This window comes from Lactuca sativa, chromosome 5, assembly GCF_002870075.4.
Source record: "Lactuca sativa cultivar Salinas chromosome 5, Lsat_Salinas_v11, whole genome shotgun sequence".
Taxonomy (NCBI): Eukaryota; Viridiplantae; Streptophyta; class Magnoliopsida; order Asterales; family Asteraceae; genus Lactuca; species Lactuca sativa.
Window position 1 is genome coordinate 130,490,194 of NC_056627.2, and position 72,089 is coordinate 130,562,282.

At 36.0% G+C, this 72,089-nt stretch overlaps 2 protein-coding genes across 2 annotated transcripts; one reads left to right on the top strand and one right to left on the bottom strand.

Annotated features, from left to right (window-relative positions):
* The first annotated feature begins 19,498 nt into the window (after positions 1 to 19,498).
* On the top strand, positions 19,499 to 20,661 carry LOC111902329 (CASP-like protein 1). The gene is made up of 3 exons (XM_023898174.3): positions 19,499 to 19,801; positions 19,905 to 20,034; positions 20,274 to 20,661. The coding sequence occupies exons 1-3, from the start codon at positions 19,545 to 19,547 to the stop codon at positions 20,499 to 20,501; spliced, it is 615 nt and encodes a 204-aa protein (XP_023753942.1). The 5' UTR covers positions 19,499 to 19,544; the 3' UTR covers positions 20,502 to 20,661.
* A 409-nt stretch (positions 20,662 to 21,070) lies between these two features.
* Positions 21,071 to 21,838, bottom strand: LOC122197879 (secreted RxLR effector protein 161-like). The gene has a single exon (XM_042902023.1). The coding sequence runs from the start codon at positions 21,836 to 21,838 to the stop codon at positions 21,071 to 21,073; it is 768 nt and encodes a 255-aa protein (XP_042757957.1).
* Positions 21,839 to 72,089: the final 50,251 nt, after the last annotated feature.

The following is a 72,089-nucleotide window of genomic DNA, read 5'->3' on the forward strand; positions in this document are numbered from 1 at the left end:
AGAGCTCATTGTCCTTTTTCAACGTAGTGTTGGATACTACACCCTTACCTTGGCAGTTACCCGATGGTCGTCATGGGACCGTCGGGTTCCCGAGGAGCAAGATTTGAGTTGGTAGTTCTTCTATTTAGAAATTGTGGTAGTATTGGTATTCGTCTATAACTTTTGTCTATGTTTCAAGTCTAGTTATAATCTTGGATGATCAGTTAAATGGAATTATCTTATTTAGCCTTGTTTAAATTTGATATCTTGTTATGTATGGATTATTTACCTTTGGCCTTTATTGTATATGAATTGGGATGTACGCATGTTCTATGGATTTAGATGCTTCTATGTAACAGCATGTAAGTGGTTGGAATCAAGAGTTAGAGTTCAAATTGGTTTGGGTATGGAAGGACTATCAAGCTCTCGGTTTCTAGGATATCTCAAGCTAGGGAGAGTGGAACCTTACATCGAGAAGACTTTGTGTCAAGGTTCAGTTCTCATTTGGATTTCTCTAAGTTCCAGACTTCTGTGCAACTGCTAAATCTTCTGGTTTTCCAACAAGATCATTGTAAGCTGTTGGATTTTCCCTTCGATATTTCTATTAGCTGTGATAACATATGTATGTTGTGTTGTCGTCTGATTGGGGGTGAGCCCGAGTATTGATAGTGGATAGCTTAGTTGGGTTGTTGGGGCCAAGTAAGACTGTGGTCTAGTTCAATATGTGATCAATTAGTTTTCATTGTGGTGATGCCCTTTTTTACGGGGTTGCATGCTAGCGTTTGGCCAAGAAGATCTGGGACCGATTAATTTTGCGGATTTTCGTTCATCATTGGTTCTGATGGGTTTTGAGTATTCTAACACTTCCTAAGTGTACATGAAACCCTAATAAACCTTGGATCTATGTTTGTCTAAATACATGCAAAATTTGGTTTCCAAGGTTCATAATCCTATCTAGCATACATGAGAAGTTTAATCCTAAAAGGATAGCTAGAAATACATACCTTGTAGTTGATTTTTGTTCCTTGAAACCTTGTGACCCTAGCACCCCAAGTGTGATGCCTCAAATGCTTCACACAACACCAAATGCTTTTGGAATGATTTAGAGAGAATGCACACACTGTAAAAATCGGCCTATCCCTCACTTCTCTTTGTGTAGCCGATTTTGGTGGATAGTATGTTCCTTATATAGTGTGACACATCTAGGGTTACACCATGTAAACCCTAATGTTTCATGACTCTTCATTTCCATGACCCATGGGTTTGTAACACCCATGGAGCATCCTATGGGTTTAATCCAACTTGATAATCCATGGAGCCTCTTAGCCCACTATACAAGTTATGGATGATTTACATAATCAACCCATATATTTAATTAGTTATCTTTTGATCACTTAATTAATTCCAAATTAATTCTTAATCAATACTAATTAAATAATACTTATTAATATATTAGAACTTATAATGTATTAATAAACCACAAGTGTTATTTCTCTCATTTAGTCTATCCAAATGCATGATGCCATGCAACCCAAATGGACCATGCCGGGTTGGGTCAAGTACATACTAGAAATATTTATGGACTTAGACACCTTATCGAACAGTATCCCACTTCGATAAGTCTAATAACTATAACTGCAAGTATGACTTCAGGAACCGATCAGCAATCGTAGCTCTTTCAAGATCTCTCAGAACTGAGAAGATGATGATACGCCATTTAAGATAAGTGATCATATAATCGTCTCTTTTAGATATCAGCCGGAAAAATACATGGAACAATGTCTTACTTATTTTCCAACAGTTTATTTCCCGATTTCTGATATGTTTGACAAAGAACTTAATTGAACACATCAACTTAGTTCTGACAGGGCCTGGTACATAGGTCAAAACCGACTCATCGAGGGGCCCAGATATTAGCTTCTAATCCAAGAAGGAACATATAAACTTCGACTCATATGTTTGCTCTACTACTTGTTGAATCATACACAAAGGCATGTTTTATAACATCGAGTTACCAATGCGTTTTCATACAATCAATGCATAACCAACTCATAGGTAGCAAATCATATCTCTAGGTTTGAAGACTTATATGATATTACCGTCTCATGATCACTCGAGATAAATTCCATGAAGTGATTCCAGTGAGCGTGGGTTGTGTCCAATGCTCACAACTTATGAGCACTCATGATTGTTGTAGCCATGTCCAACAACTTAGACCTCTGCAACCAATCATGACAGTCTTGATTCATACCTACTTCCGACATATGACCGACTGTGGAGGTTCGAATAATATGATATACCAAACATAATTATTCTGGAAGTCAAAACATGCAAAAGAAATATAGTAAACGATTAACAAGAGATAGCAACACTTTACTCATAAATAAAACACATTTTATTCATCATCTAATGTCAATTACACTTTACAAATTTCGAGGTTATCTAACTACTGAATCTAATATCATCCTTCAGCCCTATGCTCCGAGCATGCTGGAGATGCTTAATCCGAGTCAGTCCTTTCGTGAGGGGATCTACTAGATTCTCATCTTATGATACCCTCTTTGCCACGAGGAGTCCTTCTATCCGATGTCTGATGAAATGGTATTTTCTGTCGATGTGTCTGGATCTCCCATGATCTGTTGGTTCCTTGGCTAAGGCAACAACACTTTCACTATCACAGAAAATATCCATTGGCTCCTTAATAGATGGTACAACTCCAAGGTCTCGAGTGAAGTTCTTCAGCCATATCGCCTCCTTTGTTGCTTCGCTCGCTGTTATATACTCTGATTCGCAAGTAGAATCAGCCACTGCTTCTTGCATGGAACTCCTCCAAGAAATTGGTCCTCCATTTAAGGTAAAGACCCAGCCTGACTAAGAGCGGAAATTATCCCTATTAGTCTGAATGCTAGCATCACCATACCCTGCGAGTCTCAAGTCATCACTCCCACCTAGGGTAAGGACCCAATCCTTAGTCCTCCGTAGGTACTTGAGGATATTCTTTACCGCAATCCAATGCGCCTTGCCAGGGTTCCCCTGATACCTGCTAACCATGCTCAAGGCAAAGGCTACATCAGGTCGAGTACACGTCATAGCATACATGATCGATCCTACAGTTGATGCATAAGGTATTCGAATCATTTCTACTTACTTAGCCTCAGTATTAGGGCTTTGTGTCTTACTCAATTTGATGTTATTTTGGATAAGTAACTCTCCTTTCTTGGAGTCTTGCATGCCGAATCTCTTCAGCACCTTATCCAAGTAGGTACTCTGACTAAGTCCAATTAGTCTTTTACTCCGGTCTCTCAAGATCCTTATCCCTAGAATATAGACAACTTCTCCTAGGTCTTTCATAGAGAAACACTTCCCAAGCCAGGAATTAACTTCTTGCAGAGTTTAGATGTCATTTCCTATGAGTAGTATGTCATCCACATACAATACCAAAAAGCTAAGTATACTCCCACTAGCCTTGACATATACACAAGATTCATCTTCACTCCTAGAAAATCCAAATTCTTTTTCTTTCTCATCAAAGCAAAGATTTCATATGCTAGGTGCTTGCTTTAACCCATAAATGGATTTCTCAAGCTTACACACTCTATTAGGGTACTTTGTGTTGACAAAACCCTCTGGCTGACTCATGTAAACATCCTCACCCAACTTTCCATTAAGGAAAGTAGTTTTGACATCCATTTGCCATATTTCATAGTCATGAAATGCAGCTATGGCTAACAGAACCCTAATAGACTTAATCTTGGCCACTGGAGAAAAGGTCTCATCATAATCAACTCCCGGAGTTTGTGAGAAACCCTTTGCAGCCAGTTGTTCCTTATAAGTGTGTACATTACCATCCATGTCGGTCTTCTTGTTTAAGATCCATTTGCACCCTACAGTCTTACGACTTGGTACATTCTCAACCAAGTTCCAAACTTGATTGTCATACGTGGACTGTATCTCGTTGTCCATTGCCTCTTTCCATTTAGCTGACTCCGGGCATGCCATGGCTTCCGCGTAACTGTTAGGTTCATCCAAACCTATCACTGTGTCGTCACTGATAAGTGTATCACCTTCCGCAGTAATATGGAATCCATAATAATGCTTAGGTACATTCCTAAACCTTCTGGATCGCCTCAGAGGTACAGACTTGTCAATTGGCTCAACAGGAGTTTCCTCCTCAAGTTGAGTGCTAGGGTTCAAAGTTCCTTCACCACTTGACTCTTGAATTTCTTCAAGGTCAATTTTCCTCCCACTGTCTCCTTGGCTTATGAACTCTCTCTCACGAAAGAAATCCCTTCTAGCTACAAAGACCACATTTTCACTAGGTCTGTAGAAGAGGTAACCAAACGATTACTGTGGGTAGCTGATGAAACTACACCTGTCATTTTGAGGTTCGAGCTTATCATGAGTATCGCGTCTCACGAAAGCCTCGCAACCCCAAATCTTGATGTGGTCTAGTTTGGGTACTTTACTAGTCCACATCTCATGAGAAGTTTTGACAACTTTCTTTGTAGGGACCAGATTAAGGATATGGACAGTAGTCTCTAAGGCATACCTCCAAAATGAGATTGGTAGCGAAGCTCAACTCATCATGGAATAGCCATATCCAACAAAGTTTGATTACGCCTCCCAGCCATGCCATTCAACTGCGGTGTCCTGGGAGGTGTCAATTGTGAGACAATCCCACATTTCCTAAGATAATCGAGGAACTCTGAACTAAGATACTCACCACCTCGATTGGATCGAAGCATCTTAATGTTCCTACCCAATTGATTCTCGACTTCCTGTTTAAACTCTTTAACCCTTTCAAAAGTCTCTGACTTATGCTTGATTAAGTAGACATATCCATATCTACTGTAATCATCAGTAAAAGTCAAATACTAATGATTAGCATCCCTTATGGCATGTTTGAAGGGTCCACGCACATCCGTGTGTACAAGATCCAACAAACCTTCACCCCTCTCACAAGAACCTGTGAAGGGTGACTTATTTTTTCCAAATAAGCATGATTCTCAACTATCATCTGACTTTAGGTCAAATGACTCCAAGACTCCATCCTTTTGGAGTTGGCCTATGCGTTTCTTGCTTATATGTCCAAGACGACAATGCCATAATGATGCTTTATCCAAGTTATTATCATTAACATAATCAATACATAATACATTATTTCCTAAATTATCAACCACGGATATAGTTTCATACACACCATCACAAGGTAATGCTTTAAAATAAATAACATTATTAAAGAAAGCATTAATCAAACCAACTTCATTATCAAATGAAAAGGTGAAACCTTGTTTATACAATGCATGAAAGGAAATAATATTTCTTGCCATTTCTGGCAAATAACAAAATTTATTCAAATCTAAACTAAACCCACTACTTAGCGATAAAGTATAAACTCCAATCTTGGTAACAAGTAAAGCTTTCCTATTCCCCATGATTATGTTTATTCTTCCATGCTCCACGTTCTCACTTCTTCTTAGTCCCTGCACATCAGAACAGATATGAATACCACAACTGGTATCAAGGACCCAAAAGTTATAATGGGGTGAGTTATTAGATAAGATAGTGTAAATACGTGCATGGTTGGGTTTAACTTTCCCATCCTTCACATCTTGCTGGTACTTTGGGCAGTTCCACTTCCAATGTGATTTTTCATGGCAATACAAGCATTCAGCCGCTTTTGCATCAGAAGAAGGAGTGACGGAACCTTTCTTGGTTCCACTTGAAGAAGAGCCATCAAGGGTCCTAGCCTTGGTACCCTTCGAAGAGCTCTTCCTCTTTTTCCCTCGACCTTTCTCGATTGCCAAAACCGAGGCAGAGTTTGTAATAGGAGTGTTAACAACCGACTTACCTTTAAGACCTGTTTCTGCGGTCTTGAGGAGTCCTTAAAGTTTGCTGAGTGTGACCTCTTCCTTATTCATGTGATATATCATGCAGAATTGATCATAGCATAATGCTAAGGAGTGCAAAATGATATCTATTGCAAGCTCCTCAGGGAAGTTCACATTAAGCTTCAGCAACCGATCCACATACCTTTGCATTTTCTGCATGTGGCTCGTGACGGATTCCCCGTCCTTCATCATGGTTGTTATGATGGAGCAGATGATTTCATACCTCTCTTGTCATGCACTTTGATGGTATCTTTCCATCAGATCTTGGTGCATTTCAAAAGGGTAGAAGTCCTCATAGGACTTTTGGAGTTCTGCTGTCATAGTGGCCAACATGATGCATGCTACTTTGGTAGCTTCCCTTTCATGTGCCCGAAAGTCAGCGATCTACTGGGGAGTTGCAGTGGTCTCATCAATCTCCTTAAGCTCCTTATCGAGGAAATATTCTTTGTCCTCGTAGCGGGTAATCATCCTGATGTTTCTGATCCATTCATTGAAGTTGGATCCATCAAAAGTGACTTTCCCATACAAGTTCATAAGGGTAAAGGAGCCATTAGGATTAGAGCCAGAAGCAACGTTGTTTGAAGACATCTGAAAGAAGAGAACAAGATTAGTTCAGATATTAATAGAGTCCTTAATAAAACACCCAAATGTAATATTAAGGCTAGGATCTAATCATAATATATTATAACTTAGAAGAGGTATGCCGTAATCCAAGCTATAACATATTTGAAAGGTAGGTGAATGACGATTCACCAATTTCCACCATGAAAAACAAAATATAAATATTAGGGTTTTAATTGGTTCTTAGGAATTCCTAGATTCTTTTGAGATTCAATGAACTTTTCAAAGGCATGTTTCAATCTCGAGTGTGCCCTCCAAGTTTTGTGACTGGGATACCGACGATCACAAAACGAGGTGTGAAGTAACCATGCAAATCACTTGGTACCCTTAAAGTTTATCACTCAATCGATGTGTTGGTAAACCACACACGCTCCACCGATACTATGATAAACCTTAAGTCACCCTTTACCTACCTTGTCAAGTTCAAGTTAGTGTGCCGGTTAACCACACACGCTCCACCAATGACTTAAACAAAGTGTAAAGTGTAATTTCATGGATTAGCACGTTATTCACATTTTTCCTAAAGTAACTACGATTGGGAATTTAATAAAATCATTTAGTTACTTTATAATATTCATCATACTTTTGATGAGAATTTATAAGTCCTTGTCTTACCCGTTCGGCTAACGACCCTCCACCGATCAAGGAAGCGGTGGGTGAGAGTGGACACCCATTAAGTTTCTATTTTATAGGCAACAACCTTGTACCCCCCTTATAGACCGGCTTCGTGAATGAGGCGTACTAGCGGTAAGACGACTTGATCTTATACATATATATATATATATATATATATATATATATATATATATATATATATATATATATATTATTAACTTATAATTTAAAGTATAAGGGTTCAATTTTAACTTTTAAAATTCTAAGGGTTGGACCTAAATTTTATTAAGTGATTTTACATGTTCCAAAACTTGAGGGCAAGTTTTGTAACTTTACAAAACCTTTCATATTCATAACTTATAAGTTATTAAAATGAAGACTCTTCATTTATAACTTCTGTGTTCTTTTAATTGCTTTTAACACAAAGAGACTTTTGGTTATCTATCACTTGAGGACAAGTTATGGACTCCATTTAAACACATAAAGATCATGATTTAATCATATAAACAACTAATTCCTATGATCTATCAAGAACTCATAAGAACATGAATATTCATATCAAAATTTCAAGAACATATGAACACATATAATCATGAAAAATTGATATTAGCCTTTGTAAATGGATTAGAACAATCATTACACCATCTAAAACAAGTTTTACAACACCAAAACAGTTTAGGGTAATGTTTCTAGTCCATTTCAAGCAGCCAAGCTCCAAAACTGCTCACTGGATGACAAACTCGTCGAGTTCATGCTATAACACACAAACTCGGCGAGTTTTAGGCCAAAACTCGTCGAGTTTTCCTGTCTGGACAGTTTTTGGCTTTTGAAAAACAAGTTTGCATCAAGTATTTAACAAACAAGCCTAGGCTCTCATATCACTGATGGGTTTTGAGCATTCTAACACTTCCTAAGTGTACATGCAACCCTAATAAACCTTGGATCTATGTTTGTCTAAATACATGCAAAATTTGGTTTCCAAGGTTCATAGTCCTATCAAGCATATATGGGAACTTTAATCTTAAAAGGATAGCTAGAAATACATATCTTGTAGTTGATTTTGATTCCTTGAAACCTTGTGAGCCTAGCACACCAAATGTGATGCCTCAAATGCTTCACACAACACCAAATGCTTTTGGAATGACTTTAGAGAGAATGCACACACTCTAAAAATCGGCCTAGCCCTCACTTCTCTTTGTGTAGCCGATTTTGGTGGATAGTATGTTCCTTATATAGTGTGACACATCTAGGGTTACACCATGTAAACCCTAATGTGTCATGACTCTTCATTTCCATGACCCCATGGGTTTGTAACTCCCATGGAGCATCCTATGGGTTTAACCCAACTTGATAATCCATGGATCCTCTTAGCCCAATATACAAATTATGGATGATTTACATAATCAACCCATATATTTAATTAGTTATCTTTTGATCACTTAACTAATTCCAAATTAATTCTTGATCAATACTAATTAAATAATACTTATTAATATATTAGAACTTATAATATATTAAAAAACCACAAGTGTTATGTCTCTCATTTAGTCTATCCAAATGTATGATGCCATTCAACCCAAATGGACCATGTGGGGTCAGGTCAAGTACATACCAGAAATTGTTATGGACTTAGAAACCTTATCCAACAGTTGTGTGGGGAGTGCATCATCAAGTAGAAGCGAGAACTGATTTTGAGGATGAAATCCAATTTACGTGGGGGAGAATTGTAACATTTTGTTTAAAATAAAACAAGTAAATAAATAAATAATAAGCCCTAAAACCCTGAGATGTATTTTTATATTTTTATGTTAGCCCTAAATCCATAATAATTTATTAGAGTATTAGCGTAAGGAGTTAAATGTTATAAGTTCTAGAAATCGGGGGTTAAAGTGTAATTTTCAGACTAGTTGTGAATAGATTTTTGGATATTGGGGGATGTTTGGTAATTTTTAGACTTGAATTGGAAGGATTTTTGGAATCAGGGGGGTATATAGTAAATTAGGGACTTAATTTGAAAATAATGGGGACAGAGGGACTAAAAGTGTAATAAAGGGGCTTAAGTTTATAGTTGGAGATAGGACATCAAGCCGTTCCCCTCCACCCTCTTGCTACTTGGTACACACATAAACCCTAACCTTAAATCCCTTCTTCAGCTACCACCTTATCTCCAACCTCCACCCGTCGCCGCCACCTCCTTGACGCTGCCTTGAAGCATCGAGTAGCTATCGTTACAAATTTTGTCGACGGGTTTGAATGCCGATGAGCAGAACAACGTGATTGAAGTAAGCAGGAGAAAAAGCAGAACTTGTGGCTGCTGAAACCATTTTCTGGTGAGGACAAGCTACGCCCCCTTTCTTCTCTATTTATTTTTTGAGATGCCACAACCGTTCATTCGACCATCGCTGCCATACGGTTGTCATCTGGTCATTCTCCGAACACCGTATGTCACCATGAGGGTGGTTGTGTTAATACTTCGTGAATGTGGGTGTGTGTGCTGTCGTTATGGCATACTGGAATGGCGTGTGTGAATGTTTTATTAGCCGGAAAAGTAAGAGAACAACCATGGCGGCAAACGATGGTGGTTGCCGCCTTACCGCCACTAGCCACCATGTAAGTTAGTTTTGTGTGTAATATTGTACGCATTTTTTCTACATGATTGTTGCTATGGGAGTTTTTTGTTTGGATTCTAACTTGAAACCGCCACCACCACCGTGAATGGGTGGCTACCGCCACAGACCGCCACCGACCACCACTTCCCGAGGTGGCAGTGGGTGGTGCCCGACTTATTAAACATTAAATTACCTAAACATCTAACTTTATTCTGAGTGGCATGAGTTTGGCGTTGGAAACCCTAATTAGGGTTTAAAAAAACCCTAATGTCAAGGAAACCCTAGTTTTCGAGTTTTCTCAGGACCCGCGTTAAAATTGTTAATTGAACTTTAAATTATACTTTGTAATGCCCTACAGTTAACTTAATGTAGTATTGTACTGAATGAACTAATACATTAAGTGGTTTAGTGTGGAACACTAACCCTAGTTATCATTTCATGTGGAAGACCCTAGAATCGGGGAGCTCTATTTTAGACAATGATCGGGTGTATATTTGGGCTATTAATTGGATTATTATTTCACCCAAGAACGACTAAGTCAAACCTTAAATAGTTCTACCTTTAGGTGATTAAGTCCTTAATGGGTTAGGTGTTCTTACTTAACCCTATTGTTCATTTTATGTGAAACACTAATTGTCATTTCATGTGAGGTAGTCACTGTTGCAAGTGACTATGACCTGTAATCGATTATTGACTCGAGTATCTTCCTGTAGGTGACTAGAAGTGAGTGGAAGCCGGTAGAGTTCTTCGTTACTTCTTCAGTTACCGACGTGCATATCAATATGATTTTTGCCTTACCCGTGGGTTGAAGGCACCAATGCCGAACCATTAGTTTTAGTTATATGTGAGTAGAGGGATGCCTTAGGGACTATATATAGTCATGTAGGATAGACTAACCACTCTTGATCTAAGATCTCTTACATGTTCCTTGTTTGGTTGTGGTTCTAGAGTAGGATCACCTGTCCAGGTGGCTATCTCACCTCTAAGTATATACAGCCATGCATTCATTGGATTGTTGATATTTAGTATGTTGCTATGCTATAGTGATTTGTTAGATCCATGTTCTGGTATCGAGTATGTTATTATGTTATAGTGATTTGTTAGATCTGTGTGCTGTTATCGAGTATGCTGTTATGCTATAGTGATCTGTTAGATCTGTATTCTAGTAACGAATATGTTGTAGTAATATGTTAGATTTGTAACACCAGGCTAAAATAAATATACTATTTTTTTTCTTTTAAACAAAATTTTACATATCATTAACCATAATTCACAAGTTTATATCATACATAGTTAAACACTATAGGATCGAGCCAAGCTTATAAAAGAAACAATGTTTACAAATCAAGTTAAGTTTCAAAGGTTGATTTCAAAACATGAATACACCTTCATTGCCTTCCCTGGGTCCAGATGCATGTAACCTGAAAACATAAATAATCAATAATATGAGCATATTGCTTTATAAGTTATAGTTATTCCCATACTGATACATCATTTCCATCCGATTAATACAAGATGGTATTTCTCAATTATCACATTTGTTTTGTTATCATAACAATAATCTCATATAGAGATTATAATCTGATCATTACTCATTAATTATGGAATCCTCTTTTCCATAATTTTGTTCATTAATAATAACTTGTCTTTTAATACAAGTCTAATGTAATCAAATATATAATCTCATATGGAATGCTCATTCCCATATATTTGATCATCATCACTAATTCATCTTCAAATATATCCTCATATGATATCATCTTAATCATATAGGTGATCAATACACTCTCAAACATTTATCTTAATTATTCTACCAATCATCTCTCTTGTACACTTGACCTCTCTAATCATATCACTAAATTTTCATTCAATCATCATACTTTTCAAATCCTTATTTAAGTAAACTTTTATCTTTAATAATAACATCTCAACATAATAAAATCGAATAATTATAATAAACAACATAAACAATCAACAATAAACATCTATCATTATGAGTAAAAAAGGAAGTTACTCACCTAAAATATGGTTTGTGAGGACGATACTCCAACAATTTCTCCTCCCTTCCAATACTCCAACAATTTCTCCTCCCTTCCGAGAATCCTTTCTTGATTCCCTATTTAATAAAGTTTAAAGATCAATAATTATTAAACCATTCATATGATTTGAATTTATGATCGTGATCAATATAACATCTTAAAATCGTTAACTCTATGTTTCTTAAATATCTAACATCCATAAATAACTTTCTCATATAGTTTTACTATCATATAAATTAATAGTATCATGTGTATTTACTATTAAGACCATATCTTCCTTTCACAATGAAATTTTTTTACATAGAACATCACACATGATATCCTTCATTCACATGATACTCAAATCAATGGAAATCAACATAATTAGGCTATTTAACCTAAAACCTAACTCATCATCATTAATTAGACATGTACCCTTCATCTTGGGTTTCATCAAAACTAACAAGAATCTTGCTCAATATTGAAATCAAATGTGTTAAAACAAGTGCTTCTTAACTTAATCCACCATTTTGGTTGTTTAAATCAAGTGATGTCTTCAAGAACTGACATCTAGGGTTTAATCAAGTGTGTTCTTATGTTTGAGTTTGAATGCCCCTATTTTAAGACAAAATTACTTTTTATGGTCAGCTTGGGCTCATATTGTGAATATTAGGCTCACATCGTGAGTCTCTTTTTTTCCTGACGCTTTTGTTTCATGATAAAACGAGGTCCGTCGCAAATAAAATATTGTATTGTACTTTGCTCACGTCTTGAGCACCTCTTTTCATGTTGTGAGATAACAAAGTAGGTCACTACTACTGTTCACTTACATAACTTAATCAGCGTTCTTTTATTATCATGTCTTGATCTTCTTTACTTACGTCGTGAGGTCTGTTTTTACTACATTTCATACATTTTTTATTCTTAAACTATCCTTTCAACTTATAACATCGACAATGTCAATTCTTTTACTCAAGAACACTCATTTAAGCATAATTTATCACAACATATGTCACCGTTGACTTTCACAATAAACATAAGAATAGTATAAGTCTCGATGCTAAGAAACAAGTATTACAAGATCTGTCTCCTGGTATTTAGTATGTTGCCTTGTTGTAATAATCTGTAGAAATGTGTGTTAAAACAAGTGATTTGAATCAAGTGATATCTTCAAGAACTGACATCTAGGGTTTAATTGGGGTTTTTTCGCACCTTAATTGTGTGTTTTTATGTTTGATTTCGAATGCCCTTGTTTTAAGACGGAATTACTTTTTTATGGTCAGCTCGGGGTCACATTATGAGTATTAGGCTCACGTCGCGAGTCTCTTTTTTCCTGACACTTTTGTTTCATGACAAAACGAGGTCCGTCGCAAATAAAATAAGGTATTGTACATTGCTCACGCTTTGAGCACCTCTTTTCACGTTGTGAGAAAATAAAGTAGGTTACTACTACTGTTCACTTACGTAACTTAATCACTGTTCTTTCATTATCACGTCTTCAGCGTCTTTACTCACGTCGTGAGGTTTGCTTTTTGCTACATTTCATACATTTTTTATTCTCAAACTATCCTTTCAACTTATAACATCTACAATGTCAATTATTTTACTCAAGAACACTCATTTAAGCATAATTTATCCCAACATATGTCACAGTTAAGTTTCATAACAAACATAAGAATAGTGAAAGTCTCGATGCTAAGAAATAGGTATTACAAGATCTGTCTCCTGGTATTGAGTATGTTGCTTTGTTGTAATAATTTGTAGAAATGTATGTTATCTAGGCTTGTTGGTTAACATTTGTGGAGTGCCCTTAGGGATTATCTGTGGTCATGTAGGATAGCCTGATAACTCTTGGTCTAGGCTCTCTTTCCTGTTACTTGTTTGGTTGTGGCTCTAGAGTAGGATCATCTGTTCGGGTGGTTATATCACTTCTGGTAACTTTTGGTTATGCATTCTATGGAGGTTAGCTGATAGCTGGATTGTATGTTGTCAGAGGACCAGTAGGCAGTAGTGAGTTGTATGATTGTTGTTTGCCTGCATTACATGCCTACTTGATCTTGATTGTTTATATGTTGACATGTTGTGTTTGGTTTGGGTTGAGGCAGTCTTGCTTTGTGTTGTAGGCAGTCCCGCTTTGTGTTGTAGGTGAAGATACCCGATGCGGGCCGGCTGTAAGTTGTATGCATGGAGGCTCGGGATGAGCAGTTAGGTTGAGGCGGTAGGCCAACAAACCCTACTATTCTGGCCCGATAGACTGAAGGCCTGCGAGCCGGTCCAGTCACACTTATGGCCCGAAGAGTGTCCGGTATGCATGCTCGTATGATTATTCGTATGTGGTATTTTTTTTTGGGGGGGGGGGACTCACTAAGCTTTGTGCTTACCTAGTTGTTTATTGTTTCAGTTATCATCAGTGGCCATGGGAAGGCGAAGACGGGACTGTACACACTCGTCATCAGTATTGAGGACTTCATGGTTTCTATGATACTCTGATTGGGAAGTTTTACCTTAATAAAAATGAAAATTTTTAGTTGTGAAAAATGGGATACTATAATTAACCACAGTCACAAGCAGGCAAATGATAAAGTTCATGTGGAAGAATATCCTCAGCAATTTGGTACCCGCAGAGTCCTAATTAGTGAAAGCGATACTCAATTTGAGGGTAGCCCTTTCAAAGAGTGTTGTGAGGAAAAGCGAATCCATCAACGTTTCACCTCAGTGGTCCATCCCCAGACTAACGGTCAGACTGAGATATCGAACAAAATCATTGTCAACGGTCTCAAAAAGAATTTGATGAAATCTAAAGCGGCCTGGGTCAAAGAACTACCAACAATACTTTGGTCATATCGAATGAGCTCAAGGTCTAGCACCGGAGATATGCCCTTCAGTATGACGTACGATACAGAAGTAGTACTCCCACTGGAAATCATAAGAAGATCTTTACAAGTATCAGTGTTCGTTGAGAGAAACAATGAGGATTAACTTCATCAAGACCTAGATGTACTCAACGAAAAGCATGAAGCTTCCTAGCTCCGCCAGGAGGCCTATAAGGCCTGCGCCAAAATTACTACAACCGCCATGTACGAGTAAAAAACTTCAAGGTGGGAGAGTGGGTATTTCCCAAGAATGAGTCCATCCATGCACAACCTCACGGAAAGTTGAGTGTCATTTGGGAGGGACCGTACAAAGTTGTAGAGGTGCAACAGAACAGAGCCTAAGTCTTAGAAGCCTAGGACGGGAGACTAATCCCCCACATCTGGAACGTGTATAACCTACGCCACTTCTACTCCTAGAGCAAGGAGAAAATATAAGGTAGAGTTGGGGCAAGTATAACATGATAAAACTCCAGATGGATAATCACACCCCAGTAACTAGCCCAAGAGCCTAGCCTTAGTTTGCATCATAATGTAGCTACTTTTTATTCTTGTCAAACCATATTGGTATTCTACACATATTATCAGTAAAGTGACGCGAATTGACCATTATAAAAAACTATTAGAACGTTTCTTCATAATTCAAGCTTAATATCATTAGAGGTTGTGCACGTTTACCAAACGGTAACAAAGATTGATCATCCACATCATTTGAGCGAAACCGTTGTGAGACTGCAACCATAAGCGTCAACGGTTCGTAATCTTTCCTTAAACATGTCAATTCAACAACAGACTTCTCTCTAGCGAAAACAACATAACACTCCTCGAATTTGTGTCTCTCATCCTCAAGGAGCCCCACCTTCTCTCTAAGCTCATCACATTCTGTCATGACGGCGGCCAACTCTGCCAAGTCGGCACCCAAATAACGAAGACGATCGGCTGCTGCCACCAAATACGCAGCAACCTGGGACGCAACATATTGGAGATTGGTCGACATATGGGAATGAGAAAGAAGTTGCAATGACTCCAAAGTGGTAAGAGGAAATGCATGACGACACCATTCATGGACACAGGAAGGTTACATGAGAAGAGACCCGTGAGTAAGATTCCACCCTAAGCAGTATACACCATCGCTTCCCAGTTGTGTAGACATGAGACTAGAGATAACACCACTAGTTGGTTGAACCAAACAGGAAATAGAGGCAACTTTAGAACCAGCCGCATGTTTCTTACCAAGATCACCATCACCTAAATCAACTACATTCCTTGTTCTTTCTCCCGGTTATTGATGTGGTGCAATCGTTCCTTGGTCCACTCCCTCCGAATGGTATGCAGTGTCATCAATAACAATGTCAATCACATCAGGCGTGCATCCACACAAGAAATCAATATTACATTTCTTGTGCAATCGGCCACGAATTGTGATGGCCCCAAAGTCACCCACGAGTAGGGAGTCTACCCAAGTTGTATGCCGCTTCACAGCAGTAGGTTGTAGGAGAACTTCCACCAAAAGGACTTCACGATACTAAAGGATTACCACGGGGGCCACCACCTACACCTACACCCGACAGACCAAAGTCGACTTGCGTACCAGGCCCCCCGGACATAGCAACAGTAGGCAGTGTTGTAAAACTCGCCGAGTTCGCCGATTACTCCTTCGAGTACTCGTTACTCCACCCCTTGCCGAGGCGAGTTACATAATCCCGAGTACTCCCCGATCGGCCCCTCACAAACTGAGTAGTGTTATGAAATTCAGTCAACTCGGTGATTAATATGTATAATATACTTAATGATTTATTATTTAACACACACATGTGATTATTACTACATATATATCTTAAATTTTCAGTAATTATTCACGAAGTGAGACCATTATGTGTTTTTTATTTTTTGTGTACTCACATGTATCCAATTTTGTTATATATTTCAATCAACTTATGAATTTATCTTATGATTTTGACATATATAATTTCCTTAAAAATATTTCTACATAAATTTCCATATTCGAGTACTCCCGAGTACTCGCTACTCGGTAGTCGGCCGAACAGGTACCGAGTAACGAGTTCTACAACCTTGACGGGAGGAACATTCAAAACGAGTGCACAAGTAGCGCCAGTAGGTAGTAGGAGAACTTCCACCAAAAGGAATTCATGATACTAAATGTCACCCTTAAACATCCCACACAACACTCTCTCGAGGGACAAAACCCTCTCAACGCCTATAGATAAAACAACAACCATTAAATTACCAAAGTCCTCCTCAAGGAAAGCTCCTCAGAGCAAAAAATAAAGTGGGCTGGGGGGCGGGGGGAGGGTATGGAAATGACACTTATGGATTTTCTCCACGTAAAATTGAGGCATCATCCCCAAGCTCGCCAAGCAGCACTCATTCCTGCACCCTCCGGGATGGAGTCTTGCAAATCTTCCTCGTTGAACCAGGCCCCTTTCAACGCTTCAACCACAGATAAACTAGAGTGCGATAGATGAGGTGCCCGATCCGAAGTGATGGTCACACGCGGATAGCCTGAACTAATCAAATCATTGTTAACCCACAACCACCGCTCCTACCATTTCTTTCGAGTAGCCCTCTAGTTAACAATAAACAAATAAGTATTGCGCTGCTGAGAGAAAGTATGTATGCACACTGGGTGGACGAGTTAAAGAAGAACTGGAAGGCCTAGAGCTGAGGAAGTACACCCAAGGATCGACAGACCAACTAAAACCCGACAATCTTGTTAATGACATTAGGGGTGAGTTCGTCCACAAAGAAACTATACACGTGCATAACCTCATCAAATAAATCCAATATTTGCAGCCGAAGCCCCGATTCAAAAATCGACACTGGGACTCCAACCTTTCCTGCGGAGGCTGATATAAAATAACCCCTTTATTTGGAAATTGCACTCTGTGTTCAGGCATAAACCTAAACCGAAACTAAAGAGACTCGAACTCTTTCGGTGTCGGGTTGCTCCTAGATCAAATGGGAATCATTATAGATCTCGCACAGAAAACGGTAAGAAAATTGTTTTACACAGAAGAAGACTTAGACGATATAAGTGTAGGAGGTAGAAAGATAAAAAAGGATCCTAGTAAATGGGAATTTTAAATACAAAACGGAAGAATCGGTCGGTTGCCCTAGTAAATATGCACAACCGACTTCGTCATATTAGTGGACATGAAAACCATCTCGTCTGGACATGAGCCTTGCTGTAAGCTAGAACAACTCAACTACTTGAGGCTAACGTTGCCGTTTACTAACCTAGATAATGAGGTGGTTATCTAAAGGACGACCTAGCTAACCGTCACTACTTAGCTTAAGTGCTAGGTCGGGCCTTTGCCCTTGCGGCCTCATACTTATTCCCTTGTGTTCTAGCACCAAGGTCTAGCTCAGAACAATTAGCTCTAGTCCATAACAAGCCATAATAGTACCAACCACTCCCCAGAGTGACAACTGGAATGCTCAAAGTGCTGCTCTTCGATGGTTTTGCACCGATAGCAAGTAACCACTAGTCGTGCATGATCAGCCAATGAGATGCATCCACTTCCTGACAAGACAACAAGTATTGTCGGGGACATGCTCCCCCAACAACATGTATAAAGGAAGCCCTTCTTATCTAGAAGAAGGGATCACCTCTTGCTCTATCTCAAACTAAACCCTAATTCTCTCATACAGCTATTGACTAGACCATCGGAGTCTTGTTCCGAGACCCCCTCCTGGACGACGAATCACGTCGATGCTTTCTTTGCTATGATTCTCAGGCTTAACTCAGACAAAACCAGCACAGACGACGTTAAGCTCGAAGACATATCACAACAGTAACTACAAAGTAATTACTCATTTTCTGAAAACTTAATGAGTTCTACATAATGTTCTAAAGTTTAAACTAATAACCAAATCCACACTGTCCTTGAGACTGTGGATAAGTAATTTATTAAGTTATTTATTTATTTATTTATTTATTAACTAGATGATGTATAAAATACTATGCAACCAACTATTCATCATTTCGTTTATTAAATGGTAAAGAAGTTAATTATTACAGTAATTGAAATAATGTCAAATAGAAGATCTGCAGACCAATTTTTTTTCAACAAAGAATTTTTTTATTAAATTATAATATTCGGATTTTCATCAAATAATGTCTTCCACATTTTCATCAATCCTGAAATAACGAACATGGGAAGGACAAATATATTTCAATATTATTACCTTTAAGTTGAACAATTATTTAGTATTTTAAATACAATAAAAATTTAAAAGGAACCAAAACATTTGAAATTTAAAAATGCTTTCCAAATATTAATCTGACTTTTTTTCTTGGGATATTATAGTTTGTATACTTATATTTATTACATATCCTTAATATTCTTAAATTGTACAAAAAGGAATTGGAGAACCTCATTGTAACTCGTGCTAGAAATTAATTATGATAAATCCAAATTCCAAAGCATCGAGGTGATTTTATGATTATATATGTCTTAGATATTACATATTACATATTACATATTCGTAATACGTGTAATTTGTAGAAAAAGGTAACGGCGCATATACCTCGTATTAGAAATTAGAAATTACGATGAAGCCGACCCATTAGTGATGATGGGATTAACTATCTGTCGACCAATAAATAAAGATTCCATTTGTAAATAAAATCTTTGCTATACAATCAGCCATGGAAATCCTTTCGCAAAATGGTCATGTGAAATATTCCATTATTGTAGAATGTTTCCGTTTTTGGGTTGTCAAATCAAGTTACTCAATGTCAACTTCACATAAACATGTGCCATGAGCATCCTACTAACATCGACACAAATCAGTTGACAAAAAGATATACGTACTTACGTAGTATAAAACTGCACTTTCTAGTTAACATCCAACCACACTTTCACAAAACTAAAAAAATACAAGTTTCCGTTTTCTCCTGTCCAAATTCTGGTGGCCATGGGATCCCATGTCAGTGTCAGCACATCTCCTCCACCTGCTGCCGCCCAGCAACCAGTGAAGCAGTCAGCAGTGTTATCACAATACAAGAATAATTCACATCCGGTGGTTGATTTGGCCTTAAGGGTGTTTCTATTCATAACATCAGTGGTTGCAATCATTGTTATGCTAATTTCTAAACAAACCAAACTGATTCAAGTTACCCCAGGCCACGCAATACTATTGACTGGAAAATTCAGTTATATCCCATCATTCATGTAAGTTTCATTACTTCAACCAAAACCATAATAACCTGTGTTCTTGTAACCATTGTATATGAGTTCGAGAGTTTCTATTAACGAATGTGATGTTATGGTGCAGATACTTGATTACAGCACTCTCGGTGGTTTGCTTGTACAGCATTATCACTGGGGCACTATCGGTTTTGGCACTTATGAAGCCGGGAGGAATCTCCACAAAATTGCAGTTTCATTTTGTGATGTTTGATGCTGTAAGTTCATACACCAAATACATTTGCATAACCTTTTATTTATAACTTGAAAACTTACTTTGCACATAAAAAGAAAGGAGTTTTTATTGTAATAATACAAAGTAAATGCAATATTTTCTATCTTTTCAAGAATTATTAGTTCATAATAGGCCAGATTTTGCGGAATGAAGCGAGAGGTTTTGAGTTCTCTCGCAAGTTTTATATTTTGAAGTAACAATAAATAAATTGGTATGGTGCAGTTGCTATTGGGTATTATGGCTTCAGCAACAGGAGCAGCAACAGGAGTCGCATACACTGGAATTAAAGGAAATTCTCATACCGGATGGAACAAGATGTGTACTACGTATGATTCATTCTGCTTCCGTGCTGCAGCGTCTATTCTTCTATCGCTCATATCCTCCATAACAATTCTACTACTGGTTCTGTTCTCCACTCACATGCTTTACAAGAAGACCACAAGGCGATAGTTCAATCAACACTTCAGATGTTCACTTCTACAAGTTTCTGTCATAAAAATACTGTGTATTTGTATTTCTCATTGTGCCCATTTTGTTAAGGAATATCACAAAAAATTGCTTTTGATAACTCTGTCATACAAAAGCCTTAGTCAATGTCATTCTAAGAGAAATAAACAATGTGTTATGAAATAAGGATGCAAAATTCATACAAAAGCCTTAGACAATGTCATTCCAACACGGATGGCTAAACTTTCGAAGAAAATTTGGATAAACAAGAAGAAGATGGTTAACACACATAAAATTAATTTTTAACAAACTTTATTAATTCACAGAGTTAACATATTTATACATCGCTAACCATCACGTCCATTCATTAGGACGGTTACATAACTGATAATACCTTTTTACTATAACCACCAACTAACTAACTACCTTAGATAATATTTACAAAGTTCTAGCTTAATTCTAACATTCCCCTCTTAAGCTAGATTTCAAATGCTCCAAGATTCTTCTTCAAACGACTGAAGTTACCCACTTGCAAAGCCTTAGTAAATACATCTGCTAACTGATCCTTTGTTTCACAAAAAACAAACTTCAACATCTTTGTTTGCAAGAAGTTCACGAAAGTGATATTTAATCCGAATATGCTTACTTTTACCATGGAGCACGGGTTTTTTTGACAAAGCTACGGCATATTTGTTATCACATAAAAGCTTTGATGCATTGATTTGGTATTTTCCCAATGTGACTAAAATACCGCTGAGCCACAAGGCTTGGCAGCCGACCATTGAAAGTGAAATGTACTTTGCCTCAACAGAAGATAAGGCAACCACATTTGGATTCTTTTTTTTCCATGATATGGCTCTAGAGACAAGGTCAGAAACATAGCCTGTGGTGCTTTTACTATCATATATACACCGACCATAATCACAGTCCCTAAAACCTCTCAAATTTGCATCTTCAGTTCTAGTATAGATAAGCCCATGATTGAGAGTACCATTTATGCAACGCAATATATGCTTACCAGCTTCCCAATGACTTTTCTTGGGATTCTCCATGAAGCGACTAATAACACTCATAGAAAACATGATGTTGGGTCTTGTTGCAGTTAAATACATAAGGCTGCCTACCAGACTCCTATATAGACTTGGATTCACATCATCTTCTGAAGTATTTTTTAAGAATTTTGATCCAAACTCCATTGGGGTAGAGACATGTGAAGAACCCACCATGTTAAAGCGTTTAAGCAGTTCCTTAGCGTAACTGTGTTGGGAAATTGAGATCCTCTTTTGCTCTTGCTTTACCTCTATTCCCAAGAAGTAATACAATACGCTCATGTCAGTCATTTCAAATTCAATTTTCATAGATTCGTTGATTCTCGAACCATTTCTTCTGAGTTTATTGTAAAAACCAAATTATCCACATACAAACAAATAATTAAAAATTTGTTAGTAGCTTCTTTGACTAAGAGGGTATGCTCAAAGGGGATTTCTTGAAGCCATTTTGCATGAAGTACTTGCAAATTCTACTGGACCAGGAACGAGGTGCCTGCCTTAAACCATACAAGGTCTTTTTCAAGTGACAAACTTTATACTCTTCCCCCTTCTTCACATATCCAGTTCGTTGATCAATACACACGTGTTCCTCAAGGGCACCATTTAGGAAAGACGATTTCACATCCATCTGATGCATATCCCATTCATTTTCTGATGCTAAAGAAAGAACCAAACGGATAGTTTCTAGTCTGAGTACTGAAGCAAACACTTCCTAGTAATCAATTCCCAACTTTTGTTTGTATCCCTTGGCGACTAAACGTGCCTTATACTTTTCAACCTTTCCTCCTTCATTAAGTTTCATTTTATATACCCATTTGACACCAATAGATTTATGATCTTTGGGTGGATCAACTAGTTCACATGTGTCATTCTTCAAAATTGAACCTATTTCTGCATCCATTACATCTCTCCAATTCTTATCTTAAAATGCTTCTTCAAAAGTTACTACATCAGCATCAACAAAAAGAGCATAGTCGGCCATGTCTTCGAAGTCCAATATTTGAGTGTTTTCGTATAGGTCTGCCATGCTTCGTTTTTTCTTGATCTTTCTTACACAAGTTGGGTCTTCAGATGAACTTGAAGAGTCATCGATGGATTGTACTGAGTTGTCATTGACAGGTTTGTGTGTGTGTTCTTCTCATTTTCCTCCTCATCGTTTTCTTTTTTTGAACAAATGCTCAGCAGGATGTGTGAACAATTCTCTTCACTTCTTAAAGGTTCATTCTAAGCTTTTGCTTCATCAAAAATAACATATTTGCTTATGATTACCTTTTTTGTTATAGGATTATAAAGTTTGTATGCTTTTGTGTTTTCACTGTAACCCACAAACACAATTTTTTTTGGATTTATGATCGAGTTTTCCTCTTCTTTGGTTAGGTACATGTACATAAGCAATGCAACCAAAGATCTTTAGATGTCCTACACCCGGTTTAAGACCACTATAAGCTTCTTTTGGTGTCATGTTATTTACATTTTTTGTTGATGTTCTGTTGATCAGATATGTTGCATATGCTATCGCTTCAACCCAAAATTCCTCTGGTAATCTCTTTGCTTGTAATATGCACCTTGCCATCTCACCAAGAGTCCTGATTTTTCTTTTAGCAACCCTGTTTTCTTGAGGTGTGTAACTTGTAGTTAGTTGATGATGTTGGATTAGTGTCTAAGTCCATAACTATATTTGGTATGTAATTGACCTGACTCAAAATGGTCCATTTGGGTTGCATGGCATCGGAACATTTGGACAGACCGTTTGTGAGGAGAGGAAATTTGTGACATATGAATATATTATAAGTTTTAATATATTAATATGAAATCATGTTATTTAATTAGTATTGATCAACAATAAATTTGGACTTAATTTAGTGATCAAAAAGAGACTAAGTAAATATATGGGGATTGATTGTGTAAATCATTCATTCTTATATATATATATATGGGCTTACGATCCATGATTCCATATGTTGAGTTTAACCCATGTGGTGACCCATGGAACATAAGGAATGGGTAAATTCATGGGTTACATGGTGTAAACCTAATGTGTACACTATATAAGGACCCCTTTGGCTCAAGAAATTGGCACTAGTGATACTTATATGAGGGCTAGCCAATTTGAGCGTAAAGTGTCTTCTTCTCATGGCTATTCCAAGTGTTGATGATGCGGTGTGAACTATTTAAGGTGTCACACTTGGGGCACTAGGCTCTCGAGCATCATCGAGTCAAGCTACATCAACAGGTATGTATTCTAACTTGTTATATTACCCAAGTATCAAAAGATTGTATGCTAGATAGGGTAATACCTTGGAATATTCATATTTGCATGTATAATAAAGAAAACATAGATCCAAGGTATTTAGGGTTGCATGTACGCTTAGGAGTGTTAGAATGCTCATAACCGAACAGTGGTATCAGAGCGTAGGCTTGTTTTCAATTATACTTGATGCAAATTGCTGAAAAAGATGAAAAAAAAATCAATTTTCTGGCTTTCTGGGCAATGGACTCGCCGAGTCCACTGATGTATTCGTCGAGTCCATGAACAAAATCATCCTACTCGTCGAGTAGGTTCATACACTCGACGAGTAGGAGCCCCAGATATCATATTTTTGAGTTTTTTGGCTGGAATTGGACTAGGAACATTACCCTAAGCTGTTTTTGAACTTGTAAACCTATTTTTGTTGTGGTAATGTTCATGCTAATCCAATTTCATAGATAATTGTCAATAGATTAATGTTTTGTATTTGTTTGATGTTTAGGCTAATTACATGAAAAAGTTTGATTGAAATATCTTGTTCTTATGAGTTCCTTAGATTAATAGAAAAGTTAAATGAAATTGTTGTTTTCAATCCAAATTAATCTAAGAGTTAATTCTAAAATGTGTTTTTGTAACTTGTCCTCAAGTTATATGAAAAGTCACATTTAAGATTCATAAAACTCATAAATATTTCCATAGGTTATGAATAAAGAAAAATCAAATTCTTTTAATAGTTTGAAGTCTTCCATAACTTGTCCTCAAGTTATGGAACTTGAAGAGTTTTTGGATTAAAACTACTTTAAACACATAAGTTATGGAATTGAATAGTTTTGAATAGTTTCAAAACTTGCCCTCAAGTTTTCGAATTTGAAAAGTTTTCCCTTATGAATACTTTAATTCCAAGTTAAGCCCTTAGAATTTTAAAAGTTAAAATTCAACCCTTATACTTTATAATATTATAAGTTAATAATATTTATATATATATATAAAATCAAGTCGTTTTACCATTAGTTGGCTTCATTCATGAAGCTGGTCTATAAGGGGAGTATACGGTTACTGCCTACAAAATGGCAGTTTAATGGGTGTCCACTCTCACCCACTGCTTCCTTGACTGGTGGAGGGTTGTTAGCCGAACGGGTAGGACAAGGACTAGAATTCTCCCTTCATTAAAAGTATTTATGATAAATATAAAGTAACTAAAATGTTTTTATAATTCCCAATCTTAGTTAGTTTAGGAAAATTTGAATAAGGTGCTAATCCATGAAATTACACTTTGCACTTTGCTTAAGTCGGTTAGTGGAGCGTGTGTGGTTAACTGGAACACTAGCTTGATTTAACAAGGTAGGCAAAGGGTAACTTAATATTTATCACAGTATCGTTGGAGCACGTGTGGTTAACCGGCACATCGATTAAGGGGTAAATATTAAGGGTACCAAGTAATTTGCATGGTTACTTCGCACCTTGTTTTGTGATCCTCAGCATCCCAGTCACAAAACCTGAAGGGCACACTCGAGATTGAAACATTCCATTGAACAGTTCAATGAATCTCAAAAGATCTAGGAGTTTCAAATCCAATTAAAAACCTAATAAATTATTTTGTTTTTCATGGTGGAAATTGGTGAATCGTCATTCACCTACCTTCAAATATTCTATAGCTTGGATTATGGCATCCCTCTTCCAAGTTATAAAATATTGTGTTGGGTCCTAGCCTTAATATTTCATATTGGGTGTTATATTAAGGACTTTAAATCAACTATATTGAATATCTCCCAAAAAGATGTATGGTTTAGACAACTATGATCTTCCCAAGTCTCTTGAAACATCACCTCCTCCACCTCCTCCAATTATTCTCCCTTATCCACAAGTTCAAGGTCACTCAAGCCCTAATGGCAAGCAAGGTCTATGTGTGTTCACATCTTGGAGATGAAGTCACATATTGACAAGCCAGGAGAGTTGGGTGTCAAAGTCTTAATAATGTTGGATGTTCAATCACTTTCTAAGTCACATAGTGAGTTACATTTGGGACTACTATGAAATAGACTATGACATGACCCTTAATGATCTTATCTATTTGCTTGGTACTGCTGAGTCAACAATGATTTGGAGCTTTGGTAAAGCAAATTTGATTAGTATATCAACTTTCGAAACCTTCAATGGACATTGACAATGGTTGCATTGGATACCCAGTGAAAGATTTCTCTTCCCAATGGAAAGGGATTGGCCATAGTCAACTCGGTTGACCAAATGGTAAAGAGAAAGGCTAAGTCTAAGATTGTCCCATGTACCATTCCCAAAGGGTCCATATGGTTCTATTGCCAAAAGGAAAGGGCATTGGTTGCGAAGCTGCCAAATTTACCTGAAAGATCACAAGGCTGGTAAAGTCAATAAGTTTGACTCTACTTCAGGTAAATTCCACTATCTAACTCGATTAAGTTTCAATTCAGAGATTCGTATTACATGATGTGACTGGGTCACATGTTGATTTTTTAAGAATCAAAGGAAAAGTGAAGGAAACTTAAAGAAAGAGTATGTTGATTCTGATCACGAAGATGGATCTCGATCGCATGGTTCAGTGATCAGAATTTTGAGTTGTTGCGTAGGAGTTATGATATATTACTTAGGAATAGATAAAAAAAGTTTTTCATATGCTTTTGCACTGTAAGGATAACTTTTTCCACAAAGTTTTAAAATAAAAGGAAAATTTTTGATTTTATTTATTTTAAAATATCCTTACAATGGCATTTGTGAAAAATTGTTGCTTATATGATTCCATTAATAGCCAGAGTGAAAATATGAATTTGATTCTTTCATTTGTGGTAGTGTCTAAATTTACCAAATAAGGATAGAGTCTCATTACCCAAGTTTTAGTTGGATAGAAACTTGGAATCATGCAAGTTGTATAGTATGACGATTGAGAATTTTCATCTTTGGAAAATTAAGACTAATTCCTTGTTCACATGTATATGTGAGTCAAGTGAAGGGCTAAGGGATCGAGTACACATTCTTGTGCACTGATCAAGTCCACCACAAAAGATCTATAAGAGTATTCGTCATGATTTACTAAAGTTTAATAAATATGGTTACACTTACACGTTTAAGTGTAATTCTGATACATTGGAAAATTTTCGATGTATGGTAGAATGAATGAGAAAAATCAAATTAGGCAGAAGGATAAAAGTTTCTCAAATCTAAAAGGATGGGAGAGTACTTTAGTATCATGTTTTATGATCATCTTAATGATTGTGAGACCATATCACAATTCATCCTCTAAGGGCATCTTAGTGCATTCTTATGACTAAGAAGAGGAATCTTGAATTATTGAAATGTTTAAATCAAGAAGATGAGTCATACTTCGTTCCAAAACAAGTCTTAGAGTCATACTCCAAGATTGTAATTTGAGTAACACATCTTAAAGAAAGGTTTATAACACTTGTCAAATGTAAGAGTAAAAGTGTCTTACTCTTGTACATTTGAAATTGGTAAGTTGTGATGTTTTGGATAAAACAAACACCAACTAAGGCCAATTGTTTGAAGTGTTTGTCTTGATAAAGAATCCGCACTATCTCTTGAATATTTGGCAAGAGAGTCTTATATGTCAAGAGGACAGTGGGAGTCTTAAAGATCTTGGAAGAATTTCAAGATCTAATCAAGAATAAAAGCCTGTAGTTTGACACTAGCACACGACGTGAGGTTGATAACCTATCGTGTTGAAATATTCCTACTTTTGTGCCCATTCCAGTGAAAGTTAGCTTTTGCATATGAGTTTTGAGAGTTCTCAATTGGTTGCATAACAACATGGAAGCAATGACAGGCCCTTGTGTTGCCAGGTGGCAAGAAGTTAAGACTGCACAAGTTCAATCCATATGAGTTTGGATTTTTCATTAACCGTATCTTGTGATTATAGTTTTCACAAATTCACATGGATAGGAACACATACACCATAAAATCTAATTCTCATAAGGTTTCTCTCTGATTCATGAAAATGATGGTGAGGAAACGCTTTCACTAAGTAGATTTTAGGTAGATGTCAAGTGTGATATTTGCATTCTCAAAGTCGTTAGTGGAGCGTGTATCGTTAACCGGCACACTAACATGGACTTGTGAGGAATGGCAAAAGGTCTAAACAATTAAGACTATGATTACGACATCCCTTTTCGTAGTTTTGAAATTGGTTAGACACACATGTGAGCTGTCTAAGGAAATGTGTGTGATATTGATAAAGTTTTATCAAAGCATCTCGTATCAGAAGTCTGAACTTTGGTAAGAGAGTCAATAAAGTATTGATTTCTAGAAGTCCAACTGATTTCTAAGTACATGTCAAAGCTAGTGGGAGCATGAGTGTATTGTTAATAATCATCATGTTAGTGGGAGCATGATAATTATGAGAAAGGTTGCAAGTTAGCAATGTTAATTATAGAAAACAAAAGTTTCAATTCGTGGAGTTGCAGGGGTTGAAAAGTCGTTTTGCTATAATTAAAGGAGAGGAAATTATACTTCATTTCAATTCTAAAAGCTTAGATTGAGGTTTTAAACTTCTTTAGTCAAGGATATATATATATATATATATATATATATATATATATATATATATATATATATATATATATGATTTTTGTGTTGGAATGTATCAATATATGGAAATTCTATATATCGGTCTATTATTTGCATTCTAAAATTTGATTATGATTACGGCATCCCTTTTCATAATCTGAATTATGAGAACTTGGCAAATAGAAATATTGTAGCAAAAGGACTGGTCTAGTATCATGTCTTTATGTGAGACATCATGAATCGTGTCCCATATGCTTCATATATAGGATCGATTACATGTGCTATAATATTCATCCTTTGTAAAATATTCCAAATGCCTGGGGCATTAAAAAGGGAAAAAGTGCAGAATTGGATATGACTAAAAGGATTAAGCAATTGCCAAGGACAATCTACGGTTTACCAAAGATTGGTTGCTCGGGGACAGTTGGAAGTATAATGTTAATTTTGGAAGGACCATATTGACATATTCTGAAAAGAGGAAACTCTTGTTCAGAAGTGATAGTCAAAATGGGAATATGGAAATGTTTCCATAGGTGGAAGTTATTCATTTTGTGTAAGATTAGAAAAACTTAATGCAAGAAGGATGTTTCCATGGAGTTGATCTCCATTGGAATACTCTGTAATGTCTATTGACAAGTCTTTGTGACTTTGTTCATAATCATTACAAGAGGATCAATGCATATAAGTTTATAATCTAACAAATTTAGGTAAATGGCAGGAGTTTGGAATTCTTGCATTTGCAGTAAGGATTTGGGATTGTGAAATGAGAATCATTGGAATTATGTTCAATCGATCTATTTCACAAAGTAAAGATCATAGAAAAACATAGTGTGCATACTTGGTGTATGGCATGACTAGTGTTTAGAAAAACATAGTGTACATGCTTGGAGCATGGGACAACTATTGTTTTTAATTCAAGCACAAAGTTGATAGTCTGAAACAGTATGCAATGAGTGATGGGTAATCAATATGGTGATAAATAAAAGATGTTTTATTTATATTCATAAGTTATGTGACCATATTGGATTCGATTATTCTTGTGTTTCACTTTGCATGTTTTAACTTCCAGAATAACTAGGTCGTTCTTCCTGATTGACTAAGTTATTCAAACCGTCCACATTCGGTGATATGTTGGAAGTAGATATGAATCAAGACTGTCATGGGTTGGCTTGTAGAGGTCTAAGATGTTGGACAAAGTGGTGCTACAACACTCACGAGTGCTCAAAAGTTCTGAGTATTCGATTCAACCCACGCTCATTGGAATCACTTCTATAACGAGTGATCATGAGACGATAATATCTTATATTTTTCAAACATACAGATATGAGTTTTACTATGAGTCGGTTATACATTGATTGCACAAAACCGCATTGGTAACTCGATATTATAAAACGTGCCTTTGTGTATGATTCAACAAGTAGTAGAACAATCCATATGAGTCGAATTTTATCCATTCCTTTTACCTTCAAGATAAAAGTGATATATGTGGGCCTCTCGATGATTTAGTGATGACACCCCGAAGTGCTTGGCCAAGCCAGGACTAATGTGATTTGTTCAATTAGTAGGTCATCATAAATCGGAAACCGGGAAACAACAAATGGACATAGAGAATGATTTTAATCTTTGTCTCAGTCCTTATGATATCTAGAATGGAGGAATATATGATCCCATATCCAATGGACAAGTCATTGACAAAGGTCAGAGTTCATCGACAAGGTCAGAGTTCGACATCGGCTTTTGAGAAGTATGATTGCCAGTTGGTTTTTGAAGTCATACGCAATAATAGATTTAGACTTATCCAAGGGGAGACTGTTGGATTAGTTTCTAAGTCCATAACTATATTTGGTATGTACTTGACCCGACTCGGCATGGTCTATTTGGATTGCATGGCATCAGAACATTTTGATAGACCGTTTGTGAGGAGGGGACATTTGTGACATATTAATATATTATAATTTCTAATATATTAATATAAAATCATGTTATTTAATTAGTATTTATCAATAATAAATTTGGACTTAATTTAGTGATCAAAAAGAGACTAATTAAATATATGGGGATTGATTGTGTAAATCATTCATTCTTGTATATGTGGGCTTATGATCCATGCTTCCTTATGTTGGGTTTAACCCATGTGGTGACCCATGGATACTCCATGGAGTTTAATACCCATGGAGCATAAGGAATGGGTAAAGTCATGGGTTACATGGTGTAATCCTAATGTGTACACTATATAAGGACCCTTTTGGCTCAAGAAATTGGCACTAGTGATACATATATGAGGGCTAGCCGATTTGAGCATGAAGTGTCTTCTTCTCATGGTTATTCCAAGTGTTGATGATATTGTGTGAACCATTTTAGGTGTCACACTTGGGGCACTAGGCTCTCGAGCATCATGGAGTCAGGCTACATCAAGAGGTATGTATTCTAACTTTCTATATTACCTAAGTATCAAAAGATTGTATGTTAGATAGGGTAATACCTTGGAATATTCATATTTGCATGTATAATAGAGAAAACATAGATCCAATGTATTTAGGGTTGCATGTACACTTAGGATTGTTAGAATGCTCATAACCCAACAGATGATGCATGCCATCATCTTTGAAGAAGATTTGAAGACAAAGAGCAATGTATTCCCTACCACGATCAGACGATAAACATTTGATTTTATGTTCACTTTGATTTTCAGCCAAAGCTTTAAAGATCACAAAGTAATTGTAGGTCTGTGATTTTTCTTTAAGAAAGTGAATCCAGATTTTTCTGCTAAATTCATCTATAAAGGTTAATACATACCTACTTCCTCCGATTGAAAATGTTTTCATCGGACACCAAATATCCGAGTGGACCAAATTGAGGGTCTTTGATACCCTCTAGGTCTTGTCTTGAGGAAATGATTTCTTCAAATGTTTACCCAATTCACATGCTTCACATATATCATTTGTATCAATGATAAAGGGTAGCCCATGTACCAGTTGTTGTTTATGCATGTAAGTAAGGGCACCAATGTTTGCATGGCCAAACCTATGTTGCCACATACATGACACATCTTTTGTGTTTGTGTAGAGAGAGAAAAGATTGTCCCCATCAAACTTGAGAGGAAACATCTTCTTAACAGTCATCTCTACCCTCCCGATCAAAGCATTATTCCTGTCTTTTATCTCATAAAAGCCATTTTTAAACCGTAAATCATACCCTTTTAAAATAAGTTGTCTCACACTCAATAGGTTATGTTTCAAACCTGGTACGTAGAAAACATTAGAGATCTTATTTTCACTATCTCTAATCTTAATGGATATCATTCCATTCCCTACCACACTAAGCTTGTTATCGTCCCCGATTCTGTGACAACCCGAAATTTCCATTCTGAACAAACCATATCAAGCCAATAGAAGTTAGAATAGTTTCAGTAAAATCCCAAACTTTGGGTATAAGTTTGAGTTTTTCAGGATTTTACACTTAAGGAGATATCAGGAGAGTGGATGCACTAGGGTTTTGTGCAACACTGTTATTCCAATACTCTAGGATATTAGAGTTCATTCCGGGAATAAAAATATCTTCTGCCAAAAAATCCCAGGACTATATATAGAAATCTGAACCAAAATAATTCATTAGTTACATTTCCAATTAGAGAAAAGCCAAAATTCTCTCTCACGGATCTTCGGGTTTTTATGCCAAATTGTGAGTACTTCGATCTAGTTATATTATATAACTTAGATTGTGTTTAGAAACATCAAAATCATGCCAAAACCCCAAGATTTGGGAGTTTACCACCCAAGAACACTTGGGGAGTAAACTCCATTTTAAGGGCCAAAAGTGTCCCAATGTCCCTCAAATCCTTGGAACTCAAACTAGAAGCCACCATTTCATGTTTAGGGCACAAAATCAATTAGAAACAAAGGGTGAAAGTGAGTTCACGGCAAAGGAAGTTCTTGGGCCGTGAACACCATTTTTATGTGCCAAAGTGCCCTAAAAACCCTCCTTAAGCTTAGAGACTAAATTGAACATGTACCTAAATGAGTTTAGGACTAGCTAACACACTTAGAACACCAAGAGTAAGGTGTTCACGGCCAAAAAGGTTCTAGGGCCGTGAACTCCATAAAATGGTGCCAAATGGTGCCATAAACTCTTCTAAAGCCTAGTACAAAAGCCTAGTTTTATTCCTAGTGAAATTAAGGACTTGAAAACACCATAAACATCCTCCCAAGAGAGATTACGGCCATAATCTCCAAGGGATATGGTCCCAGGGCCGTAAACTCCTAAAAAGAGTTATATTATGCCCTAAAATCTTCCATAGACCAAGCCATTAAGTAGAAATGCTTATTAGGGCCTTATAGAGCATCAAACATCAAATGGACACATAAGTATGAGTTAACGGCCGTAAAATCATGAGTTTATGACCGTAAACTCATTTAGTAGTGTCTTTAGGGTTGTGAACTCCCTTATGGATTTTTCCTTGAGCCCTACACATAATAGCCTCCCCTACAAACACATAGATGCAATCCTAGAGGCTAATAAGACTTGATAAAGGTGTTTAGCATGTCCTAGGGTGTCTTGACTTGTTTATTAGTTGTTGATAGACTAATTTTTTACATATATGCGAAATTATATGTTAACTAGGATCATAGAGTGTGTTCAAGACTTCACTTGACACCTAGCGATCCTACCTCTTCAGTTCATCTGTATCACCCACAATAGGTGAGTTCATACCCCTTAATCAATGTTTTAACTATTTTTAAATGTTTTATGGGGGGGATACAAGTAGAATCATGCTACTTATTATATCAATCACATGTGATTAATAAGCAGCATTCAAATGATTTACTACTCATTAGCCGTTTTACCAAACAGTTTCCTTCAAATGATTTTCATAAACACTTTATATGTTTAAAAACTCCTTATTACACTGTACATTTTACTCATTATGTTTCATTTCAAACATATTTACAATTGTATTTCAAACAAATGTTTCTTTATACTAAACCGTCTTATCAAACCCATGCCTTCAAAACCGTTTTATAGATCGACATCAAGTCGATCTTTTCTCAGAAAATATTTATGTTCAAAGGTTTTTACAAAACTTATTTTATGCTTTTATATTATAAATTGCATGCCTCTATATGTATGGTTATATAAGTAATTTTTAAAAGAATTAGGAAGGCTATCCACCTTGTTTCCTTTTCCTCGATTTGGATGTGGTCTGATAGGATATCGGGTACCATCCGAAGGCCGTTTAAATATTAGTTATATATCATGTGTATATATATAGTCATAAAGGTCTTTCCAGTTTAGCCAATGCCCTTGGATAGCAAGGATATACATCCATGTTCATACGTACCATAGCGATTACGACAGGGGCATTTGTCAGACCGAAGGGCATTACGACAAATTCGTAGTGTTGAAAAATGTCAACATATGAAATGTTGGTAAGTTCATAGGAAGGCTATCCACCTTGTTTCCTCTTCCTCGATTTGGATGTGGTCTGATAGGATATCGGGTACCGTCCGAAGGTCGTTTAAACATTGGTTATATATCATGTATACATATATGGACATAATAGTTCCTTTCAGTCAGTTTAGTGCCTTTGGGTAGCAAGGGCATACGTTCATATACTTTTACATGATTACGCTTACATAAGTACATATACATGAATACGTTAGCAAAATTGTGATCCACTGTATCGGAGCATGCCTTAAATCTCATGGCCCGAGTTGTAGCCAGAGTCTCTTGGAGGGAGAGCGTGAGTTTGCGTATAGATCTATACTGGATTGACTATCCTACACCTTGCTGCTAGCTACTGCCGGACCTGCAGGTCTGCGGGTGCCAAACGTCATTTCTTTTTACGACCTAACTTTTGTCGTTGTTACCACTCGATAGTATGGTACAATTAATCACATGATACCTTAATATAAATTCGATTTAAGGTAGTTAGTACAGTAGTAGTTCTTATAGTGCTACATTTTAGTACTACATTAATTTTCCCTGTACATATATTTAGTGAACTTTTCACTTAAACTTTAAATGTAAAAACTATATTTTGTTAATGATAGTAACACTTGGGAAAAATTACACACTTTTACATGAAACGAAGATTTAGAACAGTTAAGTCTTGGTAGAAGACTACATTAAGAACAATTAGGTCTTGGTAGAAGACACCCTTAAATAATAGTCGGAATCATAGGGATTTCTAGAGTTTTTCAAACGTTTACAGTTGTTTTACAAACATTTTTATACTTACAGTTCATGTACATTTTTATACTTACAATTGATATACATTTTCCATACTTACAGTTCATAAACTTACAAATTCGTACATACAAATTAAGCCACTAAAATACTTATGATCTCACCAGCTTTAAAGCTGATACTCTCTTTCAAAATAACTTGTATCATCAGGTCAACCATAGACAGGTACCGATGCAAGGTTCAGGAAGATGGTGCTCGATCAAGACGCATCTTTCATTTTGATTTATGCTTTAGTGTTTATCAGAATTTGACAGAACACAATTGTATAATAATTATATTATTAATGCAATGGATGATGTTGTTGCTTGTTTACTACTTTTCATTGTTGTGATACTGTACATGACATCCTCCGCCCCAGAACGTTTCCGCCGTTCTTGGTTTTGGGGTGTGACAGATTCGGACTTCCCATTTCTTTGAGTCTTCTAGACTAATGAACATGTCTTTATTGCCCATCATATGTGTTAGAAATAGGGGGTGAACTGATTGCTTGGATTCTATGAAAGTCGTGATTCACTATCAAATTGAACTATTTCGATGGTACAGATCAAACAGTTAATTGGATGAAATTCAGAGAACGAAATCTGAGAATGTATGTGAAAATGTTCTGCAAGATGTACCTGAAAAATGACCAAAACCGGCTATATCATTCCTGTCTAAAAACTATCACTAGACAGTTACAATTGTCATAAAAAAAAACTACCAAACCTGTCATTAAACGGAACTGAAGGAAAAAAGGGTCAAGTTTCTAAAATTTGATTTTTGATGCATTTTTTAATATAGCAACATAGTCAAAATAAAAAAATAAAAAATCGCGCTCGATCCCAGCCAGGGGCTCTACCCATTGGACCCCGCCAGGGGCTGCCGCCCCTAGGACCCCAATCCCAGGGGCGCTGCCCCCGGATCCCCGTTCGTTTAGGGCCTTCGCCCTAGCATAACAATGTACTTTGAATCTTGAAAAACATGAACAAGTATACACAGCAACACCATCCTAACTTGTTCAATATTCAACAAGATCCCTTTTCGTCGACAAATTTAATCCTTTTATACTTAAATAATATTGATGATATAAAATCACCAACAAACCTCCCCCATTTAAGTGTAATCCTGATTAAACTTAAAACAAAACATAAACAACAACAAACTGATGCATAAGTGAAATGTCATGAGGATTGAATTTCACATTCGTCTATTACTCAATCCAAATATTCAAATATCAGGGTGTGACTAAGGATATAACCCTTTCTATTCAAACTGAATACATGAATATAATACACATACCAATTTACATTCTCATAATTTCTAACTTGACACAATATTTTACTAGCTTGTGTCCCAACCTTGAATAAGCATATCAAAGCCAAGTCCCAACTTCTTCAAGTAGCTAAACTTCATGCTTATATCGGTAGTTCTTTTATTCTTGCACCTGCAAATGCAATTTTTCAAAGAACTATTAAGAAATAAATTTCCAACCACCTTAACTTGCAGTACTGAACACATACCTTGGGATGAACATAAAAATGTGTTCCAATCTTCGAATATCAAGCTTTCCACATTGAATTCAACATCTAATATTGCATTAGATGGGAATTGGGTATCTCAATATAAAAGATTTTATGTGGACTTTAAACCCATCCTTATAGCTGCCTTATGTACAAGATCTCTTACTAACCCTTTGGTTAGATGATCGGCTAAATTCAACTAATTTCTTACAAACTCCACAGATATCACACCAGTCATGATGAGCTCACGAATCATGCTATGTCTAACACCTAAATGTCTAGACTTTCCATTGTACACTTGACTATAAGCCTTAGCCAAGGTTACGACACTATCACATCTGATAGAAAGGTTAGATATCGGCTTGGGCCATAATGGAATTTTATAAATCAAATTCCTTAACCACTCGGCTTCTTTAACAGTAGCAGACAATGCAACAAACTCAAACTCAATGGTTGAGTTAGTAATACAAGTTTGTTTCTTAGATGCCTAAGAAATGGCACCTCCTCCAAGAAGAAACACCCAACCACTTGTAGAGGAGTGGTCATCTAAGTTGTTATTCCAGTTGGCATCTGAATAACCTTCCAAAACAGAAGGATATCCACTATAAGTTAAACCATAATTCATGGTCCCTTTTAAGAACTTGAATACTCTACTCACATCATGCCAATGAAGTGAACTAGGATTACTAGTATATCTACTAAGCCTTCCCACATCATATGCTATATTAGGCCTATTACTATTCATGGCATACATTAGACAACCAATAGCCCTAGAATATTCAAGCTGAGACACTGGAGATCCTTTATTTCGTAGAAGCTTGAGACTAGGGTCTATATGAGTGCTACTGGAGAACAATTCACAAAGTTAAACTTTTTCAATATCTTCTCAATGTAATGAGATAGAGAAATTGAAATCCCATTACTTCCTTGTTTAATTCTTATACCAAGAATTACCTCAGCCTCCCCCAGGTCTTTCATTTCAAAACTAGATGATAAGAATTTCTTGGTTTTATTAACTTCTTCTAAATCAATACAAAAATCAACATATCATCCACATATAAACAAATCATGACTCCTTTACTAGAAGTATCAAATTTGCTATATACACACTTGTCAGCTTGGTTTAATGCAAAACCATTAGACAAGACAACATCATCAAACTTTTGATGCCATTTTTTTGGTTCTTGTTTCAGACCATATAATGATTTCTTTAACTTGCACACTTTGTGTTCATTTCCAGGCATCACAAACCTTCAGGTTGTTTCATGTATATTTCCTCATCCAAGTCATCATTCAAGAATGCAGTTTTCACATACATTTGGTGAATCACAAGATTATATATAGCTGCAAGAGCTAATAATAATCTAATAGTAGAAATTCTGGAAACAGGAGCATAAGTATCAAAGAAATCAATTCCTTCCTTTTGTCTAAAGCCTTGGATAACCAATCTGGCTTTATACTTATCAATTATGCCATCCGCCTTCATTTTTATTTTAAGGATCCATTTACATCCTAATGCCTTGCAACCAGGAGATAAATCAGACAATACCCAAGTAATGTTATGCATGAGAGAATCAATCTTATCCTGAATTGCCTCTTTCCAGAAATGAACATCCCTAGAAGCCATAGCTTCATTGAAAGTCTTTGGATCCTCCTCAATATTAAAACAATATTGATGTTGAGACACAATCACATTTCTTATTCCTTCAACTAAATATAGTTGAAAATTAGATCCAAAAGATTTAGTTGTTCTAGCTCTAGTACTGAACTTGTACCACCAGAAGCATCTTCAACTTAAGTTGTGTTTTTGCTGAAAGATTGTTGAATCATGCCCCTTGGTCTAGGTATAGATGTCAATCTTTCTTCATCAAAGATAGCATCTCTAGACTCTATCACAGTGTCTACAGACAAATATTTATTAGATTCTATAACATAGAATCTATATGTTTTGGAATGCTTGGCATATCCAATAAAGATACAATCTACACCTCTCTCACCCAATGTTTTCCTTTTGGGTTCAGCGAGCCTTACAACTGCTCTACAGCCCCAAACTTTGAGATAACTCAAATTTGGTACCTTTTTACACAAAATTTCATAAGGAGTATTCTTACTCCTTTTATTTGGAGGTCTATTCAAAATGTAACATGCAGTTAACATTGCCTCACGCAAAACCCTTCACTTAATCCAGAATAGGATAACATGCAATTAACCATTTCTTTCAAAGTCCTATTCTTCCTTTCAGCTACACCATTTTGGTGCGGTGTATAATGAGTTGTGGTTTGATGTATTATTGTAGTTGATTCAATGTAAACCGGATCATAATACTCACCACCTCTATCAGTACACAAGACTTTTATTAATTCATTTTTTTAAATCTCAACTTATTGTTTATAAATTTTAAATTTATCAAGTGCTTCATCCTTAGAATGTAGCAAATAGACATAACAATATCTAGATGCATCATCAATAAAAGTAACAACATACTTTTTGTTTCCAAGGGAAGGTGTTGCATGGAAATCACATAAATCACTATGTATAAGTTCCAACACCTTGCTTTCCCTAACAAAATCTTTGAAAGGTTGTCTTGTGATTTTAGTTGGCATGCATGTTTTACTATTTTCATTGCTTATATCAAAAGCAGGAATTAAATTCATTTTCAACATGTCTTTTAATCTCTTGTAATGAATGTGTCCTAATCTAGCATGCCATAAATCATATTTATTAAAGTTATTGCTAGTACTAGAAGAAGCCATGCAAACAGAATTATCATAACTAGAATAATTAATATTAAGCCTAATCATTCCATTACATACATATCTGAAACCCATAAAAGAACCATGTCTTGACAAGATATACTTGTCATTTTCTAATACGTGTTTGTAACCACAATTATTTAAAATAATTTCAGACACAAGATTCTTTCGAATCCCCAGTACATATAAACATTGTTCAAACACAAAAACTTTCCAGAAGTAATGTAAAGTAAAACAGATCCTAAACCCTTTATTGGTTCAGTTGCAACATTTCCCATTTTCACCACAGATCCATCTTCAATTGGTTGACATTCCTTGAACCAACGAAGATCTTTACATATATGGCTTGTTGCTCCCAAATCAAACCACCATGCAACATCATCATCATTTACATAAAATGCTTCAGAAATCACAGAAATATAATTCTGAATATATTTGGAATTCTCCATTGAAACAAAAATTTGACCTTGTTGCTAGTCTGGATCCTTGGATCCACTTGGTCCAACACCATCCTTGTTCAATTTGTGAAGACGAAAATAATTCTTGAAGTGACCCAGTTTGTTACAATTCAAACAAACCAACTTAGCCTTCTTGTTGGAATACTTGTCATCCTTTCCTTTAAACTTCCTTTTTCCATTAGACTTTTTGGGATTATTTGAACTTTCTCCTTCCACCATGTTCACAGAAGAGGAACCAACTTGGTTCTTGCCTTTAGAATTGTTATCAAGTTCTTGAGTCCTTAAGGACTCTTCAATCCGTAAATGGCTTCCAAGTTGAGTCAAAGTTAATTCCTCTTTGTTATGTTTCATATTATGTTTAAACTCTTTCCAAGAAGGGGGCAGTTTGTCAATTATCACAGCCACAGAAATGGCTTCATCCATTTTCAGATTGTGTTGAGCAAACTATCCAAGATCCTTAACATTTCATGGAATTGTTCCATAACAGGTCTAGAGTCAATCATCTTGTAACCCATAAAGTTAATGACAAGAAACTTCTTGCTAGAAGCATCTTTAGCCATGTATTTGGATTCAAGAGAATCCCAAAGTTCTTTTCCAGATTCGAAATTTTGATAGACATCAAAAAGCAAGTTAGACATACCATTGAAAATATGACCACGACATATGTAATCATCATTTTCTTACTTTGATCTCCTTCTTGTTGCCTCCAAAGGTTCATCTTCAACAGATTCTGGTAAGACTGGCATGGGTGTACTCAGAACATACACCGCTTTCAGAGTGGTAATGAGAAAGTGAATCTTCTTCTGCCATCTACGAAAATCTTACCCTTCAAACTTGTTCAATTTGTCAAACTTTCTTGTCATATCCTTCACAGAATCATCACTTTCCATGATCACATAATACTTCAATTTTTGTTAGAATAGGGGATGAACTGATTGCTTGGATTCTCTGAAAGTCGTGATTCACTATCAAATTGAAGTATTTCGATGGTACAGATCGAACACTCAATTGGATAAAATTCAGAGAATGAAATCTGAGAATGTATGTGAAAATGTTCTTCACGATGTAGCAGAAAAATGACCAAAAACGGCTATATCATTCCTGTCTGAAAACCGTCACTAGACAGTTACAAATTGTCATAAAAAACTACCAAACCTGTCATTAAACGGATCTCAGGGAAAAAATGGCCAGATTTCTAAAATTGGATTTTTGAGCCATTTTTAAATATAGCAACATAGTCCAAATTAAAAAAAAAAATTGTGCTTGATCCCAGCCACGGGCTCTGTCCCTTGGACCCCACTAGGGGCTGACGCCCATGGGACCTCGCTCCTACGGGCGCTGCCCCTGGATCCCCGTTCGTTTAGGGCCCTCCTAAGGGCGCTGCCCCTATATAACAATGTACTTTGAATCTTTAAAAACTTAAACAAGTGTGCACTCCAACACCATCCTAACTTGTTCAATATTCAACAAGATCACTTTTGGTCAACAAATTTAATCCTATTACACTTAAATAATATTTATGTTATAAAATCACCAACAATACGGTTACTGAACCACTGTCTAGTTACCACAAGGTATCTTGCACTGAATCTTGAACACTAAGCATCATGAACATGGTGTCATCATCATTTCTCTCTTCGTTGTGAATAAAACTGGACTTTGCTCCTTTCTTTTGCAATTCTTTTCCTGTAGGCTTTCTTAACGTGACCGAACTTATGGAAATAATGGCACTGTATTTGTGGTTTTCTTTGATTCTTGCATTTATTGATGTTTTTGGGTTGACTATCTTTAGCTTAAAGGGCGTGTTCCAATATAGGGGTTCAAACTGCTTCATCCTAAGTTCACGGGATTGAAGCGTACCTAGAAGATTTTCTAATGAAAAATCCTCCATGTTTTTCGAATCCTTTATAGCAACGACATATTTGAATTTTTTTTGTGAGGCTTCGCAAGATTTTCTCAACAACCCTCTGATATTCAAGGATTTCTCCATTCAAACGCGTTTGATTTATCAAGATTATTATCCGATTGTAAAAGTCTTTTTTGGAATCAGTTTCTTTCATTCTTAATCCATTGAGTTCACAACGAAGCGTCTGCAATCCAACAATCTAAACCTTACCTTCTCCTCTATATGATTTGTGTAAAATATCCCAGACCTCCTTCAAAGTGTCAGATGATGAAATTGTTTTAAATATGTTTTCATCGACTGCTTGGTATATTAGAAATATGGCCTTTGTATCTTTCTTCCTCAAATCTTTCAACTCTAAGGTCTCAAGCATAGTCAATACGGTACAGTCTGTGGGATCATCGATTCCGTGTTGAAAAACATCCCAAAGATCTTGAGATTCAAACAAAACATTGATTTGGATATTCCAATGTAACTAATTATTTGCATTTAGTTTTAGTAACTATGGTTAAGACTGTAATTTGTTCCCAGAAGTTGATGACATGAAGATTGGCTCTAATTCAAATTTGTTGGACGAAACTTTGGATAAACAAGAAGAAGATGGTTTACACACATAAAATTTCCAACAAACATTATTAATTCATAGAGTTTATATATTTGTACATCCCTAACCATCATGTCCATTCAATAGGACGGTTACATAACTGATAATAACTATTTACTATAATCACCAACTTACTAACTACCGTTAGATAATATTTACAAAGTTCTAGCTTGATTCTAACAAAACTTCGATTATTTTTCAATGTCAAAACATAACCAAAGGGTAAAAAAATATGGAAGATAACATAAAACTGGAAATATCTTTCTAACTAAAGATGCATATTGATATGAGTAAAAGATCAATAGGAATTCCTATAGGTCACTAAAGATGTAAAAAAATTTATTATTTAATCAAATATTAAACACTTGCTAAATCATATCTGATATCTAAAAGTACCAAACTATCTCAGGAACACTCAAACCATAACAGTACCACCTCTACCTACTACCACCGACGATCGCCACCACGAACGTAGACAGCTACCACCGCTTCTTCGTCTCAGTCGCTGCTCCTTTGATGAAACGACCACTTCCTCCCTTCCTTCCTCTCTATCTTTTTGATTTTTCTCTATAAGTTTTTAAGTTGTAAATCCATGATTTTTATAAGTATCATGTTGTGAGTACATGGTTTTTATACAGTTAGTGTTGGTGTACCTAATCCAACCCCAAATGCCAAGTACAATAAGAAGGCATATTCTAAGACAAGTTCTGATAAGCTATTCATTTCCATAACAAGAAAATGGCCAAGAAAGCATACATGTCCATTATATTTTAATGGAAATAGAATACTGAAACATAGAGAATATAATTTGATCAAGGATTATGGTCCCCTGCTACTATCCACCTCCCTCCCCCAACAATTTCATGCAAAATCACGACTGCACCGACATCAATACCAAGATCTGAAAAGAAATGATTAACATGATGAAACCACCACCACCACCTCCCTCCCTTACTCTCTATCTCTCTAATTTTTTCTTTATAACATTTTAAGTTGTAAATGCATGATTTTTATTAGTTTCATGATGTGAGTACATAGTTTTTATACAGTTATGGTTGGTGTACCAAATCAAGCCCTAAACGCCAAGGACAATCAGGAGGCTTATTCCGAGAAAAGAAAGCATGCATGCGAAATACTTTTGAAGGTAAATAAAATAATGAAACATAGAGAATATAATGTGATATGGGTGACAATCCCATGCTACTATCCATAAGATCAAAAGACAGTCTGTTTTCCAAAAATGTTTAGTTTATAATCAAATATATGAATTCATAATACCATTGTATTATTACTTCTAATCCTTGAGTATTTTACTAAGGTTAAAGTACTGACATTTGCAAGAATATCTCACGACTAAAATGTAGTAAGAAGATTGAAACACAAAGATGTTAATTTAAACATGAATACTAAGCCCTTGCTTTCTATTCACAGGATCAAAAGACAACTCGTTCTCCCTAAATGTCCAGTAATGGTCTAATAATTCAATAAATTTTTAGAAATTTTCATGAGATTGTTCGTACTTATTTACATGTAGAAATTTTTTAACATGTTTAAAACAAGTCATGAAATATATGAAACTAGTATTGTAACAATAGTTCAAAGTTGATTTGAATATGAATGAGATGTATTATTATAGAATCATCTTCTTAGACATTTAAGTGAGACATGCATTACCAAATATCCATTTGGATACGATTTTTGAACTCATTTAACTAATAGACCATTCAAATTAACCATAATACATGATAATTTGGACACATCCAAAAGTTTGATGAAATGTATGTATGGAATCATAGTATTGGACACATATAAATGACAACACATTACCAAGTATCCAGGTAGATATGATTTTGGAAATGATTCAACCACAAGTCTTATGACAATTCATGTTAATGAGAATGGATTACTTAACTACAAAATTTAACAAAATTCATTTAGTATTTTTAATATTTAATATTCAATACTTAATACCCTTTTAGTTTCCAAAAACATTAATTATCAAAGTCTATGATCCAAGTTGCAAAAAAAAATGGTTAGGTTTCTTTTATCCCATCCATTTGAATTCAACCCGGTAGATATCGATTATCAAGTATATCTTGCTATATAATTCCTAGATTTATGGGATCGCTAATAACAAATTCACTTAGACATGTTTGATCCCATCTATGCCTCTGAACTCTCTTACTTAGGTATCTTTTATCAAAAAAGATTTCCAATCAAATTGTGCAATTTCAAAAACTTGTGTAATCAACCTATAACTTGGTTATAGAAATCACAAACACACCCCGACCATCAAAATATAACACTAAGCAGTTAGGTATCCTTTGTCCCACTAGTGCATACAAGATACGTGCGAGTGTTCTTCAAAATGATTGCATAAATTTAAGGTTTGTAAAAAGGGTATTTATATGTTTTATAATTCTAGTTTAAAAACATATAATATCATGTTTATTACATGCATATAATAAACCATGGTGTCAATTTTGAAAAGAAAATTACTTTTTAAAGGTTCTATAGAAAACGATAGTTTTTATATAAATTGACGCAATTCAATTTTAATAAACAGTATTAGGTTTGACTGCATTTGAACCATTTATATATCTTTAATAAAACTTTATTTTATTACTTATATATTTGGAGTTTGTATAAGTTACAACAATCACCATTTTAAAACTTATATTGGACTATTTCAAAATTTGTCGTTATTAACGATTTTATAAAACGGGGTTTTATTTTTAAAATACTAACTTGTTATATCTTATGTCCAATTTTGAAAACCAAAACTCCATGTGATGTTTATTTTCTCCAAAATTATTTTAGCATGTGGAAAACTAATTTATCAACCACTCATAATAATTGTATAAAATAAACAACACAAACATGCATAAAAAGATATGTACACAAATATAACCAACTAATGACATTTTTTGTGAGCCAACACAAAAAATGTCAAGGCAATTCCTAGAGGGACATCTAAAGGGGCCAAAAATCTTCTTGTAACGTTGTTGTAGAAGCTCCCACTTGAGTAAACACTCATTACTTATAAAAGATTTGAAAATTTTCTTTAAGGAAAAATATATCGCATTCATGACACTTTTCAGAAAGTGTCATCTTTCTATTCAGAACATGTGTAGCATTCATGACCCTTTTCAGAGAGTGTCATCTTTCTTCCCAGCAAATGATGAACTCGAAAATTGCCTTTTTGTCTTCAAAAAATGGCTCCAACTTCATTTCTTGTTACATCCTTGTACAAATAAATTATTTCTAAAAACTAATCTATTACTTTACAAAAATAAACAAGAAAAGCTAATCTATTTAATTATTACATACCATATGAATAAATTAATTATTACAAACATTTTTATACTAAAAACAACAAACACAACAACACAACAATTATAATGGTCCTTGCCTAGTTTACGCACATAATGTACATCAACATACACATAAAACATCTGTTTTTCTAAGACAACTTTAAATGACAAAAGATGCATGTAACTTTTGTTGCGTAAAATAACAAATATAAAGTTGTCATAGAAAATATATACGAACTTACTTTTATACGAAAACAAGTTATCCATATTCTCCAAGAGCTAAGATTTCCAAAAATCAAAAAATCTAATCAAACTTGCAAGGTGGCTTTGATACTAATTGTTTGGTTTTAGTTCAAAATTAGTTTCATATACTAGAAAAATATGGCAAACGGAATACTTTAATTTTTGAAATAACATAAACATTTTATAACCACCAAGGATCTTCTCGTAAGTTATAGAAAGATCAAAACACCAACCATAGAAAGGATGAAGAAATAAAAACATTTTTTGTTCTTTGGGTTCTCTTGAAAGTATTGGAAGTCGAGACAGAATGTGGAACCTTTGAGACACCAACAAGTTACCAACTTGATTTAAGATGCTTGTCTTGTAAAACTCATATAACTCTTAAGCATGAAGTTTATAACCAAAGTTTGAACTTTAAGAAAGTATAAATGCAAGTAATCTTCAAGTTTTATTAACAAATCAAGAGAGAATAAGGGAGATCATAGGAATTTCGAAATTTTCATGTAAAGAAGGACACACATGTCACACCCCCAACCTAGACGTCAGAAACGTCCGGGGGTAGAGGACTTTATTTGTAGTATCAAAACACATGCATCATAGTAATCAAAGTACAAACAACCATTGTATTTAAAAGTATAAGTATTTACATGTGTTAAATCATTGTATATTGAAACCAAAATAGTTATACAAAAGAAGAATATATGACTCAAAATAGCTCCATCTTCTCAAAAAGCTCGGGGAGTACCTGTTTATTACTTCCCTGAGAATACAAGTAATTTGAAAAGAGAGTATCAACATAAAGTTGAGCGAGTGCATAAGTATTTATGTTTGAAAGGATGTCTCCATATCTTGAATATGTAAACTGTTCTAAAAAATCCTATATTTTCTGTTGTGTATGAAAAGTAGTTTTATTCCCATAAAACCGTTCCATTTGTAAACCAATTTTCTATATTTGTATTCCTTTATGTAAAACTTGTAACTAAGAGTGTGCCTGGTTTCACCAGCTGTTATTAAAAACTATAATATACTATTGAAATTTGTATTTTGTAAACTAGTACTTTGAAAACGTACTTACGTTTAGTTGTTTATATACTAACATATTGTTAATACCTTTTTAATGAGTTATTACAACCATACTGTGACTGGACGGCCTGATACAAATGCTTTATAGGTGTTTAAACTGTTGATAACAATTGTCACTCATTGGCGTGTATGCTTGACTGTAGCTAGCAGCCTGAGTGCGGGGTTGTCAATCCCAATATAGATCTAAATACAACTTGTTTCGATCCCCTGACTGGAGACTCTGGTTATAATATTAGGACTTTAACTTGGTTGTTTAAATGAATTTAAACAACTTGAATTGAATGTCTCATAAAAAGCATATAAACGTTACATATATAATGAAAACTCAATCATTTTGAAATAAATGATTGTTTGTATATCCATGAATTAGTATTCTTAACACGTATTTAAAAAATGTAAACCCTTGATTTGTTTTGAATCAAACCTTTGTTTCTTGTAAAACGGTGTATTCTAGTATACTTGAATCATGATTTATTGTTCTATGTATCATAAATTATACCTATTATAATTTATATGTACTATCTAAACTGGTATTTAACTATTTTTGCATGTAACCCCTTGCTCAACATGTTACAAAAGGTAATTAAACTGATTAAATAACTTTTATATTCGTATACATAGACAATGATATATATAAGTAAAATTTAAACGACATTCAGACAAATAACCGGTACTATAAGTCCACACCCAAACAAGGAAAATGACCTAGAATGAGTTATTAGTCTTAAGCCTTTTAAATCTTATTTATATTAATATATATATATATATATATATATATATATATATATATATATATATATATATATATATATATATATATATATATATATATATATATATATAGACACACACACACACACACAAATATGAATTTTGGGTAAAAATATAAGTTTATAATAGTGTTTAATTTTTTGAGTATTTTTGATGAATTAATGTCGTTTTATCATGATTTGGAATCTTTTCTTTCTAATATAAAGTTCTTGTGTTATACTTGTATTCCCCTCCCCCCTTTAAAACAGTAAAAATTATGAAAATACGGGGGTCTGAACTCACTTGATAAGTGGTGATTTGGATAGAGTTTCGTTTTATGGAAAAGAGATTATTTGGTGAAAAACCGGCTTTAATTGGGTAGAGTTTCGACTAGAGAAGGTTGTTTTTCTTTGGATTCTCTGGGCTTCAAGGCTTGCTTAGCGTTTGAGATATGATATCGGGGCTTTGGGGGTTGTTTTTAAGCTTATGGAAGTGAAAGGGGTGAAAAAGGATGAAAATGGTGAAAGAAATTGTTTAAATCTGAGAAGTCTTGCAGCCCTTATATAGGCTGCGAGGGTTCGGTCTGAAGACGAGTCACCAGACATGCGACATCAGTAGCGAAGGCCACGCGCGAAGTCGGAAGCAGCAGTGTGCAAGGCTCGGAAGCACGACACCTGTGCGAGGCGCGTTGAAAGGGGATTGGCCGAGACTTCGGTCGAATCGGAGAGCTGCACACATCGGATCCGGTTGAGGCGGCTACTGTTCATGTGAGGGGTGTCGGTTGGCTACTGGACCGTGACTTCGGTTCAATCAGAAGGTGCCACGAGGCGGACACGGAGAAGCTGCTGATGCGAGATGACGAACCGGGTACTGTTCATGCAAAATTATCCGGTTCTCATTTATTTCTTGGTTTTTGAGCCAAAAACTTCTAAATTTCATAACTATCACATACGAACTCCGTTTTTGACGTTCTTTATACGCATACATAGGTAAAATTATACTCTACGAATTTCCTTTGGACTTCGTCGGCTAATTTTGAATTTATTTATAATATTGTTATTTTTAACAGACCAGGACAGGAAAATCCGTTAAAAATTCATAACATCTTCATCTGACGTCCGTTTTTGTCTGTCTTTTTACCGTTGTACTACTATTGATGAGACCTTCAATTCTCGTTTAGGTTGTGTCGGCTAAAAATAACTCGATCTTTATTTTGAGTTTTTAGTTGTACACTACTATACTGAAACTTAGAAAAATCATAATTTCCTCATATGAAGTCAGATTTTGGCCTTCTGTTTATGAAAGTTCTCGGTTTAATATAATCTACAACTTTCATTTAGAATGTTATGGCTAAAAAGCCTTTTATTGAAAATTCACTTTTTACAGTGAATAGTGTTTTTTCGGTTTTGTCGTGGATTTTCGATTGGTCATAACTTCTTTGTTATAACTCGGATTTTAGTGTTCTTTATATTTTTTGAAATCTCGTTACAAACTCTATCACTTTGTTCATCCCAATCAAGATTGTTTAACACTTTATTTTTGAGGGTCTATTATGTAAATATACACAATATGCTAAAATTTCTCTTTATTATTTTAAAAAGAACTACAAATTGACCTACATTATTACATAGGTTTGAAATAACGGTTTGCTACAGTATCCCCCTGTTAGAGAGAATTTCATCCCGAAATTAACATTACAGATAGACTAGGGAAAAAGATGTGGATATTTCTGTTACAATTGATCCTTCCGCTCCCAAGTGAATTCAGGTCCCCGTGTTGCATTCCAGCGAACCTTCACTATCGGGATACGACTTTGTTTGGTTTTCTTAACTTCCCTGTCTAGACTCTCTACGGGTTCATCTACAAAATTGAGGCTCTCATTTAATTCGATCTCCTTGAGTGGTATCACAAGATTCTCGTTGGATAGACACTTTTTCAAGTTCGAAATGTGGAAGCTAGGATGAATGTTACTTAGTTCTTGGGGTAATCGAAGTTTGTAAGCTACAGGACCAATTCTGGCAAGAATCTCGAATGGTCCTATGTAATGTGGAAGGTAGGATGAAATGTGGAAGGTAGTATGAGATGTGGAAGGTAGGATTCAGTTTTTCATGCTTTCCAAAGCATATCATGCCCTTCCGGGGTGAGACCTTTAACAAGACGCGGTCACCAACCTGGAATTCCAAGGGTTTTCTCCTTTTATCAGTGTAGCTTTTCTGTCTATCTCTGGATGCTTTAAGTCGCTCCCGTATTTGTACGATCCTCTCAGTAGTTTCTCAAATAATTTTTGGACCAGTGAGAGCACTATTAGGAGTTTGACCTCTAGCTAGCTGCGTGTCACCCACTTCAGTCCAGCACAGAGGGGATCTGCACTTGCTGCCATAGAGGGCTTCGAATGGAACAACATTTTTGCTAGTATGATAACTATTGTTATAAGAGAATTCAACAAGGGGTAAATAAATATCCCATGCCTTTCCAAAGTATATCACGCAAGCTCGTAACATGTCTTCTAATGTTTGAAACGTTCTCTCACTTTGTCCGTCGGTTTGTGGATGGTAGGCTGTACTCATGTCTAGCCTAGTTCCCAGAGAGTTTTGTAAGGACTGCCAAAAACGAGAGGTAAATCTACTATCAGTCCGACATAATAGATATTAGCACACCATGTAGTCTAACTATCTCCTTGAGGTAAGTTCTTGTTAGCTTCTCCATCTTTTCGGTCTCTTTGATTGGTAAGAAGTGTGTGGATTTGGTTAATCTGTCGACGATTACCCAAATAATATCATAACCACCCGATGTCTCGGGTAAATTGGTTATGAAATCCATTGTAATCCGCTCTCATTTACATTCAAGGATTTCGGGTTGTTGTAATAAATCTGAAGGTTTCTGGTACTCTACATTAACTTTGGCACAAGTAAGGCACTTGCCCACAAAGGTAGCGATTTCGGCCTTCATGTTAGGCCACCAGTATAGTTTCTTAAGGTCCAGATACATCTTGTATGAACCTGGGTGGATGGAGTATCGGGTTTTGTGTGCTTCATTCAAAACCACATCTCTGTAACCACCGAACTTTGGTGTCCAAATCCGGTTCATGAAATAATAGACTCCATCATCCCTGATTTCGAAGTTCTTATCCATTCCTCTCAGGGTTTCACCTGCCACATTTTTGGGTTTCAAGGCTTCAAGTTGAGCTTCTTTGATCTGCGTGGACAGATGAGAATGGATTGTCATGGTCAACGAATTTACTCGGCGTCCCGAGTATTCTTTTCTACAAAGGGCATTAGGTACTACGTTTTCTTTACCATGGTGATAAAGAATTTCACATTCGTAATCGTTCAGTAGCTCCACCCATCATCGTTGTCTCATGTTCAGCTCTTTCCGATCGAAGATGTGTTGGAGACATTTATGGTCCGTGAATATTTTGCATTTCGTGCCATATAAGTAATGTCTCCATATCTTCAGAGCAAACACCACTGCTCCTAGTTCAAAGTCATGTGTTGTATAGTTGACTTCATGTGTCTTTAGCTGTCTTGAGGCATAGGATATAACCTTTCCTATTTGCATAATCACACATCCAAGCCCTTGATTAGAAGCTTCACAGTACACTACGAAATCCTCTGTCCCTTCAGGGAGAGACACGATCGGTGCACTACACAAAGCTCACTTCAGCGTTTGGAATGTTGTTTCTTGCTTTTCTCCCAAACTAAAGGTTACACCCTTTTGAGTTAGGGTAGTAAGAGGCTTAGCTATTCGAGAGAAATTTTGAATGAATCCGCGATAATAGCCAGCAAGACCTAAGAATTGACGGATTTATGTAGGTGTTTTGGGTGTTGACCAGTTTTCAATTGCCTTTATTTTGGAAGGGTCGACGTATATTCCTTCTGAACTGACCATGTGACCTAGGAAATCAACCTTCCTGATCCAAAAGTCACACTTTGAAAACTTCACATAGAGCTTCTCTAATCTAAGAGTTTGTAATACTTGACGAAGATGTTGGCCATGTTTCTCTTTTCTTTTTGATTAGATAAGGAGGTCGTCAATGAAGACTTTGACGAATTTGTCCAGGAAAGGACGACACACTCTGTTCATTAGATCGATGAACACAACAGGTGTGTTCGTCAATCCGAATGACATCACTATAAACTCGTAATGACCATAACAATTTCTGAACACGGTTTTGGGAATGTCTTCCTCCAAAACTCATAACTGGTGATACCCGGATCTTTAGTCTATCTTCGAGAAGTAGTTTGCACCTTGAAGTTGGTCGAACAAATCGTCAATGTGAGGCAGAGGATATCGATTCTTGATGGTAAGTTTATTCAGCTCGCGGTAGTCTATGCACATGCGGCATGATCCATCCTTCTTCTTTACGAACAAAACTGGTGCTCCCCAGGGTGAGAAGCTTGGTCTTATGAAACCTGTGCGTAGGAGTTCGTTAAGCTAGCTGGATAATTCCTGCATTTTAGGAGGTGCAAGACGATAAGGGGATTTGGCTACAGGGGTAGCTCCATGGATTAACTCGATTCGGAATTCGACTTGTCGTTCGGGAGGCACTCCTGGAAGATCATCGGGAAATACATCGCGAAAGTTGTAGACCTTAGGAATGCTCACGATGTCTTTCACTTCTTGATTTTTTTCTACGGGAAATCTTCATAAAAGTCCCAATATTTACGGAAAAGTTACACTTTAGTCCTAAGATTTTTTTTTGAACGAAAAAGTCCTGAAAACCGGCAAAAATTTACAGTTTGACCCTTTTTGACCGGTTGAAACCGGTACCAAATTAATTTGGGACTATTTCGTAAACTAATCCAAAATATTGGGACTTTTCTATAAACAAAAAATATTAGGACTTTTCTATAAACAAAAATATTAGGACTTTTCTACAAACAGAACCATTATTATTATTATTATTATTATTATTATTATTATTATTATTATTATTATTATTATTATTATTATTATTATTATTAAAGAAATATAAATAAGAATACTATTTTTTGAACTTGTTAGTATTAATATTATTACTAATACATATAAATGAATTTAAGTGAAAAAAAAAATAATATTAATGACATTGTTTAAGGGTGAATGTGGAGGAGATGTTGATGCTTTTAGCATTGAAATCATAAATGTTTGCTTGTATATTTTTACTTTGTTATGGTCATTTCTCATTTGTTGTTATTGTTTTCAATTTAGAATAATAATACGTAACAATTTAAAAGAAGTTACATATTTGTAAAATTATTTATAAATAGTTTAAGCTAGAAGGATTTCTCACTTTGTATATAAAAATGTTTAAGGTGGAAGGATTATTTTTCAAATTCAACAGATCCACTACAAACATCTACATAGGTAGCCCATATCAAAATTCAAAAATATTAATTACAATATCTTGTTTAATAAAAAGTAATAGGACATGTTTTTTGGATTAATACTTTAGAATTTTGATTAACACTTTTGAATTATTCCTATTACTTTTTATTAAACAAAATATTGTAATTAATACTTTGGAATTTTGATATGGGTAACCTATGCAGATGTTTGTAGTGGATTTGTTGGATTTGGAAAGTAATTCTTCTACCTTAAACAATTTTATATACAAAGTGAGATTAAACTATTAATATGCAACTTCTTTCAAATTGTTAAGTATTAATATTCTAAATTGAAAACAATAATAACAAATATGAAATGACCATATACAAAGTAAAAATATACAAGCAGACATTCACCATTTCAATGCTAAAAGCATCACCATCTCCTTCACCTCAACCCTTAAACAATGTCATTAATATTAGTTTTTCATTTAATGCATTTATATGTATTAGTAACAATATTAATAATAACAAGTTCAAAAAATAGTATTCTTATTTATATAATAATAATAATAATAATAATAAGGGTTTTGTTTGTAGAAAAGTCATAATATTTTTGTTTACAGAAAAGTCCTAATATTTTTCGTTTACAGAAAAATCCCAATATTTTGAATTAGTTTATGAAATAGACCCAAATTAATTTGGTACCGGTTTCAACCGGTCAAAAAGGGTCAAACTGCAAATTTTTGCCGGTTTTCGGGACTTTTTCGTTCAAAAAAAAAATCTTGGGACTAAAGTGTAACTTTTCCGTAAATATTGGGACTTTTCTGAAGATTTCCCTTTTTCTACCACTTGAGCTAAGAATGCACAGTACTCTTTGCGAAGGTATTTATGTGCCTTGATGCAATAAATGATCTGAAGGTTCGTTCCGGGTTTGTCGCCGCAAATAATATGAGTTTCATTAGTTGGCAAGTTCAAGCGGATAGCTCTTTCATAGCATAGGATGTCGGCATAGTTTGGGCACAACCAATCCACACCTATTATGATGTCAAAACTTTTGATAGAGACCGTCATAAGGTCTATCGGGAAAGACAAGTCATTCAAGGTAAGAGTACATCCTATGTATATATCGTTTGTGGATTCAGATTTCCCGTTAGTCATTTCTACTGTGAAAGTCTCATTTAGTGGTTGGGAGTTTTGATTTAGTAGATGTTTAAAATTATGGCTCACGAAGCTCCTCTCAGCACCACAATCAAATAGAATGCATGCATAAGTATTGTTGAGAAGGAACGTACCCGTGACCACTGCAGGGTCTGCCACTGCTTCTTCGTGACCCAGTGCTAAAATCCTCCCAACCCCACTGGCATTTCCAGCTTTTGGACAATCTCTCTTGAAATGCCACACATCACCGCATTGGTAGGATGCTCGACCTACTCCAGCGGCAGGTACTTGGTTAATTGGTTGAGGTGTTGTTCTAGAGGATCGGGCAGTATGCCCTTTCGTGTCGCAGTTGCGGCATTGCATTTCTTTGCAATTTCTGGTGTGGTGAAAATTGCACTTGTTGCATTTAGGGAGGTTACCAGCATAGGGCTTAGTTGGTGCTAGGTTATTAGGGGCAATAGTAGGCACAGTAGCAGGTATGGTAGCAGGTACAGTAGTGGCATGGACGGCCACTACTTGTTTCTTCTTTGAAGATTCCAGAGGAGATTTGCCCTTCCTTTTGTTCCAACCCTTCTTCTTGATGTTGTTGGTGTTCTCCTTAGGTTGTTCTGGGTCAGCAACCACAGAATTTTGACGATTTCCATTGTCAATAAGTGACTGTGCCACTTCCTTGGCACTGTCAAAGGTAACAGGCCTAGAAGCAATGAAACTTCCCTGTATTTGGGGCGATAGTCCCCAAATATACCTTTCAATCTTTTTGCTCTCTAGAGCAACCATTTCTGGACACAGGATAGCCAAGTCACAGAACCGATTCATGTAAGTTGTTATGTCTGCACCGGCCATGGTAAGACTCCAGAGTTCTTGCTCAAGTCTTTGAATTTCTACTCGCGGACAGTATTCCCGCATCAACAAGGTTTTTAAGTTCTCCCAACTTATAGTATTAGCCACTATCAAAGTCAATGACTTAACATGGCTGTTCCACCATGTTAGGGCCCTATCTGAAAAAGTACAAGCAGCAAATTTAACTTGGCTACCCTCTGGACAGGAGCAAATTTCAAAGATTGTTTCTGTCTTCTCAATCCACTACCTTAAAACCATCACTCCTCCAGTTCCACTAAAGGTCATGGGTTTGGCATTCGAGAAGTCTTTATAAGTGCACTCTCACGAGTGCTCGTGACTCTCGCCATGGTTATAAGGATGTGCACCAGCTCCTGACCCACTAGCACCAGGAGTATTGATATGATACATGGCAGCCGCTACAGCCGTCGTGACCGCTGCTTGAAACATAGCTGCGTCGAATTGAGGAGGTGGTGGCGGAGGTGGCGGAGGTGCTTCATTGACATTGTTACGTCTTGGATTTCTACGAGGAGGCATCTTTTTCTATAAAAGTCAATAGATAAAAATATAGTGAGATATCAAGAATGAATACAAATTTGATATCTCTGAACTTAAACACTTAATTCAACAAGAATCTTGTAAAGAATTGGAAATAGATGTCCATTGCAAGTACAACTGGCAATAGGATAATATAAAACGGAGTGGTTATTTTTCAAAGAGTATGAAAACGATGGGTTTCGAGCATTCTAACACTTCCTAAGTGTACATGCAACCCTAATAACCTTGGATCTATGTTTGTCTAATTATCATGCAAAGTTGATTTCCAAGGCTATGATCCTATCTAGCATACATGGGGAACAATTTTAACTTGAATAAAAGATACAACTACATACCTTGTTGTTGATTTTGATCCTTGAAACCTTGTGAGCCTAGCACCCCAAGTGTGATGCCTCAAATGCTTCACAAAACACCAAGTGCTATGGAGTAAACTTGGAGAGAAAGTATAACACTCTAAAAATCGGCTCTAGCCCTCAAGCATGCATGTGTAGCCGATTTTGGAAGAAACATGAGCTTTATATAGTGTTGACACATTTAGGGTTATACCATGTAAACCCTAATGTGTCATGACTCTTCATATCCATGACCCATGGGTTTGTAACTCCCATGGAGCCTCCATGGAGCATCCTATGGGTTCAACCCAACTTGATTATCCATGGAGCCTCTTAGCCAACTATATAAGATATGGATGATTTACATAATCAACCCATATATTTAATTAGTTATATTTTGATCACTTAATTAATTCTTGATCAAACTAATTAAATAATATTATTAATATATTAGAGCTTATAATATATTAATAAACCACAAGTGTTATTTCTCTCATTTAGTCTATCCAATTGCATGGTGCCATGCAACCCAAATGGATCATGTCAGGTCGGGTCAAGTACATACTGAATATAGTTATGGACTTAGACACCTTATCCAACAGTCTCCCACTTGGATAAGTCTAATAACTATAACTGCAAGTATGACTTCAGGAACCAATCGGCAATCGTAGCTCTTTTCAAGGTTTCTCGGGACCGAGAAGATGATGGTACGCCATTTCAAATAAGGGATCATATAATCCGCTGTTCTAGATATCAGCTGGACAAATACATGGAACAATGTCTTACTTATTGTCCAACAATTTGTTTCCCGATTTCCGATTTGTTTGACATAGAACTTAATTGAACACATCAACTTAGTTCTGACCGTGCCCGGTACATAGGTCAAAACAAAATCATCGAGGGGCCCAGATATCAGCTTCTTATCCAAGAAGGAACAAATAGACTTCGACTCATATGCTTCTTCTACTACTTTTCAAATTACACACAAACGCACGTTTTATAACATCGAGTTACCAATGCGGTTTCGCACGTTCAATGCGTAACTAACTCATAGTTAACAAGTCATATCTCTAGGTTTGAAGACTTATATGATATTACCGTCTTGCGATCACTCGAGATAAAATTCCATGAAGTGATACCAGCGAGCGTGGGTTGAATCCAATACTCAGAACTTATGAGTACTCATGAGTGTTGAGGCCATGTCCAACAACTTAGACCTCTACAACCAACTCATGACAGTCTTACTTCATATCTACTTCCAACATATGACTAACTGTGGATAATTTGAATTATATGTAAAACAACATAAATATTCTGGAAGTCAAAACATGCAAAAGAAATAATAGTAAATGATTGACAAGAGATAGCAACACTTTACTCATAAATAAACACAACTTTTATTCATCATCAAATGTCAACTACATTTTACAAATTTCAAAATTATCTAACTACTAAGACTAATATCATCCTTCAACCCTATGCTCCTAGCATGCTGGAGATGCTTAACCCTACCCAGTCCCTTCGTGAGGGGATCTGTTGGGATCTAATCTGATGATACCTTCTTTGCCACGATAAGTCCTTGTTCTATATGATGTCTGATGAAATGATATTTTCTGTCAATGTGTCTGGATCTCCAGTGATCCCTTGTTTCCTTGGCTAAGGCAACATCACTTACACTATCACAGGAAATCTCTATAGGCTTCGATATAGCTGGTACAACTCCAAGGTCTCCGATGAAGTTCTTTAGCCACATAGCCTCTTTTGCCGCCTCGCTTGCCGCTATATACTCTGATTCGCGAGTTGAATCAGCCACTGTCTCCTGCTTGGAACTTTTCCAAGAAATTGCTCCTCCGTTTAAGGTAAAGACCCAGCCCGACTGAGAGCGGAAATCATCCCTATCGGTCTGGAAGCTAGCATCACTATACCCTATGAATCGCAAGTCATCACTCCCACCGAGGGTAAGGACCCAGTCCTTAGTCATCCGCAGGTACTTGAGAATGTTCTTTACCGCTGTCCAGTGAGCCTTACCAGGATTCCCCTGAGACCTGCTAACCATGCTTAAAGCAAAGGCTACATCAGGTCCAGTACAAGTCATAGCATACATGATCGAGCCTACTGCCGAAGCATAATGTACCCGACTCATTTCTAGTATCTCAACCTCAGTACTCGGGCTCTGAGTCTTACTCAGTCTAGTGTTACTCTGGATGGGTAACTCTCCTTTCTTGGAATCTTGCATGCTGAATCTCTTTAGCACCTTATCCAAGTATGTACTCTGACTAAGTCCAATCATTCTTTTACTCCGGTTTCTCAAAATCCTTATTCCTAAAATATAGGCGGCTTCTCCTAGGTCCTTCATAGCAAAACACTTCCCAAGCCAGGACTTAACTTCCTGTAGAGTTGGGATGTCATTTCCTATGAGTAGTATGTCATCCACATATAGTACCAAATAGCTAACTATACTCCCACCAGCCTTGACAAATACACAAGATTCATCTTCACTCCTAGAAAAACCAAACTCTTTGACTTTCTCATCAAAGCAAAGATTCCATCGGCGAGGTGCTTGCTTTAATCCATAGATGGATTTCTCAAGCTTACGCACTCTATTAGGGTACTTTGTACTAACAAAACCCTCTGGCTGATTCATGCAAACATCGTCAGCCAACTTTCCATTAAGGAAATTGGTTTTGACATCCATTTGCCATATTTCATAGTCATGAAATGCAGCTATGGCTAACAATACCCTAATAGACTTAATCTTGGCTACTGGTGAAAAGGTCTCATCATAATCAACTCCTGAAGTTTGAGAAAATCCCTTTGCAACCAGTCATGCCTTATAAGTGTGTACATTACCATCCATGTCAGTCTTCTTCTTGAAGATCCATTTGCACCCAACTGTCTTACGACGTGGCACATTGTCAACCAAGTCCCAGACCTGATTGTCATACATGGATTGTATCTCGCTATCCATTGCCTCTTTCCATTTAGCAGACTCAGGGCCTGCCATGGCTTCCACATTGTTGTTAGGTTCATCCAGGCCTACTAGTGTCTCATCACTAATAAGTGTCTCACCTTCCCCAGTAATATGCAAACCATAGTAATGCTCAGGTACATTCCTAACCCTTGTGGAACGCCTCAGAGGTACAACTGGAGGTATAATTGGATCAACAGGAGTTTCCTCCTCAAGTTGACTGCTAGGGTTTGATGTTCCTTCACCACATGACTCTTGAAGTTCTTCAAGGTCAATTAGCCTCCAACTTTCTCCTTGGCTTATGAACTATCTCTCTCGAAAGACAGCCCTCCTTGCTACAAAGACCACATTCTTACTAGGTCTGTAGAAGAGGTAACCAAAGGATTTTTGTGGGCAGCCGATGAAAATACACCTCTCGCTTCGAGGTTCGAGCTTGTCATGAGTCTCGCGTCTCACAAAAGCCTCGCAACCCCAAACCTTGATGTGGGCTAGACTAGGAACTTTTCCAGTCCACATCTCGTGAGGTGTTTTGGCAACCTTCTTTGTAGGGACCAAATTAAGGATATGGGTAGCAGTCTCTAAGCAATACTCCCAAAATGAGATTGGTAGCGTAGCTCGACTCATCATGGAACGAACCATGTCCAAAAAGGTTCGATTATGCCTCTCAGCTACACCATTAAACTGTGGTGTCCTGGGAAGTGTCAATTGTGAGACAATCCCACATTCCCTTAGATAGTCGAGGAACTCAGTACTAAGATACTCACCACCACGATCGGATCGAAACATCTTAATGTTCCTGCACAATTGATTCTCGACTTCCTGTTTAAATTCCTTAACCTTTTCGAAAGTCTTTGACTTATGCTTGATTAAGTAGACATATCCATATCTAATGTAATCATCAGTAAAAGTCAAATAATAACGATTAGCATCCCTTGTGGCATGTTTGAAGGGCCCACACACATCCGTGTGTACAAGATCCAACAAACCTTCACCCCTCTCACACGAACCTGTGAAGGGTGACTTTGTCATTTTTCCAAGTAAGCATGATTCGCAACTATCATCTGACCTTAGGTCAAATGAATCCAAGACTCCATCCTTTTGGAGTTGGCCTATGCGTTTCTTACTTATATGTCCAAGACGACAATGCCATAATGATGCTCTATCCAAGTTATTACCATTAGTAGAATCAATACACATTACATTATTTCCTAGGTTATCTACAACAGACACAGCTTCATACACACCATCACAAGGTAATGCTTTAAAATAAAACACATTATTAAAGAAAGAATTTATTCCACCAATTTCATTATCAAAAAAAAGGTAAAACCTTGTTTATACAAAGCATGAAAGGAAATAACATTTCTTGCCATTTCTGGTGAATAACAACATTTATTCAAATCTAAAGTAAATCCACTACTAAGCAACAAAGTATAAACTCCAATCTTGGTGACAGGTGAAACTTTCCTATTCCCCATGATTAAGTTTATCTTTCCATGCTCCACATTCTCACTTCTTCTTAGTCCCTACAATTCATAACAAAGATGAATACCGCAACCGGTATCAAGGACCCAAAAGTTAGAATAGAGTGAATTATTAGATGATATAGTGTAAATACCTGCATGGTTGGGTTTTACTTTCCCATCCTTCAAATCTTGCTGGTATTTTGGAGAGTTTCACTTCCAGTGCACCTTTTCGTGGCAGTAGAAGCATTCAGCCTCTTTGGGATCAGAAGAAGATGTAACGAAACCTTTCTTGGTTCCGCTAGAAAAGGAGACATCAAGAGTCTTACCCTTGGTACCCTTCGAAGGGTTCTTTCTCTTCTTCCCTCTACCTTTCCCGATTTCCATGACAGGTGCTGAGTTTGGAGTAGTAGCAGGAGTGGTCACAACCGACTTACCTTTAAGACCTGATTTTGTGGTCTTTAGGAGTCCCTGAAGTTTGCTAAGTGTAACTTCCTCCTTATTCAAGTGATATGTCATGCAGAATTGATCATAACACGAAGGTAAGGAGTGCAAAATAATATCTATTGCTAACTCCTCAGGGAAGTTCACATTCAACTTCATCAATCGATCCACATACCTTTGCATTTTCTGCATGTGGCTTGTGATGGGTTCGCCATCTTTCATTCGGGTTGTGATCGTAGAGGAGATGATTTCATATCGCTCTTGACGAGCACTTTGATGGTAGCGGTCCATCAAATCCTGGTGCATCTCAAAAGGATAGTAGTCCTCATAGGACTTTTGGAGCTCGGCTGTCATGGTGGCCATCATGATGCATGCCACTTTGGTATCATCTCTTTCATGAACCTCATATTCAGCAAGCTCCTCAGGAGTAGCAGTTGGCTCAGGCCCCTTGAGCTCCTTGTTAAGAACACATTCCTTGTTCTAGTAACGAGTGACCATCCTGATGTTTCTGATCCAGTCAGTAAAGTTGGATCCATCAAAGACGACTCTCCCACAAAGGTTCATGAGAGAGAAGGAGCCAATAGGGTTTGAGCCACGAGTAGAATTATTGGAAGATATATGAAGACAAGAAAGATAAATTTAGTTTAGATATAAGAATAGTCCTTAATAAAACACCCAAATGTAATATTAAGGCTAGGACCCAATCGCAATATATTATAACCCAGAAGAGGGATGCCGTAATCCAAGCTATAACATATTTGAAAGGTAGTTGAATGATGATTCACCGATTTCCACCATGAAAACGAAATACAAATTATTAGGTTTTATTTGGTTTTTAGAAATTCCTAGATTCTTTGAGATTCATTGAACTTTTCAATGGCATGTTTCAATCTCGATTGTGCCCCTCATGTTTTGTGACTGTGATACCGAGGATCACAAAACAAGGTGTGAAGTAACCATGCAAATTACTTGGTACCCTTAATGTTTTTCACTTAATCATTGTGCCGGTAAACCACACGCGCTCCTTCCGACCTCATGAAAAACCTTAATTCACCCTTTGCCTTCCTTGTTAAGTCCAAGTTAGTGTGCCGGTAAACCACACACGCTCCACTAACGACTTAAACAAAGATACGAAGTGTAATTTCATGGATTAGCACCTTATTCACATTTTTCCTAAGTAACTAAGATTGGGAATTTATAAAACATTTAGTTACTTTATAATAATCATTATACTTTTAATGAGAATTTTTAAGTCATTGTCCTAACCGTTCGGCTAACGACCCTTCACTAGTCAAGCAAGCGGTGGGTGAGAGTGGACACCCATTAAGTTGCCATTTTATAGGCAACAACCTTATACCCACCTTATAGACTAGCTTCGTGAATGAGGCGTACTAGCGGTAAGACGACTTTAATATTATACACACACACACACACACACACACATATATATATATATATATATATATATATATATATATATATATATTATTAACTTATAATATTATAAGTATAAGGGTTGAATTTTAACTTTTAAAATTCTAAGGGTTGGAACTAAAGTTTTTAATATGACTTTACTTGTTTGAGGACAAGTTTTGTAAACTTTCAAGACTTTTCATTTCTTGTAACTTATGAGTTAATTAGATTATTAAAAATGAAGACTCTTCATTTTTCTAACTCTTGTGTTCTTTTAATGGTTTTAATTCAAGTGTGACTCTTGGTTTTCCATAACTTGAGGACAAGTTATGGACTCCATTAAAACACATTATGATCAAGAATTAAACTACCTAGTAGGTTACAAGTAATTCCTATGATCATCTAGATTCATAAGATCAAGAACATGAATATCCATATCAAAGTTTCAAGACCATATGAACACATATAATCATGAAAAATTGATATTTGCCATTGTAAATAGATTAGAACAAACATTACACCATCTAAAACAAGTTTTATAACACCAAAACAGTTTAGGGTAATGTTTCTAGTCCATTTCCAGCAGCAAAAGTCGAAAATATGCATTCTGTGGCTCTTACTCACCGAGTGCATGAACCTACTCGGCGAGTAGATTGAAGATTCACATGAACTCGGCGAGTCCCCCCATGGACTCGGCGATTTCATCAGGCAGATTGCACAAAATCGACTTTTTTCAACTATTTAGCACAAATAACAAACAAACAAGCCTAGGCTCTGATACCACTGATGGGTTTTAAGAATTCTAACACTTCTTAAGTGTACATGCAACCCTAATAACCTTGGATCTTTGTTTGTCTAATTATCATGCAAAGTTGATTTCCAAGGCTATGATCCTATCTAGCATACATGGGGAACAATTTTAACTTGAATAAAAGATAGAACTACATACCTTGTTGTTGATTTTGATCCTTGAAACCTTGTGAGCCTAGCACCCCAAGTGTGATGCCTCAAATGCTTCACACAACACCAAATGCTACGGAGTAAACTTGGAGAGAAAGTATAACACTCTAAAAATCAGCTCTAGCCCTCAAGCATGCATGTGTAGCCGATTTTGGGAGAAACATGAGCTTTATATAGTGTTGACACATTTAGGGTTATACCATGTAAACCCTAATGTGTCATGACTCTTCATTTCCATGACCCATGGGTTTGTAACTCCCAAGGAGCCTCCATGGAGCATCCAATGGGTTAAACCCAACTTGATTATCCATGGGGCCTCTTAGCCCACTATATAAGATATGCATGATTTACATAATTAACCCATATATTTAATTATTTATCTTTTGATCACTTAATTAATTCTTGATCAAACTAATTAAATAATATTATTAATATATTAGAGCTTATAATATATTAATAAACCACAAGTGTTATTTCTCTCATTTAGTCTATCCATCTGCATGGTGCCATTCAACCCAAATGGACCATGCCGGGTCGGGTCAAGTACATACTAGATATAGTTATGGACTTAGACACCTTATCCAACAGAAAATACATGTCGATTGTATTGGTATATTAAGTACATATGGTCTGGAGAACTTGACCTTAAAGTAGGTCTATAATATACCACAATACTGAGAAAGTGTCGACATCGAACCGACCTAGCAAAAATAAAATGTTCATGGTCGTATTGAAAAAGCATGAAAAATAACATTGGATCATATCTGTAATCCAAAACTTTGGAACAGGATGTTTATGAAAATTGTGATAACTCTTGTTGAAGTAAAGTGCTTATTATTTTATTGATACTTGGTTTTGTACATATCATGAAAGTAGTCTATACATTCAGTATATTAAACTAGAAGTAGAAGTAATGTAAACACTACTTGCGGCGGTTGCTACGACGGTTGCTGGGTCCTACTTCATCCTGCGTTTTCCAGCGCCTTTCTTGTGCAGCTTGATGCTCTCTTAATTCCCTTATCTCAGATTGAGCAGCATTGAGGTGCCTTTGAAGGGCTTCAGTATGATGTTGGGTGTCGTCCTGCATTTCATCAAGACGAAGGATATCTGCAGTGTTAACCTACGTAACCGTATTTACTTGTAGGATTCGATTGATCGAAATCCTTGCTTGATTAGATTGGTGGGCTATTCGATTTACTATAACTGGAAGAGCTCTATCGGCTGTTCCTCCTCTAGAGACGTTATAGAAACCTCTTGCCATTCCATAATGAGGGCGTTGGCCGTCTTGCCAACTCCAATGGTTTATATATTGGCCCCACTCGGGTATGGGTTCTGCTTCGTCTTGTCTCAGGGGACGTTCCCCAGGGTTGCAGACTTGTGGCTTTGTATCCGTACAACTTGATTCACTGTCTTCAAAGGGTTCTTCATCTGAATCTTCTTCTGGATCCTCTTCTGGATCCTCCACTACCCATCCTTCGTTACCATGGTTTGGAAAATAAGGGTCCCCTGGTAGATGATATCCTGCCATTGTGTCTGTACGAGAATAAGGTCATGAGAAGTGCATGAAAAACTAAAGCATATCGATGTTTAAAATACTCTTATAGTAATTTATGTTTTGTTCTAGAGTTTCTTCTGTAGTTGGTAAGTTTTAGACATGTCACAATACTACTATCACTCCTAAACACATGTTGGTCATATCTGAAATCAATATAGTTGATCAGGCTATATTAATCCCAGATATGATTACATAACTGCCAAGGCTTGACTGTAATGTTCAACATCCAAATACTTTTAAGTTCTTACGACTGTGTACTTGTAGGTATGAGAGTTAGTATACTTCTTGTAAAAATACTTAAAGTTTTAAAAAGTATACCTGTAGTCACAGCTCCTAGCCCCAATGTATTTATAGTTTGTATATCTTTTATGGATTGATATACTGAGTTCACTATAAACAATGCTTTGATACCAATCTATCACACCCCCAAACCAGACGACGGAAACGTCCGGGGGTGGAGGACTTTATTTGTAGTATCACAACACATGCATCATAGTAATCAAAGTACAAACAATCATTGTATTTAAAAGTATAAGTATTTACATGTGTTCAATCAATGTATATTGAAACCAAAATAGTTATACAAGTAATTTGAAAAGAGAGTATCAACATAAAGTTGAGTGAGTGCATAAGTATTTATGTTTGAAAGGATGTCTCTGATGGGTTTTGGTCCTAAGAACATCCTATGTGCTCATACAAACCCTAATGCTTGGATCTAGGTTTCTCTATTGTACATGCAAGTTATCCAAGACTATAAACCCTAATTCTAGCATACAAGTAATCATATGAACATAAGAATGGGTTTAATATATTACCTTGATTGTTATGTAGCAATAACAATCCCAATTCCTCCTTGTATTGACTTTAGAAAGCTTAGAGTCACAAATGTCACTCCTCTAATGGTTCACAAACACCAAGAGCAAGAGGATGAGAAGGAGAGAGGAAGGAGGCTGCCCTAAAACGTGTGAAACCCTAGAATAAGTCTTAGCCATGTTTTTGGGCATAAGGGATCTATAAATATAGGAGGCTATTAGGGTTATCTAACAAGGAAACCCTAATTTGGATGCTTAAGCCCTAAGCAACCCATGGATCCCTTTCCTTAAGGCCTTGGACGATTTCTTCATGGGTTTCCCCATAGAATTCGTCCACTCCTTAATATAAGGCAATCCATGGCCCAAATTGCAATTATCTTATAATTACAATTCCAGTCCCTTAAGTTTAATTAATCTCTTTTAGTCACAAAACTAATTACTAATTAATTCTTGACTAATATTAATTAAACAATATGATTTTTCCTTTAATATATTATTCTCATAATATATTAATAAATCATATTTAATCCTTTCTCTCCATAATTCATCCTATCAAGTTGCTTTGGTGAAGGCAACCCAAAAGGACCATGCACCATTGGGTCAAGTACATATGAAAATAGTTATGGACTTAGAAACTAATCCAACAGTCTCCCACTTGGATAATTCTAATAACTATTATGCGTATGACTTCAGATCCTGATCTGCAATCGTAGCTTTCCAAAGCCGCTGTCAACTCTGATCCTATCAGATACGCGTGTCCTTTAGATAAGGGATCATATATTCCTCCATTCTAGATATCGTATAAGACATGATTTCAAATCATTCTCTTTGTACTTTTTCTCGACTTCCGATTTATGAGGACTGACTAATTGAACAAATCAAATTAGCCCTAGCCCGGCCGAGCATTTACGTTTGTCATCACTAAATCATCGAGGGGCCCAAAGATATCGCTTTTATCCTACTTTGGATAAAAGGAACGGATAAACTTTGATTCAATGCTCGCTTGCACTCACTCACCGAATCACATACAACAATATGTTTTATAACACCAAGTTACTGGTGCGTTTACATATTATCAATGTGCAACCGATTTGCAAGATACAACTCACACATCTCGGTTTCAAGAATATAAGATATTATCGTCTCACCAATCACTCGGGATACAATTCATGGAGTGATCCAAGTGAGCGTGGGTATAATCCAATGCTCAAATCATATTCATAAGCACTCATGAACGTTGCAGCAAACATTTGCTTATGTCTAATACTCTTTTAGACATTCACACACCAATTCATGACAGTCTTCATTCATACTTACTTCCAACATATGAACGACTGTGGCCCGTTCGAATAATTTGACTGTTCTTAACCAATTAAATTATTCAGGAAGTCAAAACATGCAAAGTGAAACACAAGAATAATACGAATACCATGGCCTCAACCCTTTGACCATAAATAAAACACCTTTTATTTATCACCATATCGATTACTCATTATTTGTCGTTTCGGGTAATCAACTTCTTACTTGAATTATTACACTTGTCACATGCTCTTAGTATGCACACAATGTTTACCTATGGTTCTTACTTTGTGAAATAGATCAAATTGAACACATTTCCAATCATTCTCATTTCACAACTCCTAATTCCTTTCCAGAAATAAAAGAATATCAAATTCTTGCCACTTATAGATTATATTAGATTATAACATTTTATGCAATGATCCTTTCGTAATGTCACTGTACCAAAGTCACAAAGACTATTGCCAATGATATTACAAAAACCTCTATCGGAGATTGTTATAGTACAATTCCTTAGATATGATGTCTCTCACTCAAAGTACATTCCTTTGAACATCCTTTTGCATAAAAGTTTCTAATCTAGAGATAGATTCTCAATATTCAATTCCCAATATGGACACGTTTCCATATTTTCCATATGACAACTCATTCTTAATAGAATCTTATCTATTCATAATAATGTCGATATGGAAACATTTCCATATTTTCCAATACTATACTTCCAACTACTCACAAGCGACCAATCCTCGGCGAACTTTGGATTGTCCTTTGATAGTTGTTTAATTATTTTAGTCAAAACCAATTCTTGTCCTTTTTCCCTCTAAATGCGCTATACATTTGGAAAATTTTAGAATGGTCAAATATTATAGCATTTGCAATCGATCCTATACCCGAAGCGTATGGGACACAATGCATAATGTCTTACATAAAGATTTGATACTTTATCAATCTTCCGCCATAATATTTCATTTGCTATGTTCTCAAAATTCAAATTGTGAAGAGGAATGCCGTAATCATAATCAAAATTTTAAGAACACACTATATACCTTTGACTATATTTATTAACATTCCACAACCTAAGCCATTAGATTTGAAATGAAGCATAATATTATCTCCCTTAATTATAGCAAAACAACTATTCCATCCTTACAACTTTGCAAAGAATGAATCTTGTTTTCTATAATTAATATTGCCAACTTGCAATACATTCCTTAATAATCATACAATCATAACATTTGTGCTCCCACTATCATGATGATTATTATAAATATAACACTTATGCTCCCACTAGCTTTGACATGTAATCAGAAACAGTTTAACTTTTCAGAAAAACAATGCTTATTGAATTTCTTAAGTTCATGTTTCTAATACTTAGTGCTTTGATAATCTTTTATCAAGGCTTCTTGAACTTATACACCTTTGCCTTAGATAGTTCATATGTGTGTCTAAACAACTAAGACTAATTGCCAAACCTCACAATTCAAATTATTAAAAGGGATATCGTAACCATAATCGAATTCGAGAATGCAATTTTACAATCACTATCTTCTTAAAATCTTTCTTAGTGAAAGCATTTCTTCACAATCATTTTAATGAAGGAGGAAATCTTATGACACTTAGATTTAAAAGGTGTATGTGTTCCTATCCATGTGAATTTGTTAAAACCAAAGTTTACGACAAATTCAAACTCATATGGACCGAACTTTCTTAATCTTGATTTCTTGCCTTATGGTAGCACAGCTGCCCACCATGTCTTCCAAGTAGTTAACCAGCTCACCCTTTCCTATCAATGTACCATTCATTGATTAAGGTGCTTTCCTTTTATGCATTCAAATGAGAACTCATAGAACTCACATGCATAATTAACTTAATTGGAACGGCACAGAAACAAAATAATGTCAACACGATAGGTTGTAAACTTCAACTCGTGTGCTAGTGATGATCGATAAGGTTTATTTGATTTTTTCTTGAGACCTTTCAAGACCATTAAGACTCCCACTGACTCCTTGACATATAAGATTCTCTTGTCAATAAGAATTTCTTGACAAACAAATATTCAAGAGTTAGTGTAGCTTTTATCAAAACATTTCATAAATTGGTCCTAGTTGGTCTTTGTCTTATCCAAGACATCACAACTTTCCACATTTGATGAATGTTATAAACCTTCTTAATACTTATCACTCAATGTCACAATCTTAACTCTAAGACTTGTATTGGAACGAAGTATGATTGACTTCTTGATTTAACCATTTCTTCAATTCTTGAATCCTCTTCTTAGACATGTAATTGTACTAAGACTCTCTTAGAGGATTATTGAGATATGGTTCTTAATCATTAAGACCTATCATAAAGCATAAAAGCTACTCTCCCTTCTTCTTAGAATGGAGAAACTTTTATCTTTCTGCCTACTTGATTCTTATTATTCGTTTTGCTATTGATTTAAACCTTTTTTAATCAATTCAGAATTACACTTAATCTTATAAGTATAATCATATTAACTAAACCTTTAGTAAATCATGACGAATATCTTTGTTACTCTTATGGTGGATTTGATCAACACGCAACTTTGTGTATTCGATCTCCTAGTCCTTCACTTGACACTTTGTCAATGAATTAGTCTAATTTCCGAATATGAAATTTCTCATTCATCGTGCAACCAAGTTGCGTGATTCCAAGTTTCTGTTCAATTGAAACTTGGGCGATGAGAAACTCTCCCTATTTGGTAAATTCTCGACATTTCAACAAACAACATAATTAAGAATCAAATCCATTATTGCTAATATTAGAAACCTTCAAACATCAATTTTCATGCATGCCATTGCAAGGATAAATAAATAATATAAAATCAAAATTTATTTTATTGCGGAAAAAAATTTGTCCTTACAATGCAATTCATTGAAAAACTATGCTAATACATCTTTCTTAGTAATATTATTCTAACTCTAATTAGTAGCTCAAGAATCTAATCTTCGAGAAATGCGATCGAAATCCATTCCTTCACGGTTAGATTCTGCTCACTTCTTCCCTTAAACTTCCTTTCTTTTCTTCGATCCTACAAAACATCAATTGTAGTCTTGTCACATTATGTATTGAGAATCTAGAATAGAAGCTTAAAAGAGTTAGTTAATGGATTTTACCTATATTGGATCCATACGTTTCGACTCTCGCATCTCTTAGATCTCTTAGGTAAATGGGGCAGCTTCGTCTCCAATGCCTTTTTCTCTTGGCAATAAAAGCAAATTGACGCTTTTGGAACATGACATGGAACTACTTCAGACATTGCCTTTCTCTTATGATCAAACTTTTCAATCATAGCATGTCTTTCATTGCCATTTTCTATATCCATAGAGGTCTTGAAGGCAGATTCACCAATCAACTTTGCTTTTCTATTGCGCCAAACCATTGCTGATTTAGCAACAATAAGCATATATGTGAGATCTATAAGGGTCACGTCGCGGTTCATCATATAGTACTCTTTTACGAACTCACTATATGAGTCAGAAAGTGACTGAAGAACTCAATCAATAGCCATTTCCTCACAGACAACGGATCCCAACATTCTTAACCTATCAACGTGTGACTTCATCCCTAGGACGTGTGCACACACCGACTTTCCTTCTTTATGTTTACTTTCCAAAAGGGCTTGAGTGAGTTTGAACTTTTCAAGCCTTCGAACTTGTGGGTTAGGGAGAACAATTAGAGGAGGTGGAGGAAGTGAAGCATGATTTCTTGTTCCTCGATCGAATCGTCGAATACCATCTTCACGTGGAATGCTTGTTCCACAGGATTTGGGAAGACCATAGTTGTCGAACTTTGACATCTACAAAACGGAAGAAAACGAATTCAAGTTAGTTGATTGATTGAGTCCTTAGAAAATCACCCAAATGAGATACTAAGGCTAGGACCCAAAACAATATTCTACAACTCGGGAGAGGGATACCGTAACCCAAATTGCAGAACATTTGAAGGTAAGTGAATGACGATTCACTAATTTCCACCATGAAAAACGAAAAAAAAAAATTTAAGTTTTAAATCTATGAAAACTCCTAGATCCTATGAGATTCATTGAACATTTCAATGGCATGTTTAAATCTCGATATGCCCCTCTTGTTTGTGACTGGGATGCCAAGGATCACAAAGCGGGTGTGAATAACCATGCAAACTACATGGTGCCCCCACATGTTACAGTCACCTATTCGATGTGCCGGTAAACCACACACGCTCCACCGAACTATGACAAACATTGAGTCACCCTTTGCTACCTTTGCTTAGAACCATTTAGTGTGCCGATAAACCACACACACTCCACTAACGTCTTCGCAAGGGCACAAAGTGTAATTTCATGGAATTGCATCAATTCACTTTAGCCTATGTAACTAAGATTGGGAAAAAAAATTAGTTACTTTTGTAATTCATTATAGTTATAATGGAAGGTTTCGTCCTATCCTACCCGTTCGGCTAACGACCCTCCACTAGTCAAGAACGCTGTGGGTAAGAGTGGATACCCATTCAATGGCCATTTTATAGGCAATTTCCTTAAACACCCCTTATAGACCAGCTTCGTGAATGAGACCTACTAACGGTAAGACTGACTTTTACTCATACATATATATAATGTTAGACTTTTAATGTTATATATAGTATAGGGTGTATTTTACAACTTTTAAAATACTAGGTGGTCAAATTTAATAATTATACTTTTAATTCAATTAAATTTTAAACCTAAACTTTTATGGATTTATTAAACCTCTTTTAATTATACACCTTAATTAATTAATAAAACCATAAGGGTGTGATTTGAACTTTTCAAAACAATACTAGGGTTTTAGAATTTCACATACCTAATTAAACTTTTAATCAACTTTTAAATTCCAAAACTTGAGGGCAAGTTTTGAAACATTTCAAAACATTAGGGTTTAGAATTTAAATATACATCAAAATTAAACTATTAATCAAAATTTAAATCCCAAAACTTGAGGGCAAGTTTTGAAACCTTTTTCAAAACAATAGGGTTTCAACTATTTAAATTTCAAAACAACAAAACTTTTGAGGTCAAATTTAAACTATAAAACCTAAAGGGAAAAATATGAAACATTTCATAACACAAGGATCAAATAACAAATAATCTAAATTAACAATTAATCACATAATTATCCATATTTGATTTATTTAATGATTTCTTGCAAAACAATTTACCAATTTAATCAAAATAATTAATCAATTATCACATAAGGAAACAAATATTTTATTAATTGATAAATATCTTCAATTAGATCAAGAATATAGTCATATATATCAAAAAATCGGATTTATATTGATCTAATATGATAAGGCAAGTCTCCTCAAGCAAAAACAGCAAGAAATCCCGGTTTTCCCTCGCTCTCACCAGCCGACTCGTCGAGTCAGGCATGGACTCGGCAATTTCATATAAGGACTCAGCGAGTTCAGCCCCCAGAAACGCAAAAATCGATTTTTTTTCAATATACAAAGCATCAATACAATAGAAACCAATCTAGGCTCTGATACCACTGATGGGTTTTGGTCCTAAGAACATCCTATGTGCTCATACAAACCATAATGCTTGGTTCTAGGTTTCTCTATTGTACATGCAAGTTATCCAAAACTATAAACCCTAATTCTAGCATACAAGTAATCATATTAACACAAGAATGGGTTTAATATATTACCTTGATTGTTATGTAGCAATAACAATCCCAATTCCTCCTTGTATTGACTTTAGAAAGCTTAGAGTCACAAATGTCACTCCTCTAATGGTTCACAA

Bases quoted from the DNA above. Each gene is read 5' to 3' on its own strand.
- LOC111902329 (XM_023898174.3), top strand. From the start codon at position 19,545: ATGGGATCCCATGTCAGTGTCAGCACATCTCCTCCACCTGCTGCCGCC. The intron at 19,802-19,904 runs GTAAGTTTCATT...GTTATGGTGCAG, and splicing joins AGTTATATCCCATCATTCAT to ATACTTGATTACAGCACTCT. The intron at 20,035-20,273 runs GTAAGTTCATAC...GGTATGGTGCAG, and splicing joins ATTTTGTGATGTTTGATGCT to TTGCTATTGGGTATTATGGC.
- LOC122197879 (XM_042902023.1), bottom strand. From the start codon at position 21,838: ATGACTGACATGAGCGTATTGTATTACTTCTTGGGAATAGAGGTAAAG.